The 72,089-nt window shown below is 43.7% G+C and overlaps 1 protein-coding gene across 1 annotated transcript; it reads left to right on the top strand.

Annotated features, from left to right (window-relative positions):
* Positions 1 to 32,578: 32,578 nt before the first annotated feature.
* On the top strand, positions 32,579 to 59,167 carry PNMT (phenylethanolamine N-methyltransferase). Its single transcript, XM_077459720.1, has 3 exons — positions 32,579 to 32,762; positions 47,216 to 47,423; positions 58,649 to 59,167. Exons 1-3 carry the CDS (start codon positions 32,585 to 32,587, stop codon positions 59,085 to 59,087), a joined length of 825 nt encoding a protein of 274 aa, XP_077315846.1. The 5' UTR covers positions 32,579 to 32,584; the 3' UTR covers positions 59,088 to 59,167.
* Positions 59,168 to 72,089: the final 12,922 nt, after the last annotated feature.

The raw sequence follows: 72,089 nt of genomic DNA, 5'->3' as shown, positions 1-72,089 counted from the left end.
AGTCTGCCAGCGGGTGATGCGATAGCCTTCGCAAAAACATGGAAACAGCAATGGAAATGAATATTTATACAACCATTAAGGATTATGGTATGGCCTGTGTTGGAGTGCGCTTCAGTAGCCAAGGCTATCTGGTTCTCAGCAGACAAGTTGAGGGCAAACTTGGCCAGTAATACACCTCGGTGGTGTTTGGGTCCATGAGTGACATTAGACTGACCAGTTGGGCAGTGTAACCACTATGGAAGCAGCAGGATGTTCATCTTACTATTCTGTGGGGTTAGTCAAGCCCTATGTCGTATCCCACTGATGGAATATACCTCTTCTAAGTCGATTGGAATATGATTTCAGATGGAATCGGAGACTAATCCCTTAGGCTAGTCGCCTAGGCCCAGAACAAAGAGTTGGTGGCAGGGCCTGAGAAGAGCTAGAGAAAAGATTGGAAAATCCATGATCGTCTTTAATCGCCTAAGCTCAAGTCTGATCCACTCGAGGAGCAGCAAAGTTCCTTTTCACTCAAATGTGCCCAGTAGGTGTTATATTGCAGAGATGTAATGCAAAGTTGGGCAGAAGACTCAGGATCAGTGGAGCCAGTGCAGCACTTGTCTATGTGTTGTGATCTGTCTGCAATAAAACCTTGGGACAACAACGGAAGATTCCAGGTGTGCTGGCAAGTTGCACTTGGTGCAGGAAGGAAGTCAATAGAATCTCTTCCCACGCTTTCAACTCCTCTAATTCCTACTATGGTTCCTTAGAGCAATCAAGGCTTTAAGAAAATGTTACCAAATCTTGTCCAATGGAAACAATTGGTCCATTGTTGTCAGGCAGGATGTGTAACAAAGATACAAAATGTCATATGGAGTCATTGAGAACAATCACTCAAAACTATCGGATAAAACCGATACGGTTCTCTAGATCTAGCTGATGTGTACATGCGCACTTTGCTATGCCCAGTCTTCTGAGAATTTCACTTCAGGCTCGTTCAGCAACCATTGACCTTTCCACATTTTCCAGAACATTGCTTCCAGTAGTGTCTGTCTTGCAGAAGCAAGGGCTTCAGGTTCTTCATGTGGGCAACAGATGCGAGTGGCTCAACATCCTCCAGGTCCTGGAAAACCATGATTCAGAGGGAAGGCCAATTAATCTCATTATAATAATGACATTTAGACATTCAGGAGAATACTGTAGAATTGCCTCCACATAAGTCATAATTCGTGCAGGCAAGTCCTAGCTCTATCCCATCTGTTTGTATCCCATGGTCTCAAATGGTCAAGAAGATTAAGATATATATATATCAAGCACGGCGCTGTCCCCACCTATCCAATTCCTCTAGAATGCTTCTAAACAATATGTATTAAATCCACTGCGGGCGTTGCTGCTCTTACTGGAGTCCACTGGGTGGCAGACAATTCTATAGAGTACAAAAGCAAGAGAGCGCACACCAGCCCTAGTGCATTAACGTTTATTAAACTTAGTAAAAGAATAAAAAGCCAAGTATTACACTCACAAACTGCCGAATTGATTATTGCATTGACAACAGAAGCCTTCACGGCTACCTCCTCCCCCGATTTCTTGCTCCCTGCAGCGGCTAACAGCAAAGGTGACCAGGCATTCCCTTCGCCTGCTTGCTACAGGTACGCTATCCCTCTCTCCGCGTCTCACATGCACGGACCTGCCGGCTATGGATGACGTCACTCACGGCGGGGGGCGGATCTTTCGGCGTGTGTGCTGGCTCCAACGAACTGTTTCCGTGACAACATGTTTCGGAGGCGTGGCCTCCTTCTTCAGGTGACGCCCTAATGTGTGTTTGCGATGTAAATACGCTGGCACCCTCCCCACCCTCCCCGCTAGTGCCAATCACAGGGAGCTTTAGATCTGGGGGAGGGAACGAGCCCAGAAGCACATCTATCGAACAAGAAGGGCAATATGGAAACAACAGCAAACTCATAATTACAGATATTCTAAAAACTACTTTACAGTAATGGTCACTAGTTAAAAATGGAACTTTATATTTCAGTATATGTCTATGTATATACCATATCAGGGTAATAAATTAATTCTACATAAGATTAAGATAATAATAAAAATAAGAAAAGAAAAAAAGTTTTTGATAATTAGAAGATTAAATTAAAATAAAAATAAAGATGAAAATTAAAATAAAATAAAAAATAAAATAAAATAAAAATAAAGATAAAGATAAGAATAAAAATAAAAATAAAAATAAAAATCAAAATCAAAATAAATGAAAACTAAAATTGAAAAAAAAAAAAAGGGATAATGAATAAAAATAAAAATAAATATAAATATAAATAAAAATAAAAATGAAAATAATAATAAATATAAAAATGGAAACTAAAAATAAAAACAGGGTAGCACATTGTTCGATAGATGTGCTTCTGGGCTCGTTCCCTCCCCCAGATCTAAAGCTCCCTGTGATTGGCACTAGCGGAGAGGGTGGGGAGGGTGCCAGCGTATTTACATCGCAAACACACATTAGGGCGTCACCTGAAGAAGGAGGCCACGCCTCCGAAACATGTTGTCACAGAAACAGTTCGTTGGAGCCAGCACACACGCCGAAAGATCCGCCCCCCGCCGCGAGTGACGTCATCCACAGCCGGCAGGTCCGTGCATGTGAGACGCGGAGAGAGGGATAGCGTACCTGTAGCAAGCAGGCGAAGTGAATGCCTGGTCACCTTTGCTGTTAGCGGCTGCAGGGAGCAAGAAATCGGGGGAGGAGGTAGCCAAGAAGATAAAGAACATCATAAACTGAGCTTCCACGGTAATGAAAGATTTTGCTTCCTATTCCAGGGAAGATTAGCCCACATATGAGACTAGTCCCATCGATGGTGACTAAGGATAGTTAAGCTTATCAACTTTCATAAACTTCCAGATGTAAAAATCATTAGTCTATTCACCTTGGTGACCTCCTAGCTCAAGTCAATGACATAGGCCAGTGGAGATGAAGTGTCTAACAGCAGGGGTACAGTAATTCCCAAGTGGGGAAGTCGTTTGGGCAACACAGCCTGGGAGGCCTCAGGTATGCTCCAAACGGACGGCTATAGGTAATCTCCTATTGTCATGGCAAGAAGCATATCCTATTCAGGCTGCCAACGGTAAAACCTGTCTCATCTCATCGCTGTGTTCTAGTGTCTCAGAACTTCCTGTCAGATATGGTAAAATACGAAGCCTTGGATGCTAAGGGTGGTCAGTAGGAAGAATGTTCCCCTTAAAAGGGTGCTCAGAATGCTCAGAGACAGCTAAAAATATATTGTGGCATGCTGCTGGTTTTGCAAATTGATGCTGAACCTTGAACTCTGTAGGCACCATCAAAAGGTAGTTCATCAGCCACAGCTCAAGAAAACCCTAGCAACCTCTGGAGGAATTCCAGGGGTCCACGGAACCCTGGTTGAGAATGGCTGCCCTATACCAACAAGCGGCTCAATGAATCTCAACATGGCAGTAAACTCAATGGTCAGGAATGGAAGTCATTCCTGCAAGAGGAGCTTCCCAGAAGTGGAAGCAGTGGAGTTACTAACATCCAGCTGGGTCAGCAGGTTAGCCTGTATAGCCACCAGACTCGTGATCTCTCCTCTCCTCGTCAGGATCATAGTGCATGGTTGGGCAGGTTGAAAAAGGACACAAGTCCGTCTGGTTCAACCAGGATCCATAGTCATGCGGCTGGGATAAGGACAATGATCTGGTGGTCTTGCAGACCATGTTGTCCTCAAAGTACAGTCTTTGGCCCAAGTTCCTCCTATTTTAGTCTTCCTGACATATCAGACCTTGCACAACAGAGCCATGTGTATTCAAATTCAGCCACGTTACATCTAGCAACTGGGAGAACAAGTTAGAAAGGCTCATTGCGGGAGCTCGCCTTCATTTAAAACCTTGTGGAAGCCAGGGGGACCAGCGGCAAGATCCAGCTATACTAGAACATGGAAAATCTTGCAGTATTTCAGGATGAATACTCTGCTCCCGACTGCAACTAGGGTCATTCTTCTGAACAAGACTACCTCAATAGGTTCGTGACACCAAAGTAGTATTTCTTAAGGATATCATGTCTTTGAGAACTCTTTCAGAGATCCAAGCGTCAAGCAGTAAACTACCTTATTGCTACCATGATCAAACAAAATGGCTCTGATTTCTTCTTCACCAGCACCAGATGAAGGTCTGCATCTTTGCTTCTGGTTCAAGACTTCACCCTTCCGGCATGTCCAAACTAAGATGTCAAGCGTCACCAAAAGCTGGAGTAAGGGACTCTATGTGGAAGAAATACATGGAAGTAGTCCTTCTCTAGAAGGTCAGACAGAGGCCTCTTCAGGTCTGGCAATATCAGAAGAAGACTTACGTTGTCCGTTAAGACAATATTATCTCGGGTCAGAGTAGCCTAAAGGGCTTATAGAAGGAAGATAAATTCATCAATCTAGTGCAGAGCTCACTTTATCAGATGGATGTGCTCATGGGCAAAATTCAGAGGTCCAGAATTTTTTATAGGATACCAACCAGGTTCTTGTACTACAAACCATTTTTGTTGCCTATTACAAAGTCAATCAGGCAACATTGGAAGCAGGGGAATCGACTTCAGTTCTAATCTGATGATATGTTGATTCAAACGCTTCAGCATGGCCCTCCCTTATAGGTTTTGTGGGCGTGCTACATCCCATTCGTGTATGTTGTCATGCTTTGTGTCAGGAAAACTGAAAATGTTATACTTACCTGACGGTAATTTTCCTTTCCTGATGTAAAGCATGACAGCATACAGGTCCCTCCCCTGTGCGTTTCGCATTTGAGTATAGTTACGAGACTAACGCTTAGGGGGAGGCAACTTATTTAAATATAGTATAACCAGTCCTGATTGGGTGGGAGGCGGAGCCTATCCCATTCGTGTATGCTGTCATGCTTTGCATCAGGAAAGGAAAATTACCATCAGGTAAGTATAACATTTTCCGTTTTATTACCTGTGGAACCTGCCAGATCCAGTGATTTTGCACTTCCTTGAGTGGAGTGACAATGCTATTTGCTGTACAGTACAATGACTGCAGCATTTTCACACTGTGGACAGGGTAGTCTTAAGCCTCATACACACGATCGGACTTTGTACAAACTTTCTCGTGGATTTTTGTACAAAGGTCGTCGGCCATGAACTTGTATTGCATACACACAGGACTTTTTCAGCCAACTTTCACCAAATCATGTGGGTTTTCTGCTCTTTACCACCACCTTTGGTCAACTTCTGTATTGTTGTCTGATCTTTTGCATTTCTTCTGAGCATGCGTGTTTGTATGTTGTACAAAAGTCCTATGGTTTTCTGTACACATGATCGGACTTTGCTCCATCGGGCTTTTGTTGCTGGAGAGTTTGTCCATTCACACAGCCAACAAAACATTATAAACATGCAAATTAGCTGTTTTAAGGCAACATCCAACCATGTGTACGCTCCATCGGACAAACTTTTTCGGTTTTCATCTGACTTTTGTTGGCTGTGCGAACGGACAAATTTTCCAGAAACATAAGTCCGATAGAGCAAAGTCCGATCGTGTGTACAGAAAACCATCAGACTTTACAAACACGCATGCTCAGAACCAATGCAAAAGATCAGAAAACAATACAGAAGTTGACCAAAGGTGGTGGTAAAGAGCAGAAAAAACACGTGATTTGGTGAAAGTTGGCTGAAGAAGTCCGATCGTGTGTATGCTTAACAAGTTCAGGGCCCTTTGTACAAAAGTCCACGGGAAAGTTTGTATGAGGCTTTTGAGTGACCTGTTTTAAATGGTATTTAAATGGTATTTGCGCTATGCCGAGCTTTTGGTGCGACCATGTGTATGCTCCATTGGACTTTTGCTTGCCATATTTCGGACAGCAAAAGATTGAGAGCATGTTCTCAATTTTTCGGTCGGAAAAAGTTCCTATCTGAAAATGCGTTTGTGTGTATGTAATTCCGACACGCAAAAAAAATCATGCATGCTTAGATTCAACTACGAGACTGAAGCTTTTGGCTACTGGCTATTGAACTTCCTTTTTCTAGTCCCATCGTATGTGTTGTACGTCACTGCATTCTTGACGGTCAGAATTTGGTGTGACCGTGTACGCAAGACAGCTTGAGCGAAATCCCGTCGGAATTCCGTTGGGAAAACCATCAGAACTTTTTCCGACCAAAATTCCGATCATGTGTACGGAGCATAAGCGATAAACAAATTAAAGCTAAACTTACGTTAACACTTTATTTTAAATAATATCTTTAATACTGGCCTGTGTAAATAAGAATAGGAATATATTGATTATTATCATTACCAGTATGCAATACTTCTTTTTATTGTAGTCTACCTTATTAGATGCCTTTCATAGCACGCTAATGCAAATTGGATTTATGTACAGTATAGAGTCAAAGGTATTTGTGAACAGCCATGGACAGCAGCCTGTACAAATCAATGACATTTCCAAACACTTAGATACATATACGAATTTATGAGCAGCCCCGTTTGCCTCCAGGATATGAAATTACATGCGTACAGCCTCAGTATTGGTCAGCCTGTCATTGATTTCTACAGATTACTGTGGCTGTACACAAATACCTGTGACTTCTGGGGGCAGAAATGCTCTCTCTGTGTGTATGAGGTCTTGGAGCTCCTATAACCATTTGCCCTCCGGAAGATTTACCCCCTTTCATGACCAGGCCCTTTTTTGCGATATGGCACTGCTTTACTTTAACTGACAATTTTGCAGTCCTGCGACTTTGTACACAAAATGTATGTCCTTTTTTTTCCCCCCACAAATAGAGCTTTCTTTTGGTGGTATTTGATCACCTCCTGCATTTTTTTTTTTTGCGCTATAAACAAAAAAAACACCGTAAATTTTGAAGAAAAAAACAATGTTTTTTTGCTTTCTGCTAGTAAACATATCCAATGAAAAAATTTAAAAAAATCTAATAAATTTGGGCGAATATGTATTCTGCTACATATTATTGGTAAAAACAATCCCAATAAGCGTATATTGATTGGTTTGCGCAGTTATAGCGTTTACAAACGATGGTGTGTGTATGTGTGTGTGTGTGTGTGTATGTATATATATATATATATATATATATATATATATAAACTGGAATTTTTATAAATGTATTTATTTATTTTTAGACTGGTAATGGCAGCGATCAGCGACTTATAGTGGGACTGCAATATTGCGGTGGAGAGTCTGACACTTTGTGGGAACCAGCGACACTAATACAGTGCTAAAAATATGCACTGACACTGGCACTTGTGTATGTGCTGTTTTTATTTAGCGATGTAATGGATTTTTTTCCTGCATTGCAGGGAAAGAAAATCCATTACATCCCTGCTGACAGAACAGAGCTGTGCCTTGTTTACATAGGCAGAGCTCTGTTCTGTGTCTCTCTCCTTGCCGATCCACATGTACTGGTGGTTATCCATTGGCCGGCACCCGCTGATTGGCTTGTTCTGTGTCCAAACACAGCCAGCTGCGTGCCAGTGGTGCGTGCATGCACCCCCTACCTGGAAGTGCTGGACGATATGTACTTGATCCAGTGCAGGCGAGCCGCCTTGCCACCGTACATCTAAGTGGTGTGTTCCACAAGCGGTAATGGGCGCTGTATCCTGTACAGTGTAATGAACGGTTTGTTCATGTGGCTGATGCTGCCTAGGGTGTGCAGGTGCCTTATGTTACTCTATTGAGTTGCAGTAGCTGTACAAATACAGCTGCAGGTCCTAACTTGACAAGCATGCAGTGCAGGTGTATGGCTAGAACGCAAACAGTGTACATTCGGGGTTGCCTGCACAACCCTCACAATGCTCTTTTTTTTTTTTCCTCTGTCCACTAATGTCCTTTAATGGCCAGAAGGAGGTGCTGGGGGTAACAGGGTGGACAGCCCAAGCCTCCCTCTATATCTTCTCCTGTAAAGCAACAGCTCCATGATCTGGCCTGCTTTGTTTCTGCTTTGAAATCCTGATACCACTTCTCAGGTCAGCCAGCTGGAAGACGGGTCACTCCTGACAGCCCATAATCTCAATAAGCTTTTCCAGTCTACGCATCTTTCTATCAGCAAATATACAATAGCATTACTATTTGTACGCTAGGCAGTTTGAAATCGCAATGCAGGGCTATATTCCTTGCTTTATGTGGACATTACTTGGCAACATTGGAAGATTTTCTGCTAGTGGCAGTTAATCATTAAGGCCGCGTACACACGCGGGGACTGTTCGCCCAACTTTGTCCGTCAAACAGTTTCGGCAAACAGTCCGCTCAAAATTAGCATGGACGGACATGGCCACACACGACGAACGAACAGTTTGCTGAAACCGTGCGCGATGACGTGAACGGCACGTACGACGGGACGAAAAATACGACGTCCTATACACTGCATTATAACTTTCGGCGTGTAAATCCTTTCTGAGCATGCGCGGAACTTAGTTTGACGAACAAGCCTACACACGGGCGGACTGTTCGCTCAAACAAGGTTTCAGCGGACAGTTTTACGGAATTTCCGAAAAACCTTGTTCGTCAAACTGTCCGCTGAAACTGTCCGCTGAAAGCCCACACACGAGCGGACTGTCCGCCCAAACACTGTTCAGCGGACAACGTTGGGCGAACAGTCCGCGCGGCCTTAGTCTTTGATGCATTAACCCTTTGAAGTGCCTTACCTAAATTGAATGCAATACTTACTAACCACTTTTTCAATACATTTGCAATGATGTTTTTTAGGTGTGTGTATATATAGGCTGACTGATTTTCATATAACAATTGGGGTTTAGTAATGAATTATACATGATCACTATGAACATCTTCAGGAAATGGGAGTATGTTAGACACGTGCAATTCTTTTCGGTCCAAATATAAATTTGGACAATTTTTTTTCTTATGCGGATGTATCCAAATCTCCAAATGGAATAGTTAAATTGAATTACATTTTTTAAAAATTTTAGTTTTGTATATTCGTCTTCTAATTCAACATTTTCAGAACGATTCTACTTGAATCACCCGATTCGAATTCTGTGTGAAGAATAGCTGGTTGTTAAGGAGTGGTCAGGTAAGCTGGCCACTGCATCCTTAACAACCGATAACTCATCAGCTGCCACCAGGCTTCCCCACTGACAGCTGAAAAAAGAATTGCCGGCACACCAAAATGTAAAAAAAAACAGGATGGGGTCCCCCAAAATCCATACCAGACCCTTATCCGAGCATGCAGCTTGGCAGGCCAGGAAAGGAGGGGGAACGAGCGAGCGGTCCCCCCAAACCATACCAAGCCACATGCACTCAACATTGGGGGGTACTTTTGGGCATGAGGGGTTCTGCCTCCCCAAACACTTTGTCCCCATGTTGATGGGGTTAAGAGCCTCTTTCCCAGAACCCTGGCCCAGTGGTTTTGGGGGGTCTGCCCCCATGAGAATGAGTAGGGGTATATACAGTAGTGTCCTCCACCCCTCTTCACATCACCCCCCCCGTAATATCCTCTGCCCTCCCCCCATAGCAGCATCCTCTGTTCCCTTCCTCCACAGTTGTGTCCTCTGGCCCCTTCACATCACCCCCCCACTGTAGTCCCCTCTGCCCCTCCCCCCACAGTAGTGTCATGTACCCCCATATGCTGTGTCCTCTGCCACCTTTACATCATCCCCGCCCACTGTAGTGTCCCCTGCTCCCATCCCCCCACTATAGTGTCTTGTACCCTCCCCCAAAGCATTGTCCTCTGCCCCTCTTCACATCACCCCCCACACACTACAGTAGTGTCCTCTACCCCCATAGCAATGTCCTACCCTCCCACAAAGTGTCCTTTTCCCCCGGAAAGCAGTGTCCTCTGCCTCCCCATACCCCAAAGCAGTGTCTTCTGTCCCTGTCTCATCACAATCCACCCCCCTCCATGCAGTATCTCCTCCCTCCATCAGTGTCTCCTCTATCCCCTTCACACCATCCCCCCCCCCATACACACAGTGCTGTGTAGGTAGAACTTCCTACATTCCAACGTGTATACCACAGAATGGTGATTAGGAGGCGGCATAGTGCTAACTGGAAGGCAGGAGCTGGAGCTGCCGGAGTTCATAATAACAATCTGGTGATTGGTTGGTTGCTAGGCAGTCTATGCTGCCTCCCACAGTTAACAAGAGAGCGCCAGAGGCTGGGAGGAGGCAGAGCCATGGTCACGATCCACCTGCCAGCTTCCCACGGTCGACCAGTGAATCGCAATCAATGGCTTGCTGACCCCCTTCCTACAAGCGCCGGTGCCACTCTGTGCCCTGTTATACCCTGTCATCCCCCCAGGGGAAACAGGACAAGAGATGTAAGGACAGCCCTCGCGTTTGCTCGGCCTCGACCAGGTACGTGACAGTACCCAAGTTGAATCTAAGGGTATTTATAATGGGTTTTAGGTATTATCTTGTGTGATTTGATAATGATTTAAATATGATCAAATAAACTACAGGTATAAATGTTTAATATATTTTGACCCAAATATAGCAAGTACTTTTTATTGTCACTAAGTCCATTTGTAAAAAAACATTCCCCAGTTCTCCAAGTTAAATTTGGGATAGGAATCCATTTACAGTGCCTTGAAAAAGTATTCATACCCCTTGAAATTTTTCACATTTTGTCATGTTACTGTCACGTACCTGGTTGGTTAGCCTGACGGCAGGGTAAGAGCACCTCCAGTCCCAATGTCTGTGCGGATAGTAGCCAGGAACCCACAGGCAGAAAGCCAGGTGAGACAGCAGATCGGTAACTGGCAGGTGGATCAGGCATAAACGTCAGGCAGAAGCGTAGTCACAGCAAGGTTGGCAACGGATGCAGGGTAAACAGGAGCAGTAGGCAGAGACAGAGTCCGGGATAAAGTCAGGGGTCGGAAGCAGGTAGCAGACAAGGATAGTCTAGAGCAGTGATGGCGAACCTTGGCACCCCAGATGTTTTGGAACTACATTTCCCATGATGCTCAACTACACTGCAGAGTGCATGAGCATCATGGGAAATGTAGTTCCAAAACATCTGGGGTGCCAAGGTTCGGCATCACTGGTCTAGAGCAATTCAGATCAGGATTAGAAGTCGGCTTTCGGAAAGCCGAAAGCCGCCGAGATCGGCCCAGTGTGGACGACAATGGCCGAAAGCTGCCGAGAGCGGCCAAGAACTACCGAGCGCCGCCGAGATACACAGGACATCCACTCTGTATCTCGGCGGCACCATTTTTAAATGGCAAAGCCACAGACAAGACTGCAAATGACTGGCAAGGCTAAATGCAAGGCTGCAAGTGACTGGCAAGGCTAAATGCAAGGCTGCAAGTGACTGGCAAGGCCAAATGCAAGGCTGCAAGTGACTGGCAAGGCCAAATGCAAGGCTGCAAGTGACCGACAAGGCTGCAATGCAAGGCTGCAAATGACACTGATAAGGCTGCATTGATGGCCATTTAAATGTAAGTTTTTTTTCTTTTAAATTCCCTCCTAAACTTGGGGTGCGTGTTATATGCCGGCGCATGTTATACGCCGATAAATACGGTACCCCATATGTTCTTGGAGTATGTGTAGGAGTACAATGGAGATGTCTGCCTGCTTTGCAGATTGATTACGTCCTTCCTTCTAGCCAGCTTACCTTCTGATTTGGTAAGTGATCTGCATTCTGCAATACTCATAAATTACCTGCTAATTAAATCTGCCATTAAGATGTTTTTCTGGTTCCCGTTGTATTTTTATTAATTTCATGGAGAACCTACTGTCTATGTTCTACAAACTGTAATTCCATTCGATGATGAGTCCTTGTCGCATATGCAATACACTCCATTAGAAAATTGCCTAAAGGTGCAAGGAAATGATCTGCCTTCAGTGCACATACTGGAGCTTCTTATCAAAAAGTAAGAAATAAATGCACTCAACAGTTTACTGATTTACTGCTATTGTGTAAAGAGCCCTCTGTTCTGAATATGTGAAACAAGATGGCTTGTCCCCCATTTTCTGCAATATGTCCTGATTCTTGGCCTCTATACAGGCTACGTTTGCTTTACATTCTTTCAGGTCCCTGTTTGTGTACCAGCTATCACAGGTAAAGTAAACCTGGAAGCTATGAACCGAGATTGACAGCCAAGTTAAACACTTTGTGAGGAAGGCGAGGGTACACACCAAGAAATCCCTACATTCAATGCCTTGGCATGATTCTGTCTTTGTTAGGATATAGTGACCCTGATATCACTGGTACACAGGGCCGGTGCTAGACTATTTTGCACCCTAGGCAAGACCAGCTACTTGCGCCCCCCCCCCCCCAAAAAAAAAACAAAAAAAAAACATACCCTGCATGGCTTTGTGAAGTGTCATTAAATAATAGCACAACACACTCTTTGATCACAGATCCCAGTGTGTATTGTGTGGCAATCTGTCAGTTTTAATTATTTCACTGTGAACACCAGGGCCAATTGCAAGTGCGACCGTTCAGCCTGGATTACGAGCATCATGGGCCTGGTGCTGAAGATTTTGGTGGGCTCTGGATTATGAAGCCCCTTGCCCTGAATTATACATTACATTTTTCTTTACAGGCCCGCCTTAACCATCACTTGTGCCTAGGCATGCCTTTCATCCCCACCCACTGCATCTGGGACCCCTTTCCTCATCATCTACTGTGCCTGCAACCTCCCTTGCTTTACCACCTACTGCACCCACAGCCCTCTTCCCTCACCACCCAACATACCTGTAGCCCCCCTTTATTGCAGAAATACTACAGGAGAGGGTCACAGACTGCAAAACGTACTACAGGAGAGGGTCAGAGACTGCCGACAGGGTACAGGAGAGGGTCAGAGACTGCCGACAGGGTACAGGAGATGGTCAGAGACTGCAGACAGGGTGCAGGAGAGGGTCAGAGACTGCCGACAGGGTACAGGAGATGGTCAGAGACTGCCGACAGGGTGCAGGAGATGGTCAGAGACTGCCGACAGGGTGCAGGAGAGGGTCAGAGACTGCCGACAGGGTGCAGGAGAGGGTCAGAGACTGCCGACAGGGTGCAGGAGAGGGTCAGAGACTGCCGACAGGGTGCAGGAGAGGGTCAGAGACTGCCGACAGGGTGCAGGAGAGGGTCAGAGACTGCAGGCAGGGTACAGGAGAGGGTCAGAGACTGCCGACAGGGTACAGGAGATGGTCAGAGACTGCCGACAGGGTACAGGAGAGGGTCAGAGACTGCCGACAGGGTACAGAAGAGGGTCAGAGACTGCCGACAGGGTACAGAAGAGGGTCAGAGACTGCCGACAGGGTACAGGAGAGGGTCAGAGACTGCAGGCAGGGTACAGGAGAGGGTCAGAGACTGCCGACAGGGTACAGGAGATGGTCAGAGACTGCCGACAGGGTACAGAAGAGGGTCAGAGACTGCCGACAGGGTACAGAAGAGGGTCAGAGACTGCCGACAAGGTACAGAAGAGGGTCAGAGACTGCAGACAGGGTACAGGAGAGGGTCAGAGACTGCCGACAGGGTACAGAAGAGGGTCAGAGACTGCAGACAGGGTACAGGAGAGGGTCAGAGACTGCAGACAGGGTACAGAAGAGGGTCAGAGACTGCAGACAGGGTACAGAAGAGGGTCAGAGACTGCCGACAAGGTACAGAAGAGGGTCAGAGACTGCAGACAGGGTACAGGAGAGGGTCAGAGACTGCCGACAGGGTGCAGGAGAGGGTCAGAGACTGCAGACAGGGTACAGGAGAGGGTCAGAGACTGCAGACAGGGTACAGAAGAGGGTCAGAGACTGCAGACAGGGTACAGGAGAGGGTCAGAGACTGCAGACAGGGTACAGAAGAGGGTCAGAGACTGCAGACAGGGTACAGAAGAGGGTCAGAGACTGGGGACATAGTACAAGCGTTTCCTAGGCTAGCAGTGACCAGTGTGGAAAAACATTGATCACTGCAATATGTGTAAACAGGAGTTTACAAGATATAACAATGTGCCAAAAAAAAATAAAAAAACAGTAATTTCTCAAGCAAAGGAGGACAGTAAATGGTTAACAGGTCTGAGACGCTCCTAGCCTGACCAACCTAATTCCTTCAAAGATAAATAAAAGGTCAAACAAATCCTGGATGGACACATATAGCTATAGAAACAGCAGTCATTGCAGGTCTTGCAGAAGTCTAATCAGCATTCTCCTGTCCTGTGTTCAGTGTAAATAAAAGCACAGATAAGAAGCAGAGTGAGAAGACAAGGGGAAGTCCTCCCGATCAGTGTGATCTCTGCATATCCTACACACAGCACCAGAGAAGGAGAACACTGATACCTGTCTGCAGCCAGCATTGTGACAGGTTTTATCTCATACCTTCACCATGCTCAGGTATGTCGGGTGAGGTCCTCTCCATCCCGCCCTGCTCTGGCCAACATCTGCTGGTCAAATGTGGCGGGCTGGACAATATGATTGGCTAAGGAGTTAGTGGGAGGCGGAGCAACTTAGCAGTCACGCCCTCCCACTCAGAAGAGGAGCGCTATTGGCTGCCTGCCTGTTACACAGACGTCCATCTCCCTCCAGCATTGTGAAATCCTGGGAGGGAGAGGGGAGAAGCTGCACACCACAGCACAAGGCTATCACCCGCCCGCCGCACTGAACTCCTTGCTCTTCGGGTCCCCTGTCAGTGGCTCTGCCGGGAGCTTGGGGTGGGAGAAGAGGAAGAAAGGGGGAGGCAAGGGTCGGCTGCGCCCCTAGGCGGCAGTGCGCCCTAGGCGGCTGCCTAATCCGCCTAGTGGGTGCACCGGCCCTGCTGGTACACCAAATCACTCAACCACAGAAGCAATACAATCTTAGCACTTGAATTTGCTAGTTCTCTAACCTGCTGTAGTCTTTATGAGAGTCTCACTTTTTTTGTTTGGTTATCATCTACTTTACATTATGAGGCACACCGAAGGAGAATGGAATCTGCTCCATTGCAACGTCATAGGGCAGAGACAGGAACTTGAGTAGATAAAACCCACCAGGAGACTATCCCAATGATATGAGAGGCCATTGAGTGAATCAGGGCAACAACATTCACCTCTAATGTCCTATTGTAGTAATATTTGGTACAGCAAAACTAACAGCTAACAGAACTAAGATGCAATAGCCACATCCAGTAGGGATTTCAATAATGATGGTGGTTTCATTTCCGCAGACACCACTAAGGTTACTTCTACTGCAACAAAAGAGGTTACATTCCTTTTCCTGAACTTTCACTGAAAGTAGAATAAAAGACAAGCTACAACTGGGTCAGTGATACCTAGAGTAGTAAAAGAATTGCTTCAAGTTAGACGTGGGAATTCACGTGCAAAGACCTCATTTCTGGAGTGCCATCCATGTATGGGAGGACAGTAGGTGCATTGACCTTCCTGCAGTCAAACCTAATGTCAATGATCATCAATTCAAACAGTGTATTGTTGTGTATTAGAGTCAGGAAGCTAGTTGTTAGGCAATTTGGACAGGATATAATCCCCAATCCTCATTAAACTGGTAGGTATGATGCCTGGCGGGTGTGAAGATGCGACTCGTTGTACATTTTGCGCCATATATGCGTTCCTTGATTATCTGATCGAGGGCGAATACTGCTGTGCAAAATGTAAGCACAGGTTTTGAATCTAGAGAAGCAACTGTCAGCACTAAGAAGACCCTCCATACTAAAGCTGCTTTCACACTGAGGTGCTTTACAGGCACTATAGCGCTAAAAATAGTGTTTGCATAGTGCCTGTAAAGAGCCTCTCCTCTCTCTATAGTGTAAAAGACCAAGTGCTTTCACACTGGAGTGGTGCGCTTGCAGGATGGTAAAAAAAGTCCTGCAAGCATCATCTTTGCAGCGCTGTAGGAGCAGTGTACATCGGGTAGCACCGCCGAACCACGGGTGGTTTTAACCCTTTTATGGCCACTAGCAGGGGTTAAAATCACCCCACTGGGGGGCGAATAGCGCCGCTAAAATGACGCCCCCAGCGTCCCAGACAGTGTGAAAGCAACTTAAAGGAGAGCTGGGAATGTACCCGGCAGGGGCCAGCACAGAGGTGGATGGAGACAAAGAGATACAAGCACCAGAAGTGTCATCATAATGGGGGATTTTAATTATCCAGACATAGACTTGGCAGAGGTAACCACGCATTTGTCTAAGGCTCGCCAGTTCCTACTTGTCTTGAAGGACAATTTCATGGGTCAGATGGTAGATGCACCAACTAGAAATAAAGCATTACTAGATCTACTGATTACCGACAATACAGACCTGATCACAGATGTCGAAATATGGGGCAATTTAGGAAACGGCAATCACAGGTCAATTGGCTTCAGTATAAATCACACAAATAGGAAACGTAAGGGAAATACAAAGACACTGAATTTCAAAAGAGCCAACTTCCCTAAACTACGAGCCTTGCTAGAAGATATAAATTGGGATAAAATCTTAAGAACAATGAACGCAGAGGAGAGATGGGTCTGCTTTAAGAGCATATTAAATAAGGGCATTAGCCAATGCATCCCATTGGGTAATAAATTTAAAAGAGCGAACAAAAGTCCTGGAGGGCTTAACGCCAATGTAAAAATGCATATTAAAGCAAAGGAGAAGGCCTTAAAAAAATACATGGTTGAGGGCTCATCATCAGCATTCAGACTTTATAAAGAATGCAACAAGAAATGTAAGGGTGCAATTAGGGCAGCTAAGATAGAACATGAAAGACACATGGCGGAGGAGAGAAAAACAAGAATTAGAATTAGACTTGGGAAACTTAACATTAATAAATCACCGGGACCAGATTGCTTGCACCCGAGGGTACTTAGGTAACTCAGTCAAGTAATTGCCACACCATTGTTCCTAATTTTTACTGACAGTCTACTGACTGGAATGGTACCAGCGGATTGGGGAAAAGCCAATGTAGCACCAATATTTAAAAAGGGCCCAAAATACATCCCTGGGAATTACAGGCCAGTAAGCCTAACATCAATAGTATGCAAGCTCTTGGAGGTGATAATAAGGAACTATATACAATATTTTAGTAATGAAAATGGTATCATTAGCAGTAATCAGCATGGATTCATGAAGAATCGTTCCTGCCAAACCAATTTATTAACCTTCTATGAGGAAGTGAGTTGCCATCTAGATAAAGGAAGGCCCATAGACATGGTGTATCTGGACTTTGCAAAAGCATTTGACACAGTTCCCCATAAACGTTTACTGTACAAAATAAGGTCCATTGGCATGGACCATAGGGTGAGTATATGGATTGAAAACTGGCTACAAGGGCGAGTTCAGAGGGTGGTGATAAATGGCAAATACTCGTAAAGGTCAGGGGTGGGTAGTGGGGTCCCACCCGTCTGTGCCTGGACCAATCCTATTTAGTTTATTCATAAATGACCTGGAGGATGGGGTAAACAGCTCAATCTCAGCACTCTAAGCTAAGCAGGACAATAACTTCTTTGCAAGATGTGGATACCTTGCAAGAAGATCTGAACAAATTAATGGAGTGGGCAACTACATGACAAATGAGGTTTAATGTAGAAAAATGCATTTGGATGGCAAAAATATGACTGCAATCCATACATAAGGGAGAACCTCAGGGGGGGGGGGGAGCTAGGATGGAAAAAAACCTGGGGGTCCTAGTAGGCTCGGCAATGGCATGCAATGCCAAGCTGTTGCTAGCAAACAGAATATTGCATGCATTAAAAAAGGGATTAACTCCAGAGATAAAACAATAATTCTTCCGCTCTACAAGACTCTGGTCCGGCCGCACCTAGAGTATGCTGTCCAGTTCTGGGCACCAGTCCTCAGGAAGGATGTACTGGAAATGGAGCGAGTACAAAGAAGGGCAACAAAGCTCATAAAGGGTCTGGAGGATATTAGTTATGAAGAAAGATTGCGAGTACCATAGCAGTGAACTAAAGAAAGTCATACACATGTATAAAATATACGTGTGTGTGTGTGTGTGTGTGTGTGTGTATATATATATATATATATATATTATAATCGTTACATATCCCCCACCCAGAGCGCCCCCCCTTACATCGAGGTTTCAAGAGAGCCCCCCCTTACATCAAGATCCCCAGAGAGCACCCCTGACATCAGTGTCCCCAGAGAGCCCCCCTTTACATCAATGTCCCCAGAGGGCCCCCCCCTTACATCAGGGTCCCTAGAGAGCCCCGCCCTTACATCAGTGTCCCCAGAGGGCCCCTTCCTTACCTGGCTGGGGAAGTGGAAGGCGTCGATCGGCAGCTCTATAGTGTCCACATCTTGGTGGTATCTCCCTGAGGCTAGTAGTTCTCTTCCTGAATCTACACAGTGGAGAGGGGAGGAGCCTCTGACCCGAACATCTATCAGCAGGGCCGGGGCTACCACTGGGCAAACTAGGCAGCCGCCTAGGGCGCCCGGCCTCTGGTTTTCCTACTCTCTTCTCTCTGCAGCAGGCAACTAAGTCTTAGCATCAGCAGGCAGCTGGTGCTCCGTTCGCACGTAGTTTGAGGGGAGCAGTGGTGGCGGAGGACTGTGTCTGTGTTCTGACTCCTGATAGAATGTAAGCAAGCAAACGTTCATTGATGGGTGCTGGTAGGCTGCATTGATGGGCGCTAATGAGGCAGGCTGCATTTGATGCGCACTGGTGAGGCTGCATTTGATGGGCGCTGGTGAGGCTGCATTTGATGGGCGCTGGTGAGGCTGCATTTGATGGGCGCTGGTGAGGCTGGTTGCATTTGATGGGCGCTGGTGAGGCAGGCTGCATTTGATGGGCGCTGGTGAGGCAGGATGCATTTGATGGGCACTGGTGAGGCTGAATTTGATGGGCGCTGGTGAGGCTGAATTTGATGGCCACTGGTGAGGCAGGCTGCATTTGATGGGCGCTGGTGAGGCAGGCTGCATTTGATGGGCGCTGGTAGGCTGCATTTGATGGGAGCTGGTAGGCTGCATGTGATGGGCGCTGGTAGGCTGCATGTGATGGGCGCTGGTAGGCTGCATGTGATGGGCGCTGGTAGGCTGCATGTGATGGGCACTGGTGAGGCTGCATTTGATGGACGCTGGTGAGGCTGCATTTTATGAGCACTAGTGAGGCTGCATTTGATGGACGCTGGTGAGGCTGCATTTGATGGGCACTGGTGAGGCTGCATTTGATAAGCACTGGTGAGGCTGCATTTGATGGGCGCTGGTGAGGCTACATTTGATGGGCGCTTCATTAAAAAGGTGGGGTTTACATGGGCAAGGAAAAGGGTCGGAGTCATGGGTGGAGCCAGGTGGTGTCAAAATTAGGTTTCAGTAACAGTGTACAAGCAGAGCCGACTCGCTTGTACATTGAAGAGTGAAACTGCTAGATGCCCAGGTCAGAGGCCCCTCCCCTCTCCACTGTGTAGACTCAGGAAGAGAACTACAAGCCCCAGGGAGATCCTGCCGCCCACGGGCAACAGAGCTGCCGATCGTCGCCTCCCACCCCCCCACCCCCCACTGCATTCTAAATGTATAGCCAGAGGTGCAGGGGTAGATGCCGTGTCTTGCCCCCCCCCCCCACAGTGGCAGAAAGGCAGGGCCAAGTCGCAAGTGCGACTGCAGTGACCCCTATAGTTCCGCTACTGACCCCACAATAGGAATACAACTTTTTTGCAGAAGGGAGATTAACAAGACACATGGCCACTCATTAAAGTTATAAGAAAAGAGTTTTAACCAGTTGTGAGAATGAAATTATCCAAAATGTCTTGGTATGCTGCTACCTTAAGAGTTCTCTTCACTGGAACTATGGGGCCAAGCCCAACCCTTGAAAAACAACCCCATACCATAATTCCCCCTCAACTATATGATTTGAACCAATGCACAAAGCAAGATCCATAAAGACATGGATAGTTTTGGGTGGAGGAACTTGACTGGCCTGCACAGAGCCCTGACCTCAACCCAATAGAAAACCTATGGCCTGACCTCACAAATGCGCTTCTGGAAGAATGGTCAAACATTCCTATAGACACACTCCTAAACCTTGTGGACAGCCTTCCCAGATGAGTTGAAGCTGTTATAACTGCAAAGGGTGGGCCAACTCAATATTGAACTCTGCATGGCCGTGCGAGCTCGGTGTGGGCGGGCGGACCCCCCGTGACGTCAGAGCGTGCGCTGATGCCGGAAGGGTTGGGGGCTTAAATAGTGGTCTGTGTTAGACCACTGTTGAGCAGTTTTTAGGACTCCACATGCCGGGTTGTGCTGTTGGACATGTCTATACAGGTTAGTGTATTGCTGTTTTTGTACCCGATGACTAGGACCTCTAGTACCTTAGGTCTCCTGGTCTTATCTTACTTTATGCCTTTTTTCATATGTGCTTAAAGCGATTGCTCTGTGTGTACCCCCACAGATGGCGATCAATACCCAGGTTCATGTTTGTTTCCTGGCCAATGAATTACCATATTAATTATCATGATTACCTGGTGTGCTACAACAGCAACCTGTGCATACATGCTTACCAGTTCCTCCCTTTGGTGAGTGTATTATATATATATAGTAGGTGATACCTGCCCTGCACACTATACATTTGTATTCCTCGGCTACTATGGTGTTGCCCTGTTCGATCTCCCTCTATGAACATGGGTGGTGTGCACTGGATAATATAGTCCAAACAGTATGTTTGGCTTTTACTTTCACACTTGTTTCACTTATATCCCTTTTACCCTATTCTTTGTGGTGGTTTGCCCTTTTTCACAGACTCTTTATTTCTTTTTCCTTTTCTTCGCAATTTGGTCAATTTCTTTGGTAATTTTTTGCTTGCTTAGGACACCTTAGGATGCACAATTAAGCACTTCCTTTTTATAGGCTCTTTTTACAGCCCCTATGCACAGTCTATTTTCCATCCCTTTTTCACCTATGTATCGCTCTTTAGGTGTGTATAGGTTAATGTCTTATCTCACTTTAACTCTCATATCATATATATCTGTTTAAATTTGAAGAGTCCTTTACAATCCCCCGCATCTGCCGTGGGAGGTAACCGATGGGTCCTGTGATCTACTGCTTCCTCCTTTTGTGGGTGAGCTGATCCCCTCACTATTTAAATTACTGTAAATCTTCTGTTATGTCATTATATGATTCACTGCTATTTGATTATTTGCAAATATTTTTATTTATTCTGTAGACTATCCTCCTGAAGAAGCGGTTCGCCGCAAAACCGGTAGAGGAAACGTTTCTATACCCCTTCAATAGAAACCTTACGGGGCTACCCGTCGGTAGTTTATTAAATTGTGGTGTATATGATTTTAGCAATATGAAAGTTTTGATTTCATTTTTTTGCCCTTATTAAATTACTTGTAATTTTTTATAACAAAGTCTTCTATAAATTATTTATTTAGTACCGCAATAGTCCCCTCAACAAACATTTTTGGGTGTGGATATCAAGGGAGCAGCCTCAGCAACTGCCCCAATATCTTTAGAATTCCCAATTCTTCACAATTATCAATTGGGATGATGGTACTGTTATATGTATTAAGTATATTTTGTATTTGAGGCTATACTTAGCCTATGGCTGAACTCTACAGAATAAAACTGGGATACCATTAAAGTTTATGTGTGTGTAAAGGCAGGTGTCACAATACTTTTGGTAATATAGTGTAGGTTGAAACGGTCATTAACTGAAACAGAAACAGCTGTGTAGGTGACTTAAAACTGGATGAGGAACAGCCAAACGTATCTACTCAGGTGAGGTTGTGGAAGACAGTTTCATGTCACAGGTCATAGACCATGGCAAGACTGAGCACAGCAACAAGACCGTTGGTCTGGAGTGCCATCCATGTATGGGAGGACAATAGGTGTATTGACCTGCCAGCAGTCAAACTTAAAACTGAACTTTGAAAGTAGAATAAAAGACAAGCTACAACTGGGCCAGCGAGATGTCCATAGAGTAGAGTAGTAATAGAATTGCTAGAACAGACATTCAGACCTAGAAATTAACATGTAAAGATCAAATTTCTGGAGTGCCATCCATCTATGGGAAGTTAGTAGGTGCATTGACCTGCCAGTAAACAAACCAAAAACTAAATAGTTTTAAAGGGAAACTCTGGTTTTGATATAAATTAGTAACGGTGTGCCCATTTTAGAACGAGTGAGTACAGTTAGGGACATATTGATAAAAGAAATACCTTAGTGGACGGTAGAAGAGTGTTAAAGGTATGACAGTGGGCACTATGTGCAGGAGAGGAGTGTGGAGGGTGAAACAGTGGGTAGCATGTGCAGGAGAAGAATGTAGAGGAGGGTATATAAACAGGCGGGATGTGCAGGGGAGTAATGCAGAGGGTAAGATGGCAGACTATACATGTAGGAGAGGATAGCGAAGGGTATGGCAGTGGGAAACATGTGCAGGTGAGGGTATAAGTGTGGGAAAGGAGTGTGGAGGGCACAGCAGCGGGCAGCATGTGCCATAGAGAAATGCGGATGGTATTATGCTTGCCAGTATGTGGCAAAACTGAGCACAGCAACAAGACACAAGGTAGATATACTGCATCAGCAAGGTCTCTCCCAGGTAAAGATTTCAAAGCAGACTGGGGTTTCAAGATGTGCTGTTCAAGCTCTTTTGAAGAAGTACAAAGAAATGGGCAAGGTTGAGGACTGTAGACGCAGTGGTCGGCCAAGGAAAGTTAATGCAGCAGATGAAAGACATATTATGCTTACTACCCTTTCGACATCAGAAAAGGTCCAGCAGTACCATCAGCACAGAACTGGCAGAAACCAGTGGGACCCAGGTACACCCATCTACTGTCCAGAGAAGTCTGGTCAAAAGTGGTCTTTATGGAAGAATTGCGACCAAGGCTAAATGACTCAACTATACATGAAAGCATAGGAACTGGGGTGCAGAAAAATGCAAGCAGGTGCTCTGCCATTGGCTGTAGCAGGAGGCAGTTTGTTTGCCAAAGGGCTGGAAAATGTTACATAGAGTGGTGTCTGCAGGCAACAGTGAAGCATGACGGAGGTTCCTTGCAAATTTGGGACTGCATTTCTGCAGGTGAAGTTAGAGATTTGGCCAAGATCAATAGTGTCCTTAATGCTGAGAAATACAAGCAGATACTTATCCATCATGCCATTCCATCAGGGAGGTGAGCGATTGGCCCCAAATGTATTCTGCAGCAGAACAACCCCCAACATGGGCTTGTGATACATTGCAATGTTCTCCTGAGTGCCCTGAATAGTATGCATGAGCTGTACTGAACTGTTGATTGCCTATAAACAGTTCCACGTGGCAATAATTGTTGCCTACTTGATTCCTCCAAAGTGTGTGCCTTCCCCAAAGCCCCACCTACACAGAGTATTTTTGGTGCCCAGGATGTCCTGTTGCTGCATACAGCTGCCCATAGACATGACTAGGTAAAGGCTGCTGTACGAAGCTATGTACCGCTATTTGTGTACAGTAAAGTAGCACATGCACACAGACAAAATGTTCCGAGTGCAGGTAGTGTGCATTCAGGACATTACATCTATGCATGTGCACAATTGTGTACAGCTACCTTCACCCATTCATGTCCATGGACAGCTATATGTTGCTCCAGGACATCTCGGGCACGGAAAATATAAAGCCTCTTTAGGCTGCACAGGCAAATGCGCCTATGTGCATTAAGCCTAACTGTTAAACAGAATGTGAGAAAAGGCAAGGCAGTGGTTAAGGATGAAATAACACAGAAATTAGGGATGACAGACTGGAGGAAGGAGACAGCTACATGATGGAACCATATTTCTTGTGTAATGAGCTTCACTGACATAATGTCCTTTCAGGAAGCTGTTCTCCTGAGGCATCAGGCTCTGTCCTGCACTTTGTCTCTCTTAGACAGGCCACTAATCACAGGTCACGTGCTATTAGCCATAGGCTGCACACTGATGGAGCACAAAGCTGCAGTATATCTTTGCATCATACATTCCAGTCATTGAAACACAGAGGATGGTTCAAGAGGACCCACATTTTCAACCCTCATGAACAAACCTCCACCAATACCATCAATGTCAGCTCTTGCAGAGCTTTGTAACAGAGCCATATCTTGCCTTGTGTACTTGTCTATGGTAAAAAAAAGAAATCCTCTTAGGCATCAGCCTAACCTGTACACTAAACTTTCTTTGACTTACATTATATTACGAAAAGTATTGGGGCGCCTGCCTTTACACGCACTTGAACTTTAATGGGGATGGCCCTTTTATGTTCCAACACACACCAGTGCACAGACAAGGAAAGACATGGATGAGCGAGTTTTGGGCAGAGGAAGTGAACTGGCCTGCCCAGAGTCCTGAGCTCAACCCAATAGAACACCTTTGGGAGTGGAGACTGCGAGCCAGAACTTCTCGTCAAACATTCCCATAGACACACTCCTAAACCTTGTGGACAGCCTTCCCAGAAGAGTTGAAGCTGTTATAGCAGCAAAGGGTGGGCCAACTCAATATTGAACCCTACAGACTAAGACTGGGATGTCATTAAAGTCAAGGTGTGTGTAAAGGCAGGTATCCCAATATTTTTGGTAATATAGTATACATAGGACTGTCCTGGCATGTCGATCCAGCATCCTAGAAGGGCCCATACAAGAATATGAGCGGTCAGGTCACAGGAAAAACCAACAACTACAACAAAAAATTCTGTTGTTTTTTTTCCTAATGAAGCAATAAAGCCATTTTCTAAAACCTGCTGAAATAAAGCATTTAGCCATATCTGTGCTACCTACTATGTACCATAGGCGATTGCAACTGCCAGTGTTTTACAGGAACAGACCCTGTGTCATCAAGTCACCTGTGCCATCAGACCTTGTGCTGTGAAAGCAACTCAACTCTAAGGCCGCGTACACACGCGGGGACTGTTCGCCCAACTTTGTTCGTCAAACAGTTTGAGCGGACAGTCCGCTCAAAATTAGCATGGACGGACTTGGCCACACACGACGAACGAACAGTCCGCTGAAACTTGCACGATGACGTGAACGGCACGTACGACGGGACTAGAAATACGACGTCCTATACACTGCAATGCAACCTTCGCCGTGTAAATCCTTTCTGAGCATGCGCGGAACTTAGTTTGACGAACAAGCCTACACACGGGCGGACTGTCCGCTCAAACTAAGTTTCAGCGGACAGTTTTACGGAATTTCCGAAAAACTTTGTTCGTCAGACTGTCCGCTGAAACTGTGCGCTGAAGCCCACACACGAGCGGACTGTCCGCTGAAACACTGTTCAGCGGACAAAGTTGAGCGAACAGTCCCCGCGTGTGTACGCGGCCTAAGGCTAGCCATACTTATCTCCAAAAACTCAGGCTAGCCATATATGCTTTATTTTCTCTTGCAGGTAGAATGAGGGAAACATGCCCAATTCCTCAATTAATGCTTAACAGCATGGATGGAAAAATTTCCCTTGCAGGCTATCTGAAAGGATGTAGTCTCTGTTTTTCTGAGAATGTTTAACCCGGCTCCTTCAATCTTTCAAACAAAGGGGTAATTTTCCACATATTTATTAACCAGTTGACGTCCGTGCTATAGCCGAATCACGGCCACAGCGTGGACCTGAATTTCCGGGAGGCCGTCATATGACGGCCTCCACTGTGCACGCACCCTGCGCACATGCAGAGCATGCTGTAATCACCGAGTCACTGAGACTCAGGTGATCAACGATCCGAGTAAGGGGCCGGTCCTGGCCCCTTACCATGTGATCAGCTGTCAGCCAATGACAGCTCATCACATGATGTAAACAAAAGCTCAGTAATCAGTTTATTTTTTCTCTTCACACTGACAGCATGAGGAGAAAAAAAAGCTGATCATCGGCTCACCTGCAAGGGACAAGGGAAGAGTACTTATGCCTCATCTGTGCCCACCACTACCCCCTGTCAGTGCCATCTGCCAGTGCCCACCAGTGCCACCTATCAATGCCCACTAGTGCCACCTATACCCACCAGTGGTGCCAATAAGTGCCACCTAGTGTTGCCTACCAGTGTAATTGATCAGTGCCCATCACTGCCACCCATCAGTGCCCATTACTGCCACCTATCAGTGCCGCCTCATCAGCGTACATCAATGAAGGAGAAAAATTACCCATTTTAAAATTTTATAACAAAATATATATATAACAAAAAATAAAAACCGCAGAGGTGATCAAGACCTACAAAAAGTGGTCCAAGGAAGGAAAAATGGTGAACCGGAGACAGGGTCATAGGCAGCCAAGGCTCACTGATGCAGGCCTGTGTAGTCTGATCCAATAGAAGAGCTACTGTAGGTCAAATTACTTAAAAAGTTAATGCTGTTGTGTATGGGGCTACGTAGCTGCAGACCTGCCAGGGTCTGCAGCTCTATTTGAGGGAAAAAAATGATAAAAATTTTATTTGGGTACAGTTTAGCGTGACCGCGCAATTGTCATTCAAAGTGCATCAGTGCTGAAAGCTGAAAATTGGTCTGGACAGGAGGGGGGTTTAAGTGCCCAGTAAGCAAGTGGTTAAGCCCCACAGGAGTACACAATGTAAGGGGGTATCATTACCACCAATGTTAGGGGGCACTGTAACTAGAAATTAACTACTTGCCGCCCGCCCTATTACAAATTGACGGTGGCAAAGTGGTTTCATAATCCTGACTGGACGTCATATGACGTCCTCAGGATTATGAGCCGCTGCGCGCCCCCGGGGGCGCGCATCGCGGCGATCGTTGTTGCGGGGTGTCAGTCTGACACCCGGCAACTACGATCTCGGTAAAGAGTCTCCGACGGAGACTCTTTACCACGTGATCAGCCGTGTCCAATCACGGCTGATCACAGTGTAAATGGGAAGAGCCGGTGATCGGCTTTTCCTCACTTGCGTCTGTCAGACGCGAGTAGAGGAGAGCCGATCGGCTGCTCCTCTGACAGGGGGGGTCTGTGCTGATCAGCACAGCCCCCGAGGATGCCCACACTGGACCACCAGGGACGCCACCAGACCACCAGGGAAAAGGTAATCCTCCCTAGACCACCAGGGATGCCAGTCAGCACAATGGATGCCAATCAGTGCCCATAATGGATGCCAATCAGTGCCCACAATGGGCATCACTGATTGGCATGCATTATTGTTTGGCACTGATTGGCATCCATTAGTACAGTATAACACCTGTGCCGCCTATGAGTGCCCACCTGTGCCGCCTATGAGTGCCCACCTGTGCCGCCTATCAGTGCCCACCTGTGCCGTCTATCAGTGCCCACCCATGCCCATCTGTGCCGCCTATCCATGCCCATCTGTGCCGCCTATCCATGCCCATCTCTGCCGCCCATCCATGCCAATCCGTGCCAGCTATCAGTGCCAATTTGTGCCACCTATCAGTGTCCATCCGTGTCGCCTATCAGTGCCGCCTATCAGTCCCGCCTATCAGTGTCCATCAATGCCACCTCATCAGTGCCACTTCATTGGTGCCCATCAGTGCCGCCTTATCAGTGCCTATCAGTGTAGCCCCATCAGTGCCCATCAGTGAAGGAGAAAACGTACTTATTTACAAAGTTTTGAAACTGAAACAAAAAAAACATTTTTTTTTTTCACAATTTTCGGTATTTTTTTATTTGTAGCGCAAAAAATAAAAACTGTAGAGGTGATCAAATACCACCAAAAGAAAGCTCTATTTGTGGGAAAAAAATGATAAAAATGTCATTTGGGTACAGTGTAGCATGACCGCGCAATTGTCATTCAAAGTGCGACAGCGATGAAAGCTCAAAATTGGTCTGGGCAGGAAGGTGTTTAAGTGCCCTGTATTGAAGTGGTTAAAGGGGGTATAGTCAATGTAAGAGGTCACAGTCACTACCAATGTAGGGGACACTCTGACCACCCATAGAGGGAGAACAGTAACTACCACTGTAAGGAAGGACAAGAGACATTATGTAAGGGGAGCAGTAAATACTAATGTTAGGGGGGGTATTGGCATTTATAAACACAGAACAGAAATAGGTATTCTTCAAAAACTCACTGCAAAGTATATTCCCATGGGCAATAAGTTTAAAAGGCTAAAAATAAAACCTATGTGGCCCACGGCCAAAGTTAAAAAAGCTATAAATAATAAGAAAATAGCTTTTAAAAACATATAAAAATGAAGGAGCATTGGTGTAATTTAAATGTCACAGAATATAACAGAATATGTAAAAAGTAAATCAAGGAAGCAAAAATTCAAAACGAAAGACGGATTGCAAAAGATAGTAGGACAAACCCCCCAAAAATCTTTAAATATGTTAACAGTAAAAAGGTCAGATGTGAGCATGTAGGCCCTTAACAAAATAATCTAGAGTGGGTGACTGGGGACAAAGAGAAGGCAAATGTATTAAATACTTTCTTCAGTTCTGTGTATACAAAGGAGCATGGAGGAGTTCATGTCCATAATGGGGGTTGTATTGACATGGCCCCAAATGATCCACAATGGCTCAAAAGTGATATAGTCCAGAAATATTCAGAATAAAGGTGGATAAAGCACCTGGACCAGATGGCATCCACCCACGGATCCTAAAAGAATTGAGCACTGTCATTTCAAATTCATTGTATCTAATTTTTTGGGACTAATTAATGACTGGAATAGTACCACTGGATTGGTGTAAGGCCAATGGGGTTGCCCATATTTAAAAAGGGAACAAAGTCTTTACCAAGTAACTATAGACCTGTTAGTTTAACTTCTATAGTTGGGAAGATACTGGAGAGTTTAATAAAAGACCACATAGACGGGTTCTTGCTGGAAAAAAATATTTTAAGCAACAGACAGCATGGATTCATGAAAGACAGAAGTTGTCAAACAAATCTGATTTCTTTTTATGAGGAGGTAACCTTGGACAGAGGGGTGGCGGTGGACGTGGTATATTTAGATTTTGCAAAAACGTTTGATACAGTTCCGCACACACAGCTAATGTGTACGGTAAAGTCTACAGGCTTGGAAATATCAATTTGTAAGTGGATAGAAAACTGTCTAAAAACAGAATTCAGAGTAGTGGTTAATGATTCTTACGCTGAATGGTCTAAGGTTATCAGTGGTGTACCCCAAGGTTTAGTGTTGGGACCCTTACTTTTTAATATCTTTATAAATGATAGGGTCTGGGATTAAAAGTACTATTTCAGTCTTTGCATATGACACCAAGCTATGCAGTGGAATAATGTCCTTACAGGATGTCTCCAATTTACAAGCCAACCTCAATGCACAGTCTAATTGGGTGACTGTGGCAGATGAGGTTTAATGTTGATAAATTTAAAGTTATGCACTAAGGGCTAAGAATTTGCATGCATCATACATACTAGGGGGAGTACAAATAGAGGAATCCATAGTGGAGAAGGATCTGGTGGTTTTGGTAGATCATAAGCTCAGTAATAGCATGCAATGCCAAGCTATGCTTTCCAAAGCAAACAAAGTCCTTTCTTGTAGTTAAGAGATGTATGGACTCCAGAGAGAGATATAATTTTGCCCCTGTACAAATCATTAGTAAGACCTCATCTGGAATATGATGTTCAGTTTTAGACACTGACGGAATGTCCCACACTCCGCTTGAGTGCTTCCTTCGGTATTGTTGGGCGGAGTGAACTCACATTATCAGCCTGCATGATCCCCATTCTTGGCTGCAAGGAATTCGTTATCATCAGTAGGTGTGGGGCAGAGGTCAATGACTCTCTGTTCAGCTGCCAGCAGTCGATCCCTTCCAAAAGTCTCTGTCCCGGGTGAGTCCATCACAGGCACCAGTTCTCAAAAGGAATATCGAGGAACTGGAGAAAGTGAAGAGAAGAGCAACCAAACTGATAAGAGGCATGGAGGAACTCAACTATGAGGAAAGATTAGAGAAACTGAATGTATTCTCTCTTGAGAAGAGGAGATTAATGAGGGGGATATGATCAACATGTGCAAATGCATAAGGGGTCCATATAGTGAACGTGGTGTTGAGTTATTCACTTTACGGTCAACACAGAGGATAAGGGGGCACTCTTTATGCCTAGTGCAAAAGAGGTTTCATCCTAAATATGGAAAGGTTTCTACACAGTAAAGGCTATGAAAATGTGGAATAGTCTACCTCCAGAGGTGGTTCTAGCCAGCTCAGTAGATTGCCTGGATGCTTTCCTAAATGTACATACAATCAGGTTCTAACATTTGTAGGTAAAGTTGATCCAGGGAAAATCTTATTGCCTCTCGGGGGATCAGGAAGGAATTTTTTTTTCCCCTGCTGTTGCAAATTGGATCATGCTTTGCTGTTTTTTTTTTTTTTTTTTGCCTTCCTCTGGATTAACCGTGGGTATAGAATTGGGTATATGAGATTGTATGATATTATTTTTTATTTATTCATTTATTTTTATGGTTGAACTAGATGGACTTGTGTATTTTTTCAACCTGACTATGTAACCATCATCATCAATGTAAGGAGACAGTTGCCCCTGATTCCTGCACACTGACCACTGCACTTTATGCATTATTTTGTACAGTCCATTTGTTATATAGTTTGATCATCTGCACTCGTGTCATTTAAATAGACCAGAGTGCTACACATTGTACACTATGCTGAATGTTACACATACTCTTAATTCTATACACTACATAGTCATGACTTCTGCATTCTTTATGCTATGTGCTATATACTTACTCCTGACAGCTTCACTCTATGAGCAACTTAGTTCTGACTTCTGCATGCTATATGCTATCTTGTATATAACATTGTCTGGACCTCTGTACTCTATATGCTGTGCATTACATAGTTCTGACCACTGCACTCAGTCGCTGGTTGCCAAGTAGGGTCAAACTATTTTAAATGAGTTATGTAAGGTAAGTTCAGGCAAAGTGTTGGCACTCTATATAGTATGTGCAGAAAGGCATATTTAAATGAAGTGTTTAATTTTCCTTAAATGAATCCTTGAGCTGAGTTTTAACTGTCACTTGTGGAACAAAGACTGTGGCATATGTGGCATACACTGATCAGCTATAACTTTATGACTATCCACCTAATATTGGGTATGTTCCCCGTTTTGCCGCCAAAGCAGCCATAACCCATCAAGGCATGGACTCCACTAGACCTTTGAAGGTATGATCTAGTATCTGGCACTAAGTGGTCAGAGGCAGATTATTTAAAGCGTACGTAAACCCATCCATAAAACAGTTACATTTCTGACACGTGACGTAAATTAAACACTCCCATTGGTTGTGCTCTCAACCAAACTGTCAAACCATCCAATGGCCGGTGTCATAACTGATAACATGTGCAGCATCATGGCAGTTGTAGATTAAACAAAGGCAAAGATGGCAGCTTCCTTGGCTGAAAACGATAGGGGTGGTTTACTTACACTTTAAGTTCTGTAAATTGTGAGGGGGCCTCCATGGATTGGACATTCAATAGTGTATCCTGGTGCCATCTCTTCCCTAGGTAAGCAACACACAAGCAATTGGCCATCCACATGATGTAAAAGAAATTGTGGTTCATCAGACTAGGCCACCTTCTTTCATCGATCCATGATCAAATGCTGATGGTCAGGTGACCATTGTAGGCATTTTTGGCTGTGGACATGGGTCAGCATGGGTACCCTGGTAGGTCTGCAGCTACGTAGCCCCATACACAACAACAGCATTAACTTTTTAAGTAATTTGACCTACAGTAGCTCTTATATTGGATTAGACTACACAGGCCTGCATCAGTGAGCCTTGGCTGCCTATGACCCTGTCTCCGGTTCACCATTTTTCCTTTCTTGGACCACTTTATGTAGGTCTTGACCAAGGCAGATTGGGAACATCCCACAAGAGTTGCAGTGTTGGAGATGCTCTGACCCAGTCATCTGGCCATATCAATTTGGCCCGTGTCAAAGTCACTCAAATCCTTATGCTTGCCCATTTGTTCTACTGTCAACACATCAGCTACATGGACAATATGTTCACTTGCTGCCTAATATATTCCACACAGCTTTAGGTGCCATTGTAACAAGATAATCTATATTATTCACTTTACTGGTCAGCGTTAACAATGTTATTGCTTATTGGTGTATATTCCTTTTTAGGTCACTGTTAGCCGCAAACTGGTCACGTCCACCATTCACCATAGAATTCCTTTTTTATGGTGCTCAAGATCTTCCAATTCCTAGAAACACCTGTGTAACTACTAACTGTTGCTTCTTTATTATGGCAATGACTTTACAGAGATCAGGAAATTCTTGCCCCAAAAGCCCCACAAGTATTTAAAGGCAAGACCACCATTTTGATCTCACCAGTCATCCAGGGGGCTGGGAGCATGTGACCTTTTTTGTGTGTGCACACTCTGCAAATGAAACACAAGTTCACTATCACACCAAGCACAATAAATATTGGCTTGGCAAACAATTCCATTATTTATATTATTTGCCTATCTCTGTGGGATTGTTGCCCTGTTGTTTTGTTAATGCTAACATGCAGGAAGAAATATAGTGTAAACCTCTACATAGGAATACATATCAAAAGAAAATCTGTTAGTGACTCAGATGCAGTCATTTCTAAATAAAGGCAAGCACAGTTTAAATGCATGTGTTGCAGCTCGGGGGCGGCTGGCATCTGGAAGATAATGTAAATTACATTTCTGGATACCCTTGTCCTGATCAGTAACCCTGTGGGCAAAACACACTGGATCAATATGAGAGATGCTATCACACCAGCTAAGGGTGAGGGTGGAGGCAGCTGTCATGAAGACTGATGGGAGATGTACCTGTAATGTAGACTGATGATAGGCTGGGAGTGGTACATCCAGCTTATAAAAGTAAGGGGAGGCCAGTATGTTCAGCATCCTCTCTTCCAAAATGAATGGTGTTCAGGCTGTCGCTAAATCCTACCAACTATTCAACCCCAGAGCATACCTGCAAAATAACTATGTGCCACCTCGGGCAGACTTCTCGTCCGAAGAGAGTGTGATGTGTTGGAAACTGCGTTGCCTTCATGAGGCTTGTGCTAAGGGTGAGCTATATTATCACTGTTTTTATGTTTAGCCATCAGATATTTAATTATATTATCTTTAAAAAGTGGCAAGGCTTTATTCGACATCCTTAGACCTTCATCAAGGTCTAAGGTTGGCCATACATATATTGATTCTGTCCCAAGTAGAGCATGATGACAGTGAGGATCAGGTTGTTTAAGGGGATAACAAATACTTCTGACCATTGGTAGACTTCAGTATTTTAGAAATGATACAGATTTTTGGAAAGTCTTTGTAATTGCCACATATTTTTCCCTTTTTTATGTAGGCAGTGTTTATATGTGCTGCTCATTTGCCTCTAAAAATTGAGTTCATCTCAGTAGGTTCAAGGAAAAGTGCCCACGGTTCTAAGTAAGGCACCTTTTAATATAAGTTGCAGACTAAAATATCACACAAAGAGGAACAAAATAGCGACATAGTTAGATGCCAACCCGGCTGCCTTTAATGATAACAACAATGATAATGGTTGAACTTAATGGGTGAGCTTTAATTACCTTAAACAGCCTAAAGTTGTGCTTTGTGAAGATACTCATAGTTAACAGTTGATTAATACAGAAACCTTGCTGCTCCTTGTGGGATTAAAACACAACTACAATGTTTTTAGACCTCAAAGAGGTCCACATTGCCAATGGATTATGGGGAAAAGGGGGTCACTATTAGGTACTGGAGTCAACTCAGTCTATTGAAAGCGCCTAAAAAAGCATGGAAACTATAGTTATACTGGAATAGCTAGTCCAATAAACTTTTATTATGAGAAAACTGGTGCTGGAGGTGTCTCTTACACTGAGAGCACAGAGATGTAATTAAAATGTATTCTCCGGTCATATCACGCATGCACATCTGAATACCATTCAACAATTGTAACCAGATACTGTCCAGCTTCTGCATACTAAAAGCAGATCTAGCTGTACAAAAATCCCATTCTGCCTAATTAGCAATTTTATTGCTTTTAGTCAGATTTTAATCACAAGCATTTTCCGGTTTTAAGTGAATAAATGCTAAGAAATAGCATGAAGATCAAGCACAAATGCCTTTTCTAGTGCTACCAAAGTGATTTTAAGCAGATAAACATTATTTCTTAGCTTTGATTGGCTCATAATGTCTACCAATTACACTATTTTCTAGTATGTCTTCTGTAAAAGTTAATGTATTTGTAAATTTAAAATATTTTGTGGGGCAATTTTACCATTTTAAATATTTTACATGCTGTTTGCTGCCGATGCGTTTAAAAAAAATCTGACTAGATGGCAGAAAAAAAAGCATTTTATGTTAAATATTTGTAACTGTTCTGTGATACCTTATTTAATGCTCAGCTTTTCTACTGATGAAGCCTTGCCACAAAATACCTTTTGTAGATCCAAATCATTCTAAATGTTATATTAGTTTGAAATATGTCTGAGATATGCTTTTTGAGGGTACCTTAACAATTGTAAATGGTCATCCAGGTATCTGGGAAACCTGATGTCCACTTTTTGCTGTTCAAACTCGATATATATTTTAAAATCAAGAAATAATAAAATAATTTTTATACATAGGATTTCTCCAACATGATAAAAGTTTGATTTTACTCCTTATAATCATTTGATTTTATGCATTCTTGGAATAATTTAATAGCCTATTAAATCAATGTGCCACATTTTATATTTTCCTTTGCACTGGAAATGATTATTCTCTAACATTCTACACAATGGAATCAAATAACTTTGGGGTTTGGGCTTAAAGTTAATTTGGCAATAGGGAATCGTGGGAAGGGTTCAGAAACTGACTTTGCTGGCTTCCAGAAGAAAATTTAAGTTATTAAGTTACCTAAAGTATTTTAAGTTACTTAAAGTATTTTAGAATCACAAATCCAGAACAAAGATTCTTTACTTCCGCTCTTATACCTTTATACCCCTTATAGACCATAGCTATTTTTGCTTTTCTATTAGTGCTCTATATATCTGGGATAACTTTGTCTATACAATAATTAACAAAAGCAATACACACATTGTTTGCCAAACTATACATTATTTTGGCAATAGTCTTGTAAAAAAAAATTATTTTCTATGTTATCCACAGATAACGAGAGGTAAATATAATAAAGTGTTACTTTTTTTTAGACAAAATTATTTTAATGTAAATACTTAATTTACTCCTAAAAGTATGTTTTATTCTATAATCTCTCCTGATTAAATTTAACTAAAATGATTTTTTCTGGTACAAAACATGGCAATGTTATTTGCAAAAAAAGACATTTACTTTTTCAATTTTCTATATGCAGCACTATAAAAAAAATTACAAATAAAAAGAGCCACTCCTTTGTTGCCTTGGTGGTATGTTTTGGGTCATTATCATGCTGGAAACCCATCCACGACCCATCTTCACTGTTTTGGCTGAGGGAAGAAGGTTCTCATCCAAGATTTTACAATACATGGCCCCATCCATTGCCCTGCACCTTTAGCAGAGAAACAGCCCCAAAGAATAAAGTTTCCACCTCTGTACTTGACTGTCAGAATTTTTCTTCCTCCAAACACGGTTAGCCGAGAAGGAGTTGTAAAGGCAGACGATTTTTATCTTAATACATTCTATGCATTAAGATAAAAAAAAACCTTCTGTGTGTAGCACCCCCCCCCCCCCCCCCCCAGCACCCCTAACTACTTAGCTGAGCTACTTCTCTCTGCAGTGATGTCCACGAGTGTCGTAGCTTCCCCAGACACTCCTCCTGATTGGCTGAGACGTAGCATAAGCCTGGGGAATGCCCAGGAAAAAACCAAAGCCTACTTACCACCAGCTAGCAGACAACCGAATAAACCTGTCTAACAGTATGTGTTAAAAACAGGGGTTTAGTCCTCACGCATTTGCAAATGCATGCGTGAGCCATAGAGCCACGTCACGGCACCCTGGTATCTGTGGTCCTAACACTAAAATATGAGTGTCCCCACAGTGGAGGCACATGCATTCTGATGGATAAGTGAGGGCAGGTGGACTGAAGGGTAGCCCACCCCTGCTTAAAGGTGCAGCAGCACACCAAACACAGAGCAAATAGCACTATGGCTGCAAAGGTGTTGGTGCATTGCTGGACCAATACAAACACCAATGCGATAACATAAAACTTGCCACCACCCTCATCTATAGCTGGTTATTGCAGTAAGCGGCATTAAAACTGGGATCTGCTTGCCAATTCTGTGTATGTCTCAGCTCAACCACATCTTCCACCTTTAATTGAAACTGGGATCTGCTTGCTAATTCTGTGTATGTACTTTTGGTGATCTATGCTGCCTTCAAATTCTTTACCTCTGTCCATATCACTGTGATGTTTATTTTACTTTTATTGCCTATACCTAAATTCTGAGCTGTTCCTATCTTTACGGCTCTGACCTTTCTGCTGTCTTGCTGTGTCTTGTAGTTAGCCTTGCTGTGAAAACTTCATTCTGTTAGCCACGTGTTCCTTCTATGCAATCCTTGGCAATACCCCCACCCAAATTCAGTATAAATTCAGGCCTTACCTAGGGGAAGCACAGGCAGGGGTTTGCACAGGCTGGGATTGCATTGGCAACTATCATGTTGGATAAAGTATTCATATTGGATTAAGTATTGCACTTCCGCTCAGCACTTCAGCGATTGCACAAAGCGAAAATACACAACAGACTTCTGAAGAACAGTAAACAGACTACAGGTGACCGGATTCCTCAAACTTTTTCATCTCTCATTCAGGCTTTCTCTCAATTTCACCACTCTATATCATGCACTCCCTACTTTTCCTTCTCACAGTTGCATCCTCTCTCCTTGAATTCTCACTCCTTCACCCACCTTTTCCACCCCACCGCTTATATATATCACCCTTACTCCTGTCTTCACCTTTTTTCTGCACTCATCAGCTCCTGCTAATTCTGAACTCATATACCAATAAAACCTGCAGCCCACTGGGACGTGTTCCCCCACATAAGTCACACTCCTGTATCACCTCTCTCACCCTTCTGCTTCTCCTAACTTCTGGAGATATTTCTCCAAATCCTGGACCACTATCATTTACTTTCAGCCAACATTCCCGGCACCCTCCATCCTCTGATAGCAACCACAATCCACACAATCTCATTTCTATTCCTCTTCAGCCTAGAGCCAGCCTCCCTTCTCCTGTGCCCTTTGGAATGCCCGCTCTGTTTGTAACAAACTCACCACCGTCCATGACCTATTTATCACTAACTCCCTGAACCTACTTGCAATTACTGATACCTGGATTCAAGAATCTGACCTTCCTTCTCCTGCTTCTCTCTCCTATGGTGGCCTCCTGTGGACTCACTCTCCCAGGCCTAGTGGATGGAAAGGAGGTGGTGTTGGAATCCTCCTATCCCCTCAAAGCACTTTTCAAGTTCTTCATCCACTCCCTTTGTCCCTCTTCATTTGAAGCTCACAGTATTCGTCTATTTTCTCCAGTTTCATTGAGAATTGCTGTGATCTATCGGCCCCCTGGACTGGTATCAAACTTCCTTGACGACTTCTTTGCCTGGCTACCCTACTTTCTCTCCTCTGAAATTCCAACAATCATTTTTGGAGACTTCAACATCCCTGTTAATCTTAACACTCCTGCTACTTCTAAGCTGCTGAGCCTAACCTCCTCTTTTGACCTGAAACAATGGACAAGTGCTTCCACTCACTCTGTTGGCAACTGCCTTGACCTCATCTTCTCCTACCTTTGTACGCCCTCTCCAATATTCCTTTTCCTCTATCTGATCACCACCTTATTAGTTTCACTCTCTCCTTGTCTGCCTCCTCCTTGCCTTCCAAATACCAAACTATTACCCGTAGAAACCTTTGCCATCTTAATCCTTCTCTTCTTTTTTCTGCTACAGATTGTCTCTATGACAAAATCTCATCCTTGTCCTGCCCCAACTTGGCTACTTCTGTCTACAACAGTTCACTGTCAGCCACCCTGGATACCTTTGCCCCCCTCACTACACACAGAATCAGGCCCCGATCGCTACAACCCTGGCAGACAGACAATACCAGAAGCCTCAAAAAACGTAGCCGCGCTCTTGAGCGTCTGTGGTGTAAAATGAAGTCGCAGCAAGATTTCAGCCTATATAAATCTGCCCTCCAAAAATACCATTCCTGCCTCCACACTGCCAAACAGACCTACTTTATCACTCTCATTAACACCCTCTCATGCAGTCCCTGTCAACTCTTTTCTACGTTTACCACTCTACTTCGTCCTCCATTACCCCCAACCATTAACTTACTCACTGCCAAGGAGATTGCTAATCACTTCAAAAATAATTTTGAGACAATTTATCTCGAGATGTCCACTCCACAGGCATCTCCCTCACTTTACCCTACTTGTCCTCCTGCACAATCAATACTTCCCTCTTTTAACCCAGCTACTATAGAGGAAGTCACTAAACTTTTTTCTAATGCTCACCTCACCTCCTGCCCCTGGACCCTGTTCCTTCTCAAATACTACGGTCACCATCTGACTCAATCCTATACTCCTTAACTCATATCTTCAACCTCTCACTCTCTACTGGCATCTTCCCCCAACCCTCTAAAACATGCGCTAGTCACTCCCAATCATACCAAAAAAGGCCTCAGACCCCACCAATCTTAACAACTTAAGACCCATCTCTTTACTCCCTTTTGCCTCCAAACTCCTTGAACGTTTAGTCTACAACTGACTGAGCGACCACCTCATTGAGAATAACCTTCTTGATCCCCTTCAGTCTGGATTTCATCCACAGCACTCCACTGAAACCTCCTAAAACTCACAAACGACTTACTAACAGCCACAACCAATGGTCATTATTCCATACTCTTACTCTTGGACCTTTCTGCTGCCTTCAATACAGTCGACCACCCCCTCCTCCTCAAAAAACTCAATTTGCTTGGTCTCCAAGGCTGCACTCTCCGTTGGTTTGAATCTTACCTATCTCATCGCACTTTCAGTGTCACCTACAACTCCACTTCCTCTTCTCCAACTCCCCTTTCCGTTGGGGTCCCCCAAGGTTCTGTCCTTGGACCTCTACTATTCTCGATCTACACGTCCTCCCTGGGTCAGCTGATAGCCTCCCATGGCTTTCACTACCATTTATATGCCGATGACACCCAAATCAATCTCTCTGCCCCTCAGCTCACCCATCAATCTCCTCACGCATCACTGATCTACTAACAGACAAATCAGCCTGGATGTCAAACCACTTCCTCAAATTTAATCTATCTAAAACGGAGCTCTTAATATTTCATCCCCCACGTGCCCCTTCCCCTGACTTCTTTGTCAAGATTAATGGCACATCTATCAGTTCGTCCCCGCATGCCAGGGTGCTAGGGGTAACCTTAGACTCTGAACTGTCCTTTCAGGCCCACATACAATCCCTGTCCAAATCATGCCACCTTAGCCTCCGCAACATTTCCAGAATACGCCCCTTTTTAACTAATGACACCACCAAGCTTCTTATTCACTCCCTGGTCATCTCTTGCCTCGACTACTGCAACTCCCTCCTCATTGGATTACCTGTACATAGACTATCCCCCCTTCAGTCCATAATGAATGCCGCTGCCAGACTCATACACCTTAACAGCAATTCAGTGTCCTCCACCCCTCTCTGCCAATCCCTCCACTGGCTTCCACTCACCCAACGAATAAAATTCAAAGTACTAACAATAATTTACAAAGCCATCCACAACTCTGCCCCCAGCTACATCACTAACCTAGTCCCAAAATACCAACCAAGACGCTCTCTTCGGTCATCCCAAGACCTCCTGCTCTCTAGCTCCCTTGTCATCTCCTCCCATGCTCGCCTCCAGGATTTCTCCAGAGCTTCTCCCGTCTTTTGGAACTCCCTACCCCAATCTGTCCGACTGCCCCTAATCTATCCATCTTTAGGCGATCCCTGAAAACCCTTCTCTTCAAAGAAGCCTATCCTGCTTCTAACACTGTTTTATTTCCTCCATCAGCTCATCTCCCTACAGCTTTTACCTTTCGTATCAATTGACCCTTCCTTTTTAGATTGTAAGCTCTAACGAGCAGGGCCCTCTGATTCCCTTTGTACCAAATTGTAATGTAGCTGTAATGTCTGCCCTCATGTTGTAAAGTGCTGCGCAGACTGTTAGTGCTATATAAAACCTGTATAATAATAATTGGAGGGCTAAAACAGGTAACAAAAGCCCAGGAAAAAACACTCCTGATTGGCGGAGACACAGCAGCAGTGCCATTGGCTCCCGTGGCTGTCAAATCCAGTCAGCCAATAAGGGAAGAGAGGGGACCGGACCGGGTCAGGGCTCCATGTCTGAATGGATACATAGAGCTCTGACTTGGCTCGGGTGCCCCCATAGGAAGCTGCTGGCTGAGGGGGTACTCACCAAAGGGAGGGGCCAGGAGAGCAGAAGAGGGACCAGATAAGAGGAGGATCTGGGCTGCTCTGTGCAAAACCACTTTACAGAAAAAGAAAGTATAACATGTTTGTTATTAAAAAAAAAAAGAGCCTTTACAATCACTTTAATGCCAAAGAGCAAAATGTTGGTCTCATCTGACCAATAGGTGTATGGCAGTGTATTGTGTTACCAATGGTTTGTTTGGTGACTGTGGTCCCAACTGCCTTGAGATCATTCACAAGCTCCTCTCCTGTAGTTCTGGGATGATTCCTCACTTTTCTCATGATCTTCCTTACCCCATGAGGCAAAATCTTGCATGGAGCTCCAGATCGAGGGTGATCGATGGTTATTTTGTATTTATTCTATTTGCGACTAATTGATCCAACAGTTGTCTCCTTCTCAGCAAGCTTCTTGCTGATGGTCTTGTAGCCCATTCCAGCATTGTGCAGGTCCTGTCCCTGACATCCTTTGACAGCTCTTTGGTCTTGCCCATGATAGTGAAGTTTGAATAGAGGAAAGATTCTGTGGACAGGTGTCTTTTCTGATAATGAGTTGTCATTAGGAGCACCTTCTTAAATTGACAGGACTAATCTATCTACCACATGAGCACATATTGTAGCCAGTCTGTGGGAGCCAGAATTATTGTTGGTTGGTAGGGGATCAAATACTTATTTTACTCACTGACCTGCAACACAATTTATAACATTTGCATCATGTGCTTATTCAGGATTTTTGGATGATATTCTGTCTTTATCATTTAAAATACACCTATGAGAAAAAATATAGACCCTTATTTTTTTTGTAAGTAACTTACAAAATCTACAGGGGATCAAATAATAATTCTTTCCCCCACTGTAATTATATATATATATATATATATATATATATATATATATATATATATATATATATACTGTATATATATATATACACACACACATATATATATACACACACACATATATATATATATACACACACACACATATATATATATACACACACACACATATATATATATATATATATATATATATATATATATATATATATATATATATATATATATATACACACAGTTGTGCTCATAAGTTTACACACCCTGGCAGAATGTATGATTTATTGGCCATTTTTCAGAGAATATGAATGATAACACAAAAATGGTTAGTGTTTGGCTGAAGCCATATTATCAACCAACTGCGTTTACTCTTTTTAAATCATAATCGCAAAAGAAACTACCCACATGACCCTGATCAAAAGTTTACATACCCTGGTGATTTTGGCCTGATAACATGCACACCAGTGGCGGCTGGTGAAGTTTTTGGATGGGGGGGCGCCAGACCCCGCCCATCGTGGCCCCGCCCATCATTTTGGCCCCTCCCGCTTCTCACAAACCACGCCCCTTACGTAATCCACCTAATCCGTCCCCTGCATTCCACTTCCTTCCACCCATAGTGTCACGAGTATACAGCTCAGATCACAGGACAGAGTATACAGCCCCAGAATCACATGACAGATTATATATCTGGATAAAATATTGTGGAATAGATGTGCCATAAATCGAACCGCTGAGCAGTGTTTTTACTTTTGCACATTTTGGATGTGAAGTGCTATCGGCTGCTTTTGATTGTCTTGATATTGTATTATTTTGCATTGTAATATTAAAAACCCATTCATTCACAAATCAACAAGTTAAAAAAGTGTTTTTAAGAGGTCATCTGAGGTTCACTAAGAGATGGTAAGGAGGGGAGTATTTTGTACCTTACAAATGGGGGTTATACTGGAGGATAGAAAAAATTGTAATGTCGGCACATTACATTATCAGTATTACATGAGTACGTAAGTAAACTAAATGTAGTTTTACAATTAAACCTGGCCCCAATAGGAAATATTGCCAAATTATCAGAGAAAGAACCAAAAAGCAGTGTTGTTTCACCAGAACAACCATGACCAATCATGTACAAACCATGGCATTGGAAGGTGGAGGAGAACAACAACTCTAAGGAAGGGAGAGATGGAGAACAGCAATAACACTATGGATAAGTAAGGTGGAGGATAGGAGAAACACCATGGAGAGGGGAGGCGGAGGAGAAGAGCAACACTGTGTGGAGAGGGGAGGTGGAAAAGAGGAGTGTCTGTTTGGATGAGGCAGGTGGAGGAGAGGAGTGACAGTGCAGAGAGGGGAGGAGAGTAACATTAGCATGGTAGAGAGGTGGAGTAGCACCAGCATGGTAGAGTTGAGAAGAAAATATTAACCACCACTATGGTAGGAGGAGGAGAGGAATTGTACTATGGAGACAGATGGAGAAGAATAGCATTATGTAGAGGGGAGGCAGAAGAGCTATCTGACGCTATGAATAAGGAAAGCAAAGACGTTGAGTGATGCTTTTGAAGGTGGAGGAGATTTGCAGCATTATGGGGAGGGGAGGAGGAAAAATCTTTACATTATTATAGATTACCAAATGTCTATAACCTTTTTTCTACAATTAACGGTGTGATCGTTAGTAGACATAATACATTCCATTCAAGAATTATACCACACACTGTGTCACTGGACATATTCCTGGCATCTTCCTTACCATTGTTTCACAAGTAAAACAAATAATAAAAAAAGAAAAAAAATCATTTCACAAGTATAACACATTTATGCTGCGGTAGGATGGGTTGGCTTTCAAGCCCAACTGACTCACCTCCTGCCTCACTGTCTTGCAGCTCCGCTCGGGCTGAGGAACGGAGCTGCCGACGTCACTTCCGGGTTTCGTGAAGCAGCCGAAAGCCGGAAGTGACCTGCCTGTCTAAGAATGACAATGCTCCCGCCCGTAGAATCACAGTGATTTTACGGGCGGAAGCTAGTCGGTGTTCTACAGTGCACCGCAAGGCGGGTTTTTAACCCGCAAATGAAGCGCCATGGATGCAATCTTGTGATTGCATCGACGTGGCGCTTCTCATAGTGCACTGTGACCGGCGCCACAGAACACTATGTTAAATTGTTAAATTACATTTTTTTTTTAAATGTCTTAAAGGGCCCGCTTTTTTTTTTTCTTTTTACTTTTCTTTTTTTTTTACACCTAGGGGGAGGGAGGGGCGGCGGCGCCCGGGCGCCCCCTATTGGCGGGCCGCCACTGATGCACACAAGTTGACACAAAGGGGTTTGAATGGCTATTAAAGGAAATCATCCTCACCTGTAATCTGTTTGCTGAGAAAATTTGTGTGTGTGTGTATAAAAGGTCAATTAGTTTCTGGACTCCTGACAGACCCTTACATCTTTCATCCAGTGCTGCACTGACATTTCTGGATTCTGAGTCATGGGGAAAGCAAAAGAATTGTCAGAGGATCTGTGGGAAAAGGTAGTTGAACTGTATAAAACAGGAAAGTGATATACGTAAAAAGATATCCAAGGAGTTGAGAATGGCAATCAGCAGTATTCAAACTCTAATCAAGAAGTGGAAAATTAAAGGTTCTGTTGAAATCAAACACGGTCAGGTAGACCAACTAAAATTTCAGCCACAACTGCCAGGAAAATTGATCGGGATGCAAAGAAAAACCCACAAATAACTTCAGATGAAATACAGCACTCTCTGAAAACATGTGGTGTGGATGTTTCAAGATGCAAAATAAGGAGGCACTTGAAGAAAGATGGGTTGCATGGTCAAGTCACCAGAAGAAATCCATTCCAACGCAAATGCCACAAAGTATCCCGCTTACAATATGCCAAACAGCACAGAGACAAGCCTCAAACCTTCTGGCACAAAGTCATTTGGAGTGATGAGACCAAAATTTTGCTTTTTGGCCACAATCATAAACCCTACATTTGGAGAGGACTCAACAAGGCCTATGATGAAAGGTACACCATTCCTACTATGAAACACGGAGGTGGATCGCTGATGTTTTGGGAATGTGTGAACTACAAAGGCACAGGAAATTTGGTCAAAATTGATGGCAAGATGAGTGCAGTATGCTATCAAAAAATACTGGAGGAACATTTGCACCCATCAGCCAGGAAGATGCGCATGGGACGTACTTGGACATTCCAACATGACAATGATTCAAAACACAAGACCAAGTCGATCTGTCATTGGCTACCACAGAATAAAGTAAAGGTTCTGGAGTAGCCATCTCAGTCTCCTGACATCAATATCACTGAGCCACTCTGGGGAGATCTCAAATGTGCAGTTCATGCAAGACAGCCCAAGAATTTACAGGAACTGGAGACTTTTTGCCAAAAGGAATGGGCAGCTTTACCATCTGAGAAGATAAAGAGCCTCATCCACAAATACCACAAAAGACTTCAAGCTGTCATTGATGTTAAAGGGGGCAATAGACGGTATTAAGAACTGGGGTATGTAAACTTTTGATCAGGGTCATTTGGGTAGTTTCTGTTTGCCATTATGATTTAAAAAGAGTAAACACAGTTGATTGATAATAAATGGCTTCAGTTTTTGTGTTATCATTCATATTCTCTGAAAAATGGCCAAGAAATCATAAATTCTGACAGGGTATGTAAACTTATGAGCATAACTGTATATACACACACACACATATACACACAGTAGATAGTGCTGTGAAAGGAAACATAATATACCCAGCTGTGTTTGGGTTCGCTCTCTCTACTTTGTTTTTACACTCAGGTGTAGAAGTGTCATGTAAAAGGACAGCGTCCTGCATTTTTGAACTAGTGATGTTTTCACGTTCTTGCCTGCTCTGTTCTTCGTTCCTCAAATTGATTTTTATGATAGTTATTGGGAAGGACGCAGCAAACTACTGTCATTTTTGCAGGTCCTTGTACAAATCATTTAACCCCTGAGATTTCACTCAGCCCCTAAAGAGTAAACAAGGCAATCTCACAACTAAGCTCAAATGTCTTGAAGGTGAACTACTGCTCTTTGTCACTTTGCTGGTTCATTTTAAAGAATAGTTTTACTTTTTTTTTAAACACATTAGCTCTTTTAATATATCGAGGGACACCAAAGTACTTTACAAATGTCTTCCTTGCCAGAAGCCACAAGTGATTATTTCCGTGCAGCATTGCACTAATGCAATTACTGGAGATCACAAACTGCTGGAAGCAGGCTGCCCTGCATACATTAGGCTACAGTGTAGAGTACATGAATCACATGTAATTCTAGACAGGCTGGGCTTGTTAAACTCATGCGCTCATATTGGAGTTTTCCATCTTCAGTCTACAGATTATCTTTATATATTATGGGGGTTATTTACTAAAGGAAAATCCACTTTGCACTGCAAGTGCACTTGGAAGTAAAGTAGCTGTAGATCGGAGGGGGACATGCAAGGAAAATAAAAAACAGCATTTTAGCTTGCACATGATTGGATGATAAAATCAGCAGAGCTTCCACTCATTTCAGATCTACCCCTTAGATTTAGAGCGACTGCACTTCCAAATGAACTTGCAGTGCAAAGTAGATTTGCCTTTCGTAAATAACCCCCAATGCTTCTGACTGTGGATACATGGAATCACATATTAGATTGCCCAACCTGTCTGCAGCTACAGTCCAGACCAAGACACATATAATGTAAGCAAAGGAATGCTTACACTAATCTTAACCCTGAAAAGGCAGAGTTTACATTTATATTTGTAAAGTTGCTTAGTATCTCTGGACACATAAAACTGTCATTTAAAACTACAATAAATAGGGTTGCCACCTATTCTTCAAGCCAAACCCGAATATGCCACGGTATACGATAGGTGTGGCCATATTATGTTAACAGTGGGAGGGGCATAAAGGGGCGTGATTAAATAAAACAAAAGAATTCTTGTACCCATAAAATATGCTTACTTTGCTGTGCCATAAGCAAGAGTCTCACTGACCTAAACCTCAGCACAATCATAAAGAAAAAAAAAAAAAACTCTTCCATTACTACAGGGGTAAGTGCAGTGGAGAACAGGGGCATTAGTTCACCTTTTCATTAAGTACAGAGGGTATTATGTTATGTGCAGGAAGGGAGTGTAGAATGGGGGGTGGAGAACTGTTAATATGGATGGTATATGGGGGCAGAACTGTATATATGGATGGTATTTGGGGGTAGGGGTGGAGAACTGTATATATGGATGGTATATGGGGGGGGTGGAGAACTGTATATATGGATGGTATTTGGGGGTAGGGGTGGAGAACTGTATATATGGGGTGGTGGAGAACTGTATATATGGATGGTATATGGGGGGGTGGAGAACTGTATATATGGATAGTATTTGGGGTAGGGGTGGAGAACGGTATATAGGGGTGGTGGAGAACTGTATATATGGATGGTATATGGGGGGGGGCAGGACTTTATATATGGATGGTATATGGGGGGGTGGAGAACTGTGTATATGGGGGCTGGAGAACTGTATTTATGGATGGTATATGGGGGGCAGAACTGTATATATGGAGGGGTGGAGAACTGTATATATGGATGGTATATGGGGGGAAAGAGAACTGTATATATGGGTGGTATATGGGGGCTGGAGAACTGTATTTATGGATAGTATATGGGGGGCAGAACTGTATATATGGGGGGGGGTGGAGAACTGTATATATGGATGGTATATGGGGGGGAACTGTAAATATGGATAATATATGGGGGCAGAACTGTATATATTGATGATATATGGGGGGTGGGCAGAACTGTATATATGGATGGTATATGGGGGGTGGAGGACTGTATATATGGATGGTATATGGGGGAATGAAGAACTGTATGGATGGTATATGGGGGGGGGTGGAGAATTGTATATATGGATGGTATATGGGGGGGTGGAGAACTGTACTTATATGGGGGGGTGGAGAACTGTATATATGGATGGCATATGGGGGAGTAGAGAACTGTACATATAATTACTGCTATGCCGGACTGATACACTTGCAGATAAGTTTATGTCTTCTCAAAGTTTTGTTTTGTATGTTAGAAAAATTATATTTTTTCAATCAAAACTATCTGATATAAAAAAAAAGTATGTATTTGCTGTATCTGGGAGATGGTCAACAGATCTTAAACTGCAGCTCTTTTATTTAGTACATGCCCGTTGTCCTATATAGAAAACTGAAAAACATTATTCTTTACAATATCTTGACGTGAACTTTGTAATTATACTCAGGTGAAATTAAAGGACACAATGTAGTTGACATTGGTTCGGGTCCTACGATTTACCAGATGTTGAGCGCTTTTGAGCACTTCAAGGAAGTTATTATGACTGATTACCTGGAGGTGAATCGGGAAGAACTGAGGAAGTGGCTTAAGAATGAACCTGGAAAATTTGACTGGAGCCCATACTTTGAATATGTCTGTAAACTGGAGGGAAAAGGGTAAGAAGATTGACACCCTTTACTGACACTACTTAATATTATTCACTAAAGAATAAAAGAAAAACTAATTGGTATTTAGAGATTAGATCTACATTTTTAGCGGTTAGATAACTTATGGTCAGACATTAATTACTTTATTCAAGCAATAGGGTCAATGTGGAAGGTTAATACATTGAAATGAATCCGAACAAAGCAAAATACTTGTCACAGAAACCTTTGCTATAAGAAGCCTTTCAACCCATCAGCAAGGATATTTAAATGGAACCATTGTCCAGATCATGTAGACTAGTTTATTTATAAAGCTGAATATTCAGTAAAATTATTCTTTGTCCTTATTCATCTCTGTACATATAAGCATTGTAGAAAAATGTATTTTCAAAAGTTCACAAAAATAGGGTTTTTAAAACCGTTTACCTGTAAAATCCTTTTCTTTGATGTACATCAGGGGACACAGCGCCATAGTAATAACTATGTGGGTTATATCGGCATATCAGGTGCTGGACACTGGCACGCCCCTTAAGGCGTGAACTTCCCCCATATAACCCCTCCCATTACTAGGAGTCCTCAGTTTTGTAGCCAAGCAATCAAAGTGTATAAGAAGAAGGGAGGGACCTCTGTGTCCCCTGATGTACACCAAAGAAAAGGATTTTACAGGTAAGCTGTTTTAAAAATCCTATTTTCTTTTCTTACATCAAGGGACACAGAGCCATAGTAATAACTATGTGGGATGTCCCATAGCAATGGCAACTGAAGGAGGGGAGACAGAATCAAGGAAACAGGAGGCCAGATGACTCATATTGCAATCTCCTCATGACCTGTAATATCGATTTGATAAAATCAGATAAAAGTCTGAACCAAAGACCAGTGTTGCGGCCTTACAGATCTGAGCCATAGAGGCCTGATGATGCACCATCCAAGAGGCACTAATCGCCCTGGATGAATGTGCTCTTAATATGAGAAGGAAGAATTTTCTTCTTTAAGCTGAAGCTTGATCAATCACTTGACAAATCCATTTGGAAAATAGTGGATCTTGATGCTGCCTGTCCATATCTTGGACCCTCTGGCAGTACAAACAAAACCTGTGTTTTGCGAACCTGAGCGGTCACCCTTAAATAGATTCTGAACGCTCTTACTACATCAAGAGACTGTAGTGCTTTCTCTTCCCAAGATTAAGACTTCTGGGGAGAAACAAGGAAGAATAATATCTTGGTTTAAATGAAAACCTGTTACCACTTTTGGTAAGAATTCAGGATGAGGACATGAAACCACCCCGTCCTTATGCATGATGAAATATGGCTCTTACAAGACAGAGCCGATAGTTCCAATACTCTTCTAGCAGAAGAAATGGCAAGCAAAAAAGATTATCTTTCTTGTCAAGGAACCAAGAGAATTTCTCCTAAGGTTCAAACGTCTGATTTAACAAAGCTGACAAGACCATTTTTAAATCCTAAGGATTTAAAGGTGCCTTGATAGGGGGAATAAACCGTGTAAATAAACCTGAATAAGCTACGCACCAAGAGTGGGAAGCAAGAGGCCATAGGGAAAGACATCGACACGGCCTGGATCTGGCTCTTGATAAAAGTCAAGGCCAGCTTCATTTCAGATCCCATATGCAGGAATCCTGCCTACTGACATACTTCCTGGGGTGCCGACCCCTGGATCTATACCAAGAAACCTATGCCTTCCAGATTCTATAGTAAGTGATTCTGGAAGCCGGCTTCCTGGCATTAGTCAAAGTAGACACTACTGAAGGAGATCACCCACGATCTTTTATAGAGTGGGATTTAACAGTCAAACCTGTTAAACTCTTGTCTGTAATAGGATGAAATACCGAACCCTGTGCAAGAAGGTCTGGCTATAATGGCAAAGGACTTCAACTGCCCTCTTTATGATCTCAATAAATTAATATCTTCTGGGACCCGCTGGGGCCACCAGAATCACCTCCTTCTGTTCCTGCTTAATCCTGTGGAGAAGGCGCGGAAGTAGCAGAGCTGGAGGAAATGCATAGATCAGTGAGAACTGATCCCCTGGGAAGACTAATGTGTCTGTTCCGCCTGCTAGCAGACTCCTTGTTTGACATAAAGTTGTCGACCTTATTAATGAATGTGGACACGAATAGGTCCATGTCCGGAGTACCCCATCTGACATACTGCTAGGAAGATGTCGGGTGAAGAGAGCATTCTCCCGGAAATAATTGTTGGCGTCTCAAGTAGTATGCCTGAAATATTAAAATTGCGATAGGCAAGGAGTGTTGTGTTCTGCCAAAGCTAGAACATGATTCACCTCTTTTTGGGCTGCACAACTTCTCGTGCCTCCCCTGGTGATCGATGTAAGCCACCGCCCTGGCTCTGTCAGACTGAGTCCTGTCAGGACAGTCCCGTAATCTGACCACCAAGACTCTATGGCCAAATGTACTGCCTGAAACTTCCAACAAAGTTGATAGGCAAGGTCCTCTACCCTGGACCATCTCCCCTGGAAAGAATCTTCTTCCAGAGCTGTTCCCCAGCCTAGAAGACTGGCATCTGTTAACACCTTGCAGGATAAAGATTTTCCCTTCTGCTGGATAAAAACCACCAATTTAGGCTCTGATCTATGTTGGGAGCCAAGTGTATTGGAAACAAACAAGGTCTGAATCCTCTTTATTCCAGACCAACAGTATGGCGTCTTGAAGCAGTCTTTGAATAAAATTGCGCGTAAGGGACGGCCTTGAAGGAGGCCACAATTTCCCCTAAAACTCTCCTGCAGCCAAAATAAAGGAAATTTCCTTTCCTGATAAGTTGAATTAGTCCTACAATGCAACTGATTCACATCTGGGGTAAGAATACCTTCTTCTGTATGGTATCTATAACCAGCCCCCAAGTAACCTCCTTGATGGTTTTAAGGAGAATCTTCCTAGGCTGAGAATCCAACCTAGAGATTTCAGCTATCTACAGCTGAGATCCGACTCTGGTTTTATTTTATTTATTTCAGTTACTTATATAGCGCCATCAATTTATGCAGCGCTTTTACATATACATTGTACATTCACATCAGTCCCTACCCTCAAGGAGCTTACAATCTAAGGTCCCTAACACAGTTGATTGATAATAAATGGCTTCAGTTTTTGTGTTATCATTCATATTCTCTGAAAAATGGCCAAGAAATCATAAATTCTGACAGGGTATGTAAACTTATGAGCATAACTGTATATACACACACACACATATACACACAGTAGATAGTGCTGTGAAAGGAAACATAATATACCCAGCTGTGTTTGGGTTCGCTCTCTCTACTTTGTTTTTACACTCAGGTGTAGAAGTGTCATGTAAAAGGACAGCGTCCTGCATTTTTGAACTAGTGATGTTTTCACGTTCTTGCCTGCTCTGTTCTTCGTTCCTCAAATTGATTTTTATGATAGTTATTGGGAAGGACGCAGCAAACTACTGTCATTTTTGCAGGTCCTTGTACAAATCATTTAACCCCTGAGATTTCACTCAGCCCCTAAAGAGTAAACAAGGCAATCTCACAACTAAGCTCAAATGTCTTGAAGGTGAACTACTGCTCTTTGTCACTTTGCTGGTTCATTTTAAAGAATAGTTTTACTTTTTTTTTAAACACATTAGCTCTTTTAATATATCGAGGGACACCAAAGTACTTTACAAATGTCTTCCTTGCCAGAAGCCACAAGTGATTATTTCCGTGCAGCATTGCACTAATGCAATTACTGGAGATCACAAACTGCTGGAAGCAGGCTGCCCTGCATACATTAGGCTACAGTGTAGAGTACATGAATCACATGTAATTCTAGACAGGCTGGGCTTGTTAAACTCATGCGCTCATATTGGAGTTTTCCATCTTCAGTCTACAGATTATCTTTATATATTATGGGGGTTATTTACTAAAGGAAAATCCACTTTGCACTGCAAGTGCACTTGGAAGTAAAGTAGCTGTAGATCGGAGGGGGACATGCAAGGAAAATAAAAAACAGCATTTTAGCTTGCACATGATTGGATGATAAAATCAGCAGAGCTTCCACTCATTTCAGATCTACCCCTTAGATTTAGAGCGACTGCACTTCCAAATGAACTTGCAGTGCAAAGTAGATTTGCCTTTCGTAAATAACCCCCAATGCTTCTGACTGTGGATACATGGAATCACATATTAGATTGCCCAACCTGTCTGCAGCTACAGTCCAGACCAAGACACATATAATGTAAGCAAAGGAATGCTTACACTAATCTTAACCCTGAAAAGGCAGAGTTTACATTTATATTTGTAAAGTTGCTTAGTATCTCTGGACACATAAAACTGTCATTTAAAACTACAATAAATAGGGTTGCCACCTATTCTTCAAGCCAAACCCGAATATGCCACGGTATACGATAGGTGTGGCCATATTATGTTAACAGTGGGAGGGGCATAAAGGGGCGTGATTAAATAAAACAAAAGAATTCTTGTACCCATAAAATATGCTTACTTTGCTGTGCCATACATCAAGGGACACAGAGCCATAGTAATAACTATGTGGGATGTCCCATAGCAATGGCAACTGAAGGAGGGGAGACAGAATCAAGGAAACAGGAGGCCAGATGACTCATATTGCAATCTCCTCATGACCTGTAATATCGATTTGATAAAATCAGATAAAAGTCTGAACCAAAGACCAGTGTTGCGGCCTTACAGATCTGAGCCATAGAGGCCTGATGATGCACCATCCAAGAGGCACTAATCGCCCTGGATGAATGTGCTCTTAATATGAGAAGGAAGAATTTTCTTCTTTAAGCTGAAGCTTGATCAATCACTTGACAAATCCATTTGGAAAATAGTGGATCTTGATGCTGCCTGTCCATATCTTGGACCCTCTGGCAGTACAAACAAAACCTGTGTTTTGCGAACCTGAGCGGTCACCCTTAAATAGATTCTGAACGCTCTTACTACATCAAGAGACTGTAGTGCTTTCTCTTCCCAAGATTAAGACTTCTGGGGAGAAACAAGGAAGAATAATATCTTGGTTTAAATGAAAACCTGTTACCACTTTTGGTAAGAATTCAGGATGAGGACATGAAACCACCCCGTCCTTATGCATGATGAAATATGGCTCTTACAAGACAGAGCCGATAGTTCCAATACTCTTCTAGCAGAAGAAATGGCAAGCAAAAAAGATTATCTTTCTTGTCAAGGAACCAAGAGAATTTCTCCTAAGGTTCAAACGTCTGATTTAACAAAGCTGACAAGACCATTTTTAAATCCTAAGGATTTAAAGGTGCCTTGATAGGGGGAATAAACCGTGTAAATAAACCTGAATAAGCTACGCACCAAGAGTGGGAAGCAAGAGGCCATAGGGAAAGACATCGACACGGCCTGGATCTGGCTCTTGATAAAAGTCAAGGCCAGCTTCATTTCAGATCCCATATGCAGGAATCCTGCCTACTGACATACTTCCTGGGGTGCCGACCCCTGGATCTATACCAAGAAACCTATGCCTTCCAGATTCTATAGTAAGTGATTCTGGAAGCCGGCTTCCTGGCATTAGTCAAAGTAGACACTACTGAAGGAGATCACCCACGATCTTTTATAGAGTGGGATTTAACAGTCAAACCTGTTAAACTCTTGTCTGTAATAGGATGAAATACCGAACCCTGTGCAAGAAGGTCTGGCTATAATGGCAAAGGACTTCAACTGCCCTCTTTATGATCTCAATAAATTAATATCTTCTGGGACCCGCTGGGGCCACCAGAATCACCTCCTTCTGTTCCTGCTTAATCCTGTGGAGAAGGCGCGGAAGTAGCAGAGCTGGAGGAAATGCATAGATCAGTGAGAACTGATCCCCTGGGAAGACTAATGTGTCTGTTCCGCCTGCTAGCAGACTCCTTGTTTGACATAAAGTTGTCGACCTTATTAATGAATGTGGACACGAATAGGTCCATGTCCGGAGTACCCCATCTGACATACTGCTAGGAAGATGTCGGGTGAAGAGAGCATTCTCCCGGAAATAATTGTTGGCGTCTCAAGTAGTATGCCTGAAATATTAAAATTGCGATAGGCAAGGAGTGTTGTGTTCTGCCAAAGCTAGAACATGATTCACCTCTTTTTGGGCTGCACAACTTCTCGTGCCTCCCCTGGTGATCGATGTAAGCCACCGCCCTGGCTCTGTCAGACTGAGTCCTGTCAGGACAGTCCCGTAATCTGACCACCAAGACTCTATGGCCAAATGTACTGCCTGAAACTTCCAACAAAGTTGATAGGCAAGGTCCTCTACCCTGGACCATCTCCCCTGGAAAGAATCTTCTTCCAGAGCTGTTCCCCAGCCTAGAAGACTGGCATCTGTTAACACCTTGCAGGATAAAGATTTTCCCTTCTGCTGGATAAAAACCACCAATTTAGGCTCTGATCTATGTTGGGAGCCAAGTGTATTGGAAACAAACAAGGTCTGAATCCTCTTTATTCCAGACCAACAGTATGGCGTCTTGAAGCAGTCTTTGAATAAAATTGCGCGTAAGGGACGGCCTTGAAGGAGGCCACAATTTCCCCTAAAACTCTCCTGCAGCCAAAATAAAGGAAATTTCCTTTCCTGATAAGTTGAATTAGTCCTACAATGCAACTGATTCACATCTGGGGTAAGAATACCTTCTTCTGTATGGTATCTATAACCAGCCCCCAAGTAACCTCCTTGATGGTTTTAAGGAGAATCTTCCTAGGCTGAGAATCCAACCTAGAGATTTCAGCTATCTACAGCTGAGATCCGACTCTGGTTTTATTTTATTTATTTCAGTTACTTATATAGCGCCATCAATTTATGCAGCGCTTTTACATATACATTGTACATTCACATCAGTCCCTACCCTCAAGGAGCTTACAATCTAAGGTCCCTAACTCACATTCATACATACTAGGGACAATTTAGACAGGATCCAATTAACCTATGTCTTTGGAGTGTGGGAGGAAACCTGAGTACCCGGAGGAAACTCACGCAGTCACAGGGAGAACATGCAAACTCCAGGCAGGTAGTGTCATGGTTGGGATTCGAACCAGCAACCCTTCTTACTGCTAGGCGAAAGTGCTACCCACTACACCACTGTGCCGCCCTGGTTTTAGACTTGAATTGAACTGAATGATCTATTCAAAGTAGATCTTCTAATAGGCTAGGACCGTTATGCCTTGAGCCCTTAACCTGGCTGAAGGAGGTGCCAGAATCTTTCAGAACACTCGTAGTGCTGTGGCTAAGCCGAATGGCAGTGCCACGATTGATAAAAATAATTTTATATTTCAAACCGCAGAGATTTCTGGTAAGCGGGAAACTTTGGCACATGGAGATATGCAACTCCCCTCCTTGCGGGATGGACACAGCCGATCGAATTATGAAAGGATCGGATGTTTAAGTGCCGATTCAGATCTCCGAGATCTAGAGTGGGTCTTACCTCTCTGCTTGGCTCTGGGACCTTAAAAGGTTTGAGCCAAAAAAAAACTGTTGCACTAAGGGAATCTCTGATATCACCGACTGGGATAACAGCTGATCCAGAGACCAGAAGGAGACACTTCTCTTCTTTCTTTTTTTTTTCTTCTCTGGAACCTTAGGAGCATTCTTTGAGGAGGTGGACACTCTTGCATAAAGACTGCCGCATCAGCAGCCCCAAGGACCCCACAGGCAGCACCCAAACAGAACCCGAACCCTCAGATCGAAAGCCGACTGGGCCATCCGGGCTCTTGAAACTCTAGATGTAACCTAGAGAAAAAAGTTGCAGAAATCACTCTGCTCTTAACATTGTTCCTGACAAACTTTGAGAATCACAGGATCTTTCCCCTCACTCAAACGAGTGGGGGTGCTCCTTCATGAGAAGGCCTTAGCATTCTGCTTTATGGGCTTTCTGCCCCAAGATCCTGGTGCTGCCCCTGTCAAGACCACCTAAAGGCAGATACCCCAGGCATTAGGAGACGCTGCATGATTAAAGGAGAACTGTTTGAACCTCCTTTATTGGTAAAGAGAGCTTTACCCCTTTTGGATGTACTTATCCACTCTAAATAGTCGCAACCCCAGGAAGGGACACAGACTGGCTCAGGGTTTTAACCTGGTGTTTCGGCTGATCAATCTCAGCCATGCACTAGTCCAAATATAAGTCATAGGGCTTAAACAATTGAGTCCTTCATAGCATCTGTGAGACACAGTGCGTCAAATACACCAGCCTCTTGTCGGGCCTGCTGATCAGGCAGAACTTTCAGGTATCTCACACCTGTTCCTTAACCCCTTGGAGTCCACATTCCAATGCATTGGCGTGACTCAAAATGTACTCCACCACAATAGTGGAGCAGACATTAAAGGGTTAATGGACTGAGCTACTCCAATTGCAGCCAGAACTGCAAAAGACATCTTGTCTTTAAAAGGAAAATCCAACCTTAACTTGCTGGATCCTTTAACATCTGTGCATTATTCACTACACATGTGAGACTCTGCTCACTGAGGTGATTGCAGCATTAATAGCTGGAACCTCCCATTTCTTTCATAGGAATGTTCCCATTCAGAATATATGTTATGCATGAATAAGAAAAAACATCCCCAGGTGGGAGAGGTTCAAATGAACCCTATTAGAGGTAGATACCTCAAGAGCCTGTGGCAGGCAACAAAAGGGTTAAGTAAGGGAGTAGACAAACACCTGACTTGTGCGGCTACTCTCTCCCTCTTAGGATCCTCTCAAGAGGAAAAATAAGTATCTTCCAATATTTGGGAAGATCTACCTGATCCCCAGCCTCCTGCACCTCAACAAAAGGGCCCTGAGGACTGGATGGGAATCTGCTATGCTTAGTCCTACTATGGAGAGAAATCATAGCAATAATCTTTTAAATGGTAGAAGAAAAACCTGTTTGTATGAAATACACAGGGACAGAAGTGTTCTACCTGACTGGCCGTATTTTTCTTTTTACCTCTCGGAGGAGGAAGACAGACATTCTTTTGGAAGGGTTTTTAGTTTGTTGTATACCATTAACCCCTTAGAACCCTTAGAGGGGTTCCTGGTCCCTTTGTCACTCGTAGCTTATAGTACAAAGCAGAGGCAGTACCAGCAAAAGAATGTTTCACTTGCTAGGCTATAGTACAGTACAAAAACTGCTATTAGTCCTAGCTATACAGTACAATGTTGCCAAAAGGAAAATGCCTGTGTCACCAAACCTGAATAGCAACCACTCTGCTCTGTCCCTCCACCGCCAGGCAGTAGCTTCTCTTGCAGAGCTCTAACTACTTCCTACATGTGTGGCCGGCATCTGACGCGGTTTGGCCACGCTCCCGCGTGAAAACACCCCCCCTTCCTGTTTGAAACAGGGAAGCGAATCTCCCGCGTGAGCACCGGAATCATGGCGGGCGGCGGCGGGGTAAAACCTTCACTCGGCGAGCGGCCGCGACTTGCCTAAAAAAAAACACCTTTTTTCTTTAAAGAAAGAGGCAGCTGGCTGGCATTCAGATAGATCAAAATCGCCAATATGGGGGCCCAGGAAGTGATCAGACCCCCCCTTCATACCCGAGGGTCTGAGCTGTCTTGAATGGAGGAGAGTGGAGCTTCTGCTGTTTCCAGCGTCAGAATGGTGAGTGCTCAATACAGCCTCCAGTGGTGACACATAGACATGACAATAAATTACATGGAAGGAGAGATGATCTCCCCTACCTTTCCTCACAGCAGGGTTTGTCAGAGATAAAAAAAAAAAAAAAAGAAACAATATTCGCCCTTCACGGTAGGCTCTGAGACATTGAAAGGAAACCTTCAGGAACAGGGGTACACTCAGGTAATCCCGAAATCCTGGACCTGCGAGAAGACCCTGCCAGTAAACTTTTATTGGCCTTACTACCAAAAAGTACTGGATCCCAGGGCCAAGCTTAAAAGCATTCACAAGCAAAACCTTGTGTCTTCGGATGACAAGGCCCAGGTACCGTTCATTTAGTCCATTACGGAGACATCAGAACGGATCCGGTCAGGATTACTGCCTGTGGAGCTTAGTACAACACATCCTTACATGTGCCCAACGCCTTAGGCACTGGCGAAAAAACGGAGGACTCCCAGTAATGGGAGGGGTTATATGAGGAAGTTCACGCATTAAGGGGCATGCCAGTGTCCAGCACCTGATATGCCGATATAACCCACATAGTTATTACTATGGCTCTGTGTCCCCTAATGTAAGAAAAGAAATAGACCTTGAAATCTTAGCTTCTTTTCTATGAAAACAGAATCTTGGCAGACTGCCAGCCCGCTAATGTACACATCCAACAACCACTGAGATCGGACTTTTGGCTGCATTCATACCTTTCATACCTGGGCAGAGTGATTTTTAGGCTTTTTTATTTGAGAGTTGTGCAAGCATATACAACAATTTTACATGAGTATTCAAGCTTCAAGTGTTTTTTTTTATTTTTTTATTTTAGCCTACAGAAAGCAATAGGGAGGAGAAGAGCTGCTGTTAGGCCAGAAAATATGCAACAAAATGGTTGGAAAACACATTGCACCTTTCGGTACATTTCGATTAAAGTCTGTGAGGCCAAAAAGCTCCAATCTGCCTGAAAATAAGCTATGCACTTTTTTTGAGGGACAGGCCTTTTGCTACAGGTGACAAAACACTCAGATGTAAACAGGGGCCATTGAAAGAAATGGGATTGGGCATGTTGAGCGTTTTGGAGCTTGAGCTACAACACTCTCAGGTGTAAATGGGACCTAAGAGTTTTCTTTGTGATCTTTGGGAATGAATAACTTTACAAAGAAGCTAGCAAAGTCATGGATGGCATGTTCTACTGCTTGTTAGAATACATAATGTCCAAATTCTAGTCACGGGGCACTTAAAATTTGAATTATTATTATTCAGGATTTATATAGCGCCAACAGTTTGTGCAGCGCTTTACAATATGAGGGCAGACAGTACACTTACAATACAAATCAATACAGGAGGAATCAGAGGGCACTGCTCATTAGAGCTTACAATCTAGAACTTATTAAGTGGGGTTTGAATAATGCTCATACAGTGGGCATGGGAAAGCCTCGAACATATATGGAAAACATAAAGGTTTCTACTGCTGGAAGAGTACATGGAAGAGTGTAGAGACCAACACCTGCAGATGTGTAACATAGGGGTATTTGTGAAAATGGTATAAAATTGCTGCCACTCAAAACTTCAGTATTTTTAATAAATAGGTGAAAACTGCCTATAAAGTAGGTCTTTTTTTAGCAACAGTGTTCCTAAATATATATTTTTCTATAATTTTTCCTCCACAGTGAGCCATGGCAAAACAAAGAAAAGCGTTTTCGGGAGCAGGTAACACGAGTGATACCCTTGGACATCCATCAGCCTTGCCCTCTTGGAAAGGAACTTGCCAGTGGTTCAGTGGACTGTCTGGTATCCTCTTTTTGCCTTGAGGCATGCAGCCCTGACCTTGAAACTTTTCAGAAAGCCCTTGAAAATGTAGTTGGAATCCTCAAGCCACAGGGTCATTTTCTGTGGATTGGGGCTTTAGAAGAGTCCTATTACTTAGCAGGAGAAGCACGTCTGAACGTGGTGCCTGTTACAGAAGAGATGGTGAGGGCAGCACTGGGCAAGGCCAAGTGTATTATTAGGGAATTTCGCACCTACTCAATGACTCCTGCTATGAAAGTTGGAGTGGATGATGTGAGTGGAATTTTTTTTGTGTGGGCTCAGAAAGAAGCAAACAAATAAATCTATGCCTAATAAACACTAATGTATGTAATATATATGCACACACAAGCTGTATCTAATAAATGGTAATACAACACAAAGGCAGATGTTATTGATGTTTAATTTTGAAAAGATCTGACAATGTAGGATACAAGACACTGGAATTCTGAAATGAAGAGTTTATCTCACAGACGTGTAGCCTTTCCATCACCACCAGTCAGGGTTTAGCTTTGAGACTCTGAAAGCAAATTAGAATATGGCTCTTGTCCTCAATCATCCTCACAAACATAGGTATGGCTTATGCTGGTTATACTTTCTTGCAATTGATTTTATAACGCATGTGGTGAAGATTCAATTGGTGTGTCAAATAACTGGGTAGTGTGTGTATGACAAACAGAAAAGGGTTTTCCTGGATGGATATTTTCCAGAATATTTAAAATTGTCTACTGGTGACGCATTAAGTTTTTTTAAAAATGTTGAAAACTGTAATCAGTGGGCTGGAATCTAAAGTCCAGCTTTTTATTACTATAGTTATGTACCACACACAAACACATGGAATTATGAATGATTTTTGCTTGGAAATACCTGGAAAATAGGATTTTTGTATTTACAAATTCATTACTTGAAGTCCATTGAGGGACACAGATCCAACTCCTGTATGTGTATTGGGCCTTTGTACTGCTAGCTCACAAAACTTAAAGCGGGAGTCCGCCGGGACTCCGCGTTTTTTTTTTTTTTTTAAAGTCAGCAGCTACAAATACTGCAGCTGCTGACTTTTAAAATAGTGACACTTACCTGTCCAGCGCGCCCGCGATGTCGGCACCCGAAGCCGATCTCTAGATCGACACTCGAGTGCTGTCGCCGCCATCTTGGGTATGGGAATCAGGAAATGGAGCCTTTCGGCTTCATTTCCCGGTTCCCTACTGCGCATGCGCGAGCCGCGCTGGGCAATGAGGACGGTCCCCGCTGCCTCTGGGATCTGTGTGTTTCCCAGCAGGCAGCGGGGCACTTGCGGTAGGGGGCGGGCACTTGCGGAAAGGGGCGTAATGTACGCCCCTTTCCGCAGAGAGCTAGCCCGGAAGTGGGTGCAGTTACCTGGATTATCCAGGTAACTGCACCCCCCCTCCCCCCTGAAAGGTGCCAATTGTGGCACCGGAGGGGGGGAGGAATCCGATCAGCGGAAGGTCCATTTTAGGGTGGACCTCCGCTTTAAGCATGATGGCTAGGGTATATGGTGGTCGGCCTTCAACTTTTTGTCTGTTTTCCAGTGTTTACCTTCTGAAGGCAGTTGCATAAAACCCATATATCCAAGAATTACTACATTCTTGTGTCCTTCAATAAACTTCAAGAAAAAGATTTTAAGGCAGGTACAAAAGCCATATTTTTAAAGGTATTTGTAAGTCCATTGAAGATCACAGGAATTAGCCTTTGTTGCACATAAGGGACATCCAACTGTGGGGTGAGCAACGGCCACTGAAAAGTCCAAGGAATGTGAAAATCCAAATATCCAAAGGAATCAATGCCTGAGGCTAGTAGAAAAAAAAAAGAAGGGGGAGCAGATACTGATATTGTTACAGGGCAGGTAGCACCATTAAAGTGGTTATAAAGCCTAAACATTTTTTACCTTAATGTATTCCTGGGACACAGTAATAGGGTGTGTAGAAGGGTTCCAGTGGCTGTTACACCCCCATTACCGTCTCACCCAAAAACTGTCGTCTGGAGTGTGTGGAAACCCCCAAAGCCACTGACATATGGTATAGATTAGTGACAGTAAAAGGGTTTAAAGCTCATATAGGTATCTGCTGAAATTCCTAGATCTTGAGATAGGCATCCATGAGTATACACCAATTCTTACTAATGCCAAATACAGTGGGGACAGAAAGTATTCAGACCCCCTTAAATTTTTCACTCTTTGTACCCCACCCCCACCCCATATTGACAGAAAAACACAGAATTGTTGACATTTTCTCCAGATTTATTAAAAAAGAAAAACTGAAATATTACATGGTCCTAAGTATTCAGACCCTTTGCTATGACACCCATATATTTAACTCAGGTGTCATTTCTTCTGATCATCCTTAAGATGGTTCTACACCTTCATTTGAGTCCAGCTGTGTTTGATTATACTGATTGGACTTGATTAGGAAAGCCACACACCTGTCTATATAAGACCTTACAGCTCACAGTGCATGTCAGAGCAAATGAGAAGACAGAAAGGGGGATTTTTGGAGGCGCTAACTCCAGTAGTTCTATTGCATAAATATAATATTGGTTTTTTAACTTACTGGTTTGCAGGTTCATAAAGTGGTGATGTACATCAAAGGTTAAAAAATCCTGGAGTGTGTTGGTGATAGGGTGCAGGCTCCGCTGGCAGTCCTTTTGCTGTAAGGATGTTAGTCCTGGTTGTTTTAGAAGCTAGAGGCCAGTAGAAAGAGCTGTGAGCCCCAAGTGCGTAGCCTGTACGCTCTATACTCTGTGTCTGGATGCTTGCCGAGCACTGCTGACATCACTTCCTCCCCCGCGTTCCAGGGTGGTTAGCGTGGAGCTTCCCACACCATGTACAACACAGATTGGAAAGATGGAGGTAAAAGAAAGGGGATTATTGCGGTGCCTAATAATTTATGCTAACAAAAGGGGGATAAATAGTATTTATTTTGTATATGAATTTTATCACCGATTATGAGGCGAGAAAGAAAGAAATTTTTTTCCATATATTAAAAAAATGATTATTTTGTTTATTGAATACAATTGTTAAAAATGGTAATCAACATGACACACAAACCACATTGATTAATTTATGACTTAAAAATTCACGTCTAATCATTCAACTTGGTCAAAATGATATTGGCTGATTCGAGAATATCCCAACATGTTTCGCCTTAGCAAAGGCTTTTTCAGGGGAGCCAGTATTCAACACCAAGAGGTTTCAACAAGATATACTATAAACATAACAGAGAGAACAAAAATTTTAAAATAGAGCTGGAAGTGTGATGCAGCCGGGACCCCCACATAACAAATACCAATTTGTAAAGAGAAGAAAATGAATTCATAGAAAATATATATACCTACCCCTGGCCTATACCCCACCACAAAAACCAATTGGGAGAATTTTCCTGAAATAAATGCAGACCGATCGTAGATATCGCCAGCAAGTGACTGCAGGGGACAGATAAAATGGACAATTACCCACTGGCCCTTAATAATTAAGGGCCCTATAGAGCCCAACATGGGGCTAAAAAGACATATTTTCTATGAATTCATTTTCTTCTCTTTACAAATTGCTATTTGTTATCTATGTGGGGGTCCCGGCTGCATCACACTTCCAGCTCTATTTTTACATTTTTGTTCTCTCGGTTATGTTTATAGTATATCTTGTCGAAACCTCTTGGTGTTGAATACTGGCTCCCCTGAAGAAGCCTTTGCTAAGGCGAAACATGTTGGGATATTCTCGAATCAGCCAATATCATTTTGACCAAGTTGAATGATTAGACATGATTTTTAAGTCATAAATTAATCAATGTGGTTTGTGTCATGTTGATTACCATTTTTAACAATTGTATTCAATAAACAAAATAATCCTTTTTTTAATATATAGAAAATTATTTCTTTCTTTCTTTCTCGCCTCATAATCGGTGATAAAATTCATATACAAAATAAATACTATTTATCCCCCTTTTGTTAGCATAAATTATTAGGCACCGCAATAATCCCCTTTCTTCTACCTCCATCTTTCCAATCTACCTATATTGGGATGAGGTGCCTCAGAGTGTTTGATTTCCCCGCCTGACCTTCTTCCCTCTTTGTATGGACTAGCTGCTAAAACAACCAGGACTAACATCCTTACAGCAAAAGGACTGCCAGCGGAGCCTGCACCCTATCACCAGCATACTCCAGGATTTTTTAATCTTTGATGGACATCACCACTTTATGAACCTGCAAACCAGTAAGTTGAAAAACAAATATATATTTATGTGATAGAACTACTGAAGTTGGCACCTCCAAAAACCCCCCTTTCTGTCTTTTTTGCTTGTATACTGAGGTTATGGACACCCTCTGAGGATGGCTGACGCAAATAAATAGTGACGGATTTTAACCACTTAAGGACCAGGCCTCTTTTTCAGACTTGGTGTTTCCATGTTTAAAACAGTTTTTTTTGCTAGAAAATTACTTAGAACCCCCAAACATTTTATATTGTTTTTTTTCTAACACCCTAGAGAATAAAATGGCGGTCATTGAAATACTTTTTTCCACACCGTATTTGCGCAGCGGTCTTACAAGCGCACTTTTTTTGGAAAAAATTCACTTTTTTGAATAAAAAAATAAGACAACAGTAAAATTAGCCCAATTTTTTTTATACTGTGAAAGATAATGGTATGCCGAGTAAATTGATACCCAACATGTCACGCTTCAAAATTGCGCCCGCTCGTGGAATGGCGTCAAACTTTTAGCCTCAAAAATCTCCATAAGCGACATTTAAAAAATTCTACAGGTTGCATTTTTTGCGTTACAGAGGAGGCCTAGGGCTAGAATTATTGCTCTCGCTCTACCGATCGCGGCGATACCTCACATGTGTGGTTTGACCACCGTTTTCATATGCGGGCGCTACTCACATATGCGCTCGCTTCTGTGCGCAAGCTCGTCATAACGGGGTGTTTTTAAAAAATTTTTTTTTTTTCTTCTTATTTATTTTAATTTATTTTATTTATTTTTACACTGTTTTAAAAAAATAAATAAAATGGATCACTTTTATTCCTATTACAAGGAATGTAAACATCCCTTGTAATAGAAAAAAGCATGACAGGTCCTCTTAAATATGAGATCTGGGGTCAAAAAGTCCTCAGATCTCATATTTGGGCTAAAATGCAAAAAAAAAGAAAAAAAAAGAAAAAAAAAAAAAGAAAATCTGACATTTAAAAAAAAAAATATACCTTTAAGAGGTATGGGCGGAAGTGACGTTTTGACGTCGCTTCCGCCCTCCTATGGTATAGAGACGAGTGGGGGCCATCTTAGCCTCACTTGTCTCTATGCCCAGCAGATGGAAGGACCCGATCGCCTCCGCCGCTACCGACGGCTCCGGTAAGCGGCGGAAGGTGCGGGAGGGCGGCGGGAGGGGGGGTGGCACCTCTCCCGCCACCGATAGCGGTGATCTCGCGGCGAATCCGCCGCGGAGACCACCGTTATCGTACAGCCGACCGCCGCCTGAAGAGATGAATATCTCGGTTGTGGCAGCAGCTGCTGCCGTTACCGAGATATCCCTCTTCAAAAATAGGACGTACATCGTCGTGCGCCGGTCGGCAAGTGGTTAATGAGCCATTTAAGCTTGAATTGCACCATTCTAATAAGACATTACAAAAACTGGAGCACTGGAATCCCTTTCTTTCTTTAATATAGAGCAAATGAGAATCATGAGGTCAAAAGGAACTGCCTGAAGAGCTCAGAGACAGAATTATGGCAAGGCACAGATCTGGCCAAGGTTACGAAAAAAAATTCACAGTGGCCTCCATAATCCTTAAATGGAAGACGTTTGGGACGACCAGAACCCTTCCTAGAGCTGGCCGTCTGACCAAACTGAGCTATCGGGGGAGAAGAGCCTTGGTGAGAGGGGTAAAGAAGAACCCAAAGATCACTGTGGCTGAGCTCCAGTGTTGCAGTCGGGAGATGGGAGAAAGTTGTAGAAAGTCAACCATCAATGCAGCCCTCCACCAGTCTTGGCTTTATGGCAGAGTGGCCCGACGAAAGCCTTTCCTCAGTGCAAGACACATGAAAGCCCACATGGAATTTGCTTAAAAAAAAAAAAAACTCGAAGGACTCCAAGATGATGAGAAATAAGATTCTCTGGTTTGTTGAGACCAAGATAGAACTTTTTGGCCTTAATTCTAAGCTGTATGTGTGGATAAAACCAGGCACCAAGTACAGGGATATCCTGGACGAAAAACCTTCTCCAGAGTGCTCAGGACCTCAGATTGGGCCAAAGGTTTACCTTCCAACAAGACAATGACCCTAAGCAGACAGCTAAAATAGTGGAGTGGCTTCACAACAACTCCCTGACTGTTCTTGAATGGCACAGCCAGAGCCCTGACTTAAAGTGGATGTAAACCTGAAAATTTTTATTTTTTGATGTCATAATGTAGAGAATAAGATTTCCTATCATTTGAGCCCAGTCCCCACAGAGTTAATCCAGCTCTGAGCAATCGTCTTTTATTGTTCAGTTAGAGAAATCTTGACAAAGTCTCTAAAACTGTCAAAACCTCCCCCTTGCTGTGAGTGACAGGTGATTTACATATCTCATGCACTAGCCTGAGACAGGCACATCCTGTGTAAAAAGTTCACAATTCACATCTCCCTCCCCTCCAGCTCTCCCAGGATTGGCTGCCTTTACTGTGTTTTGACTGGATGTTTCTCATCATGGGGTGTGATCCTCCTGTATGCTGCAGTGGACAGGGAGAAGAATATAGACAGACAAGTGATTTTAGGGGAGATGTATGTAGTCAGAGCTGGGCAGAGTAGAACATCAGTGATCTGATGATTGTTATAGTGCAGAGTGTGTGTGAGTGTGTGTTCACCTGATCACAGTGGCAACATCCCTTTCAATCGCCAGCATTTGTTATGTGGGGGAGGGGTGGATGTCTCACTTTTTATAATTACACCCAGTAAAGCCCCATACACACTATCAGTTTTTCTGCAGATTTTTGTCTTCAGATTTACCAAAACCATGTAGTGCAAGGGCCTCCCTGATTGCATACACATTGAAACTCCTAAGGTTTGACCTCATATTATATGGTTTTGGTAAATCTGAAGGAAAAACTCAGCAGAAAAACTGAGTGTGTATGGGGCATAAGGCTGAATGAGCTTAGGGCCAGTTCACACCAGTGTACTGTGTGAGATTGCATGCGATTCCCACCGCACTGCGATGCCACATGCGATGTCCATGCAGTGCGATTTCAGCCATACAGATAGTATGGATGATATTGCACCGCATTCCGACCAAACTCACACAGGACCCTTTTTTGGTCCGCACCAGAATCACATGGGTGTTCACACCTATGCGATCCGATTCATGTCCTGTCAGTTCACAGTGTGATATGCGAGCTGAAATGGGGTTGTATGACAATCCCCAGCAGTTCGCATATGGCAGTGCGAACTGCCGTGCTAGTCGGATGCGATGTGGGAACCCGCAGTGGGACAGCGGACAGTGCCAGTGGGGCAGTGGACGGAGTCAGTATCAGTGGGGCAGCAGATGGTGTCAGTGGGGCAGCGGACAGAGTCAGTGTCAGTGGGGTAGTGGTTGGTGTCAGTATCAGTGGGGTAGTGGACGGTGTCAGTGGGGCAGTCGATTGTTTTTTTTACAATTTTGGAATATTTTTTTTTTTTTATCAGCCCTGTTGGGGGCTTTGGTGACATGTCAGGGGTCTAAACAGAGACCCCTGACATCTCCCATTTGAGACAGAGAAAGGGACAGACGACACAGATTCCCCAGTCCCTTTCTCTGCATTGAAATTGAATGGAGAGGAGACAGCGGCTCCTCTGCATTCATACACTGAGCAGAGTAACACACAGGTTATTCTGCTCGTTTATCACAGGACACAGAGCGATCAGTAACAACAGACCCGCCCACTGAATCTGGACTTTTTTGGGGTTTCAAACCTGCTAAAGGGGGGACATTTTACAGGTAAGGATACATGCAGGAGGCATGTATATCCTTATAGATCACCACTATGGCAGTAGTTTAGAATTGATGAGAGTGGGTTTACATCCACTTTAAACCCAATTGAGCATCTCTGGAGAGACCTAAAAATGGCTGTCCACTAACATTTACCATCCAACCTGACAGAACAGGAGAGGATCTGAAAGGAGGAATGGCAGAAGATCCCCAAATCCGGGTGTGAAAAACTTGTTGCATCTTTCCCAAAAAGACTCATGGCTGTATTAGATCAAAAGGGTGCTTCTACTAAATACTGAGCAAAGGGTCTGAATACTTCGGACCATGTGATATTTCATACGTATACGTTTATGGATTTTGCACATATGTATTATATATTTTAACCACTTTCAGACCGGACCATTTTGCTGGTAAATGACCAGAGGTCTTTTTACACTTTGGCACTGCGCTGCTTTAACTAGTAATTGCGCGGTCATGCAATGTTGTACCCAAACAAAATTTGCGTCCTTTTCTTCCCACAAATAGAGCTTTCTTTTGATGGTATTTGATTGCCTCTGCGATTTTTATTTTTTGCGATATAAACGTAAAAAGACCGCAAATTTTGAAAAAAAATGATATTTTCTACTTTTTGTTATTAGAAAAATCCAATAAACTCAATTTTAGTCATACATTTAGGCCAAAATGTATTCAGCCACATGTCTTTGGTAAAAAAAAAGTCAATAATTGTATATTTATTGGTTTGCGCAAAAGTTGTCACATCTACAAACTAAGGTACGTTTTCTGGAATTTACGCAGCTTTTAGTTTACGACTGCCTATCTCATTTCTTGAGGTGCTAAAATGGCAGGGCAGTACAAAACCCCCCCAAATGACCCCATTTTGGAAAGTAGACCCCCTAAGGAAATTGATAAGAGGCATGTTGAGCCCATTGAATATTTTATTTTTTTGCCTCAAGCGATTGAATAATGACAAAAAAATATATATTTTTTTTTTTTACACAAAGTTGTCACTAAATGATATATTGCTCACACATGCTATGGGCGTATGTGAAATGACACCCCAAAATAAATTCTGCTGCTTCTCCTGAGTACGGGGATACCACATATGTGGGACTTTTTGGGAGCCTAGCCGCGTACGGGGCCCCGAAAACCAAGCACCGCCTTCAGGCTTTCTAAGGGCGTAAATGTTTGAGTTCACTTCTCACTACCTATTACAGTTTTGAAGGCCATAAAATGCCAAGATGGCACAAAACCCCCACAAATGACCCCATTTTAGAAAGTAGACACCCCAAGCTATTTGCTGAGAGGCATGTTGAGTCCATGGAATATTTTATATTTTGCCACAAGTTGCGGGAAAATGACAAACTTTTTTTTTTTTTTTTTCACAAAGTTGTCACTAAATGATATATTGCTCACGCATGCCATGGGCATATGTGAAATGACACCCCAAAATAAATTCTGCTGCTTCTCCTGAGTACGGGGATACCACATATGTGGGACTTTTTGGGAGCCTAGCCGCGTACGGGGCCCCGAAAACCAAGCACCGCCTTCAGGCTTTCTAAGGGCGTTACAGTTTTGAAGGCCATAAAATGCCAAGATGGCACAAACCCCCCCCAAATGACCCCATTTTGGAAAGTAGACACCCCTAAATTTAGGGGTACACTAGTGAGACTAGGTAATAAATGGCGGGTGCCCTGAAACTATAAAAAAATAACTAACCAACCAGCGTCACCTGTAACAGTTATATGGTGATCACTGGTGAAAGGGTTAACTAGGGGGCAATCAGGGGGCTTTATGCGGTAGTATATGGGGGTCCCTGGCGCTATAAAAAGCTGCGGCGAACCTAAATACCTACCTGCCTAACTAGCGTCACCTGTGACACTAATACAGCGATCAGAAAAACGATCGCTTATTAGGCTGGGTTCACACTGGAGCGATGCGGGAACGCCACGAATGCGCGGCGGGTTCCCGCATCGCATGCCTCCCGGCGGCAGTTCACACTGCCCTATGCGAACTGCTAGGAGTGTCAGTGAAATGTTACTGACACCCCCAGATCAGTTCGCATATCGCAGTGCGATCTGCAAACTCGGATCGCATGGTGTGAACACCCATGCGATCCGATTCTGCTGCGGGCCAAAAAAAGGGTCCCGTGCGAATTTGCGGCGGGTGCGGCAGGTGTGGCGGGTGCGGCGAATGGCTGAACTCGAATCGCACAGAGATCGGATGTGATTTGCACTGCAGTGCGGTGCGAATCACATCCGTTCTCATAAACCGCTGCAATGTGAACCCAGCCTTAGTGACACTGGCGACGGGGGGTGATCACGGGGTTAAACCTTTATTGGGGGGGTTAGGGGGGTACCTTAGAACTAAAGGGGGCTAACCCTAACAGTTATTAGTCACAAATGACACCCGCCGGGTGATCAGGGGGTTAAACCTTTATTAGGTAATAAATGGCGGGTGCCCTGAAACTATAAAAAAATAACTAACCAACCAGCGTCACCTGTAACAGTTATATGGTGATCACTGGTGAAAGGGTTAACTAGGGGGCAATCAGGGGGCTTTATGCGGTAGTATATGGGGGTCCCTGGCGCTATAAAAAGCTGAGGCGAACCCAAATACCTACCTGCCTAACTAGCGTCACCTGTGACACTAATACGGCGATCAGAAAAATGATCGCTTATTAGGCTGGGTTCACACTGGAGCGATGCGGAAACGCCGCGAATCCGCGGCGGGTTCCCGCATCGCATGCCTCCCGGCGGCAGTTCACACTGCCCTATGCGAACTGCTGGGAGTGTCAGTGAAATGTTACTGACACCCCCAGATCAGTTCGCATATCGCAGTGCGATCTGCAAACTCGGATCGCATGGTGTGAACACCCATGCGATCCGATTCTGCTGCGGGCCAAAAAAAGGGTCCCGTGCGAATTTGCGGCGGGTGCGGCGAATGGCTGAACTCGAATCGCACAGAGATCGGATGTGATTTGCACTGCAGTGCGAATCACATTCGTTCTCATAAACCGCTGCAATGTGAACCCAGCCTTAGTGACACTGGCGACGGGGGGTGATCACGGGGTTAAACCTTTATTGGGGGGGTTAGGGGGGTACATTAGAACTAAAGGGGGCTAACTCTAACTGCCCTAACAGTTATTACAGTCACAAATGACACCAATGCAAAAAAAAAAAAAAAAATGACATTGGTGTCACTGTGACTGGGGGGCAGGGGTAATTGGGGGGGTGATCGGGGGGGTGTGAGTGTGCCTGGCATGTTCTACTGTGTGTGTAGAGTGTTGGTGCAACTCACCGATCCGCTCTCCTCCGTGTCGGAACGAAAAATACCGACACGGAGGAGAGAATACATCACTTCCTCTCCTGTGTTTACATTACAGGAGAGGAAGTGATGTCACGGGGGATTTCTATTCGTCGGGAGCGATCGCGAGGGGGTGGCCATGAATGAATGGCCGTCCCCTCGTCCCGGATCGCTCCCGGACGAAAACCGACCGCCGCAGGCACCGGGCGGGGGCCCAATCGGGCCCCCGACCCGCGGGAGGCAAGGGACGTACATGTAAGCCCTTATGCCTGCCCGTGCCATTCTGCCGACGTACATCGGCGTGCGGCGGTCGGCAACTGGTTAAAGATCATCACAATTAGGAGTTTGCGATTAATAGTGCAACACTTTATACATATGTACACACACACACACACACACACACAGGTGTATAATACATTCAGGTTTCAGTCATTCACACTGTGGGGAGGTGTGGGAAGTGTCAGCAGGTGAGATACATTTTAGCTTATAGTTTCAACACTAGGTCCCACCCATTCTGCATTTCTTTTCATTTTTCAACTCACTTTCTCTGCTTTCATTTCACTCCAAGGGTTTAATCTTTGATTCCACTAAATCTTTTGGATATTTTTGACATCTCTTGTAATCTCTCCCTTTTACATATCTCCTCACTGACAATACAGTGTACTCTCATAAACTGGCTTTGCACAATGGATTGAAATGCGTGTGGCGGATGAAAGCCATTAAATATAAATAACAAATGTTTTTTAACCGTTGGTTTTGTATAAATGTCGGCATGTAACATTGCACCTTTCTTATACACCATAGTATCAAGACTCAGTAATTTATTTCATCATTAACCAGTTGCTGACCGTATACAGTACATACATAGGGCGGCAAGGCAGCTTCCCTGTGCAAAATCATGTACAGGTGCATGATTTTGCACTTCCGGGTCTGGGATGTGGACTGCCAGCAGCCTGCTCCTGCTGTGATTGGACACAGCGGAAATCAAGCAGTGGGTCTGGCGGACTCTATGTCCGCGGGGACCCGCCAACCGTTCCGGAGAGGCAGAACAGCGGTCTGCCGGCATAAACAAGGCAGATTACCGATTAGTAGGGAAGGCAGAGATACTGTTTCTGCTAAGCAGGAACACAGATCTCTGCCTTCCTACAGTAGAAACACATACACCCACCCACACAGTTAGAAAACATTCCCTAGGAACACATTTAACCCTTTGATCGCCCCTGATGTCAACTCCTTCCCTGCCAGTGTCATTAGTACATCAACAGTGCATTTTTTTTTTTAGCACTGATCACTGTATTAGTGTCAGTGGTCCCCAAAGTGTCAGTTCGTGTCCAATTTGTCCACTGCAAAAGTTGCTAATCGGCTGCCATTGCTAGTGAAAAAAAAATAAAAAATCAATAAATCTTTGCCATAATTTGCAGATGCTAGAACTTTTGTGCAAACCAATCACTATACGCTTATTGGGATTTTTTTTTAACCAAAAATATGTAGCAGAATACAGATTGGCCTAAATTGATAAAGAAATTAGATGGTTTTTATTTGATATGTTTTATAGCAGAAAGTAAAAAAAAAAAGTTAATTTTCCCCAAAATTGTTGGTCTTTTTTTTGTTTATAGCACAAAAAATAAATACCGCAGGTGATCAAATACCCCCAAAAGAAATCTCTATTTGTGGGAAAAAAGGACATACATTTTATTTGGATACAGCATTGCACAACCGTGCAATTGTTAAAGTAACACAGGGCCATATTGCAAAAAAATGGCCTGGTCATAAGGGAGGGGGGGGGGGGGTAAACCTTCCCGGAGCTGAAGTGGTTAAAGGAAAATAGTGGTCCAATGTCACCCCGCCACAACACAAAGACATCATCAATGAAGTGACATCAAACATAACAGTAGCTGGTGAATGCTTCATGGGAATATAAGAATCTGTGCTTAGATTGAGCCATAACTGCCTCTGCAAATGATGGAGTGACGTTGGAACCCATTGCAACCCCTTTTCTCCTCCTAAAATCGATTTTTGAAACAATGAGATGCTAACCTGGAAACTCACGACTCCTCACC

This window comes from Lithobates pipiens, unplaced genomic scaffold, assembly GCF_037356315.1.
Source record: "Lithobates pipiens isolate NorthernLeopardFrog02 unplaced genomic scaffold, aLitPip1_a1.2 Scaffold_28, whole genome shotgun sequence".
NCBI classification, from domain to species: Eukaryota; Metazoa; Chordata; class Amphibia; order Anura; family Ranidae; genus Lithobates; species Lithobates pipiens.
This window is presented reverse-complemented; position numbering and strand designations above follow the sequence as displayed.

Excerpts from the sequence above, each read along its gene's own strand:
- PNMT (XM_077459720.1), top strand. The coding sequence starts at position 32,585 with ATGTTCAGCATCCTCTCTTCCAAAATGAATGGTGTTCAGGCTGTCGCT. Across the intron at positions 32,763-47,215 it reads TCATGAGGCTTGTGCTAAGG|GTGAAATTAAAGGACACAAT; the intron begins GTGAGCTATATT and ends AATTATACTCAG. Across the intron at positions 47,424-58,648 it reads TGTAAACTGGAGGGAAAAGG|TGAGCCATGGCAAAACAAAG; the intron begins GTAAGAAGATTG and ends TTTCCTCCACAG.